This window comes from Glycine soja, chromosome 1 (assembly GCF_004193775.1).
Source record: "Glycine soja cultivar W05 chromosome 1, ASM419377v2, whole genome shotgun sequence".
Lineage (NCBI taxonomy): Eukaryota > Viridiplantae > Streptophyta > Magnoliopsida > Fabales > Fabaceae > Glycine > Glycine soja.
The window spans coordinates 39,193,260-39,265,348 of NC_041002.1; the positions used below are offsets into that span (position 1 = coordinate 39,193,260).

At 34.3% G+C, this 72,089-nt stretch overlaps 2 protein-coding genes and 1 long non-coding RNA gene across 4 annotated transcripts; 1 reads left to right on the plus strand and 2 right to left on the minus strand.

Annotated features, from left to right (window-relative positions):
- Nucleotides 1-21,941: 21,941 nt before the first annotated feature.
- On the minus strand, nucleotides 21,942-24,795 carry LOC114373890 (high mobility group B protein 7-like). The gene is made up of 8 exons (XM_028331494.1): nucleotides 24,698-24,795; nucleotides 24,412-24,494; nucleotides 24,288-24,333; nucleotides 24,065-24,178; nucleotides 23,929-23,986; nucleotides 23,799-23,840; nucleotides 23,495-23,554; nucleotides 21,942-21,977 (listed from the first exon to the last, which is right to left on the minus strand). The coding sequence occupies exons 1-8, from the start codon at nucleotides 24,793-24,795 to the stop codon at nucleotides 21,942-21,944; spliced, it is 537 nt and encodes a 178-aa protein (XP_028187295.1).
- Nucleotides 24,796-28,191: 3,396 nt separating this feature from the next.
- LOC114415700 (auxin transporter-like protein 2) lies at nucleotides 28,192-35,729 on the minus strand. Of its 2 annotated transcripts, XM_028380523.1 has the most exons (10): nucleotides 35,506-35,729; nucleotides 35,285-35,409; nucleotides 34,815-35,027; nucleotides 34,494-34,679; nucleotides 34,239-34,351; nucleotides 33,941-34,124; nucleotides 33,599-33,696; nucleotides 32,290-32,497; nucleotides 30,650-30,907; nucleotides 28,192-28,748 (listed from the first exon to the last, which is right to left on the minus strand). In XM_028380523.1, the coding sequence occupies exons 3-10, from the start codon at nucleotides 34,986-34,988 to the stop codon at nucleotides 28,518-28,520; spliced, it is 1,452 nt and encodes a 483-aa protein (XP_028236324.1). In that variant the 5' UTR covers nucleotides 34,989-35,027; nucleotides 35,285-35,409; nucleotides 35,506-35,729; the 3' UTR covers nucleotides 28,192-28,517. The 2 variants fall into 2 exon arrangements, with proteins under 2 accessions (XP_028236324.1, XP_028236333.1); XM_028380532.1 differs by lacking the exon at nucleotides 35,285-35,409 and having other exon boundaries at nucleotides 35,454-35,729.
- A 1,699-nt stretch (nucleotides 35,730-37,428) lies between these two features.
- Nucleotides 37,429-38,800, plus strand: LOC114415713. The gene is made up of 2 exons (XR_003667398.1): nucleotides 37,429-37,764; nucleotides 38,103-38,800. It is a non-coding gene; the product is annotated as an uncharacterized LOC114415713 (long non-coding RNA).
- The last annotated feature ends 33,289 nt before the right edge of the window (nucleotides 38,801-72,089 follow it).

Below are 72,089 nucleotides of genomic sequence, written 5' to 3' on the forward strand. Positions count from 1 at the left end.
ACATTTCCAAAAGTCACAATTCTTCAAGCGACTTGTTTCTGAAGATTCTTTCAAAAGTCATAACTTTTTTTAAATGACTAGTTTTAAAGAAATTGCCAAGAGTCACAAACTTTGACTTGAGTCATCAAGAGATTATAAATATGTGACCATAACATGAATTTAAAGATGATTGATCAATAATCCATCTTTCAATCTTCTCCCAACATCATTCAATATCTTTCAACTCTTTCTACAAAATTTTCTGATTCATTTCTTGTGACACCCTCTACCCCGACATATATATAAATAAATAAAATATATAAAAATATTGGTAACCAAATTCACACGGGTAAAAGGTTCACATTCACTTTACTATTATCAATTAAAACTTATTAAAAATATATTCGGCTCGAATCAAGGCTGTCAAAATTTACAAAAGTATTTTGTTAAATCAGTGAGATAAAATAATATTGACTAATATCATGCAATTAATATAAAACTTATGCCCCACTGTCACATCCTATCAGAGCATTGTGTCCCGACGTCCTTGCACACAAAGTTCCTTAAAGCACTTCACCTAGCCATCTGCTCCCCCGAACACAAGGTTCAAGATCATCACAGGATCCAAACACAAACAACACACATGGAGTGAGTTATCACATTCCTAACTAATAGAGAAAAATAAAACAACATATAGGTATAAATATTGTATAACAAAATACAATTTACTTGAGCATAACTCACGTTATTTCACCACACGTCTCATTCATTTTCACAACATTCGCATACTCAATAGTCAAAACACAATATCATCAAATCAATCAATATAGAACAATACACAAGCGTTATGCAGCAGATACACTAAGACTTAATCCTATATGCAATGTGGTACCATGTCAGTGAAAAACCTCGTCGGGTGCCTAGGAGTACATGACAAGACAAACCACACACTAGCAAGTCAAGTCACTCTCACTAGGTAATATCATAGGGAGACTAATCAGGGTCACATTGTTTTACGAGAATGCTCCAACCATATGGGATCAACATAGGCTTAAAGAAGCACTCAAACCGGGTGACCCCCAAGGCCTACACTCTGAAGAGTCCGTCAAGGCCTCTCCCTCCTGATTCAGGTCCAACACAGAAAACATTTTAGCACGCAGACTCTATCTATTAATTGTACAAAACACACGACTCCTCAATTGTTCTCAAAATAGTTTTAACTCGCCGCCTTTAAAGAGTCTTAGCAATAACTCATCGCCCTTAAAGGGTCTTATAATTAACTCACCGCCCTTAAAGGATCTTATAATTAACTCACCATCCTTAAAGGGTCTTAAAGTCGTGTGATTGTACAATCCACAATTTACAACTCAATGCACACAACATCTCAATCACGTGCATACTCAGTTTATCACATACACTCGATCTCAATAACAATGGTATAATCTCAAAATAGCATGTTATCACACCTCATGGATCATATTCACTTTACCTATGAACTATGCAATACACACAACTACTCAATTATTTTCAAAATCATTTTAACTCGTCGCGCTTGTGATTAAACTCATCGGGTTCCCACAATGGATTCCATCACAATACTCGTCGCGTAAAACTCGTCGCCCTTAAAGGGTCTTACAATTGTGTGATTGCACAATTCATAACTCACAACACAATACACATCTCAATATACATGTATTCCGTCATTCATCACATGTTCAATTCACAACATACTCGCAATTTGAATCACCATTTCATATCATCAACATAATAATTTATACAAAAGACTATCACAACCTTGAGACTAAAACCCCTCAAATAATATTACACAATTATATCAAAATCATAGGTCAAAATATACAAATATTAAGAGCACAATTTATCAAGCAATTCTCATTAGAATATCAATATTTTATTTATAATCATAAAGGAAAAATTGTAATTTAATAAACATCCCAAAATAAAACCCCAATTTAATTCTCTAAGCATGCCTACACATGTTCTCACTAATCCCCAATTGTGAATAACTCATCCCTTACCTCTAAGCGGACTCACGTGTCTTCTGACAGCGATAGAGACATCTCTAACAAGTTCTTGAGATTCCTCTAATTGCTCTGATAGGGTTCACAAACGTTAGAGAGAATGAGAAGGGATTGAAGCCTCCATTTGTACTATCTTCATGCGATTCCGTTTTCTCCCTCCACGAATATTATCTCGCCAATCCCAATGGTGAAAGTATGCGCAATTGAATTTCAAACAACATATCCAAATTTGACTACAATCTAACGGTTAACAAATCCAGCATCGTATTTTTACCGAGACAATTTTGGGTTTCGGCGGGAAAATAAAAGGCTACAATGCGAAGGGTTTTCCTCTAAGCTCAGACATGATTTTAAAATTCACAATAGTGAGAATTCTTGGAATTGGGTTGCGAACCTGGTGCTTAAATTTCACAACGATCCAACGGTGAATGTGTCCGAGATCATCGTTTTTCTGAGACATGTTTGGTGGTCTGCGAGAAAAGAGAGGTTGAGAAGGGAAAACGAAATTGAGAGGCGAAGGAGGCGGCTGAGGAGTCAGTCTGAAAATTGACCTAGCATTTTTCTATTTATAGCTAGGGATATTCACGACATATTATTTACTCTATTTACTTATTTTTATTATTTTATAAAAAAAACTCTATTTTATTCTCCATCAAATGAATAATAAAATACTCTTTTTATTTTCTCTCAAACCATTAGTTTAATTAATAAAGTTAATTTCCCTTATTTATTTAATTATAAAACCTCATCATTTTTCTAAAACTCTATTTATTTATAAATAACAATTCTTCTTCTTTTTTAATTAACTTACGAAAAATGGGATGTTACATTTCTCTTCATCTATCTAAAAGTTTTTGTTCAACAATTTCTCTTCCGAGAAAAGTTTTTTGTTCAAAAACTTGTGCTATTCATCTTTTTCATTCTCTTCCCCCTTTGCCAAAAGAGCGAAGGACTAATTGTCTGAATTCTTTTGTGTCTCTCTTCTCCCTTACAAAAGATTCAAAGGACTAACCGCCTGAGAATTCTTTTGATTCTTCTCTTCCTCTAAAGCAAAAGATTTCAAAGGACTAACTGCCTGAGATATGTTTTGTTTCCCCTTACAAAGATTCAAAGAATTAACCGCCTAAGAATTCTTTGTCCCAACACATTGGAAGGTACATCCTTTGTGGTACAAGTAGAGGGTACATCTACTTGGGGATTGTTATACTGAGAACAAGAGAAGGTACATCTCTTATGGATCAGTTCAAGTGAAGGGTACATCCACTTGGTTTTTCGAAGAGAACAAGGGAGGGTACATCCCTTGTGGATCTTTGGCTTGTAAAGGATTTTACAAGGTTGAAAGAAATTTCAAGAATTGCAGGTTCCTTGGGGACTAGATGTAGGCACGGTTTGTGGCCGAATCAGTATAAATCTTGTGTTTGTCTTCTTCTTCCCTACACTCTTTAATTTTTGCTGTGTACTTTTAATTATCGCTTTTACTTTTGGTTAAGTTTCTATTTCGGTTCTTTACTCTCTTAAATTTGTAGTAAAAGCCTAATTGAATCTAGTAACATTAAGAAGGATTAGTTTTTAATTAGTCAAGGCTCATTAATAATTAATTCAACCCCCCCTTCTTAATTATTTCGAGGCCACTTGATCCAACATACACATGTACTAGTAAAAATTGAGAATCATAATTCTTGTGAAAGAGAAAGGTGTCAACATTTCCTTATTCAAAGCCATTTTCCAAAAGAAATGAACTTAGTTTTTCATACCAAGCTCTGAGAGTTTTCTTAAGTCTATATAAGGCTTTGTTAAGGAAAGGTTTCACTTTCAAACCCAGGAGGTTGTTCAACATAAATTTCCTTTAGGATTAAGCCATTTAAGAATGTACTTTTTTCATCCATTTGATATAGCTTCGTATTTCTATAAGCCACAAATGAAATTAAAATGTGTATTGCTTCTAAATGTGCAATAGGTACAAAGGTTTATTTATAATTTATACCTTTCTGTTGTGAGTAAGCTTTAGCAACTAACCTTGCCTTGTTTCTCACAACCTTACCATCTTCATCCAATTTGTTGTGAAAGACCCATTTTGCTTCAACTTCTATCTTTCCTTTTGGTAGTTTGACTAGCTTCCAGATATCATTCTTTTGAAACTGGTCAAGCTCTTCTTGCATCTCTTTCACCCAGTTGTCATCTTGCATGGCCTCGTCAATGTGTTTGGGTTCCATTTCACATATTAGTGTAATGTGTCCTTGTGTTCTTAGTGACAATCTTGTTTGAACATGATATGTTGGATCACCTATGTTCCGACTTTCTAGATGATTCCTTCTTATTATGCATCCAGTTGGTTCTCTTACTTTGACTTAAGCTTCTTGTTGAGTTTACGCTACTATCTCTAGATCCTGTCTGGACAAGCTAGTTGCTACAGAGCTATGTTCAGTCATAAATTTGCAAAAGGCTCATCTAGCCCTGATATTTTTTATCAGGCTTATTTTCGTCAAATCTTATATGGATAGCCTCTTCAACAACTAAGGTTCTTGAATTGTACACTCTAAATGCAATTGAAGTTTAAGAGTATCCAAGAAATATCCCACAATCACTTTTTGAGTCAAATTTTCCTAAACAATCCTTCGTGTTGAGAATAAAACATTTGCATCCAATTGGATGAAAATATGATATGTTGGATTTTCGTCTCTTCCACGTGATGAGAATCCCAAAGCTGTCCAAATACAGGGACTTATGACCAGGAGTAGGACCCAATAGTCAGTGAATACTCTCCAACAAATGGTAGCAGCCATACTTGACAAAACCCAAGTGGAGAAGGGTGAAGGCCAAGAGGCACTCTCAAGAATCTTGATTACTGAAGGCTCAAACTAATTTGAAGGCCCATATTGAATAATTTTCTATTTTTTGTAATTTTAATTAAATAAATTGGTGCCTTTTCAACTGCACCTCAACTGCACTATATGTATTGAACTCATTTTGAAGGAAAGGGACTTTTGGCATTTTGAGAAAAATACGTGTGTATTTTGTGAGAGCTTCTCTCTAGGTTCCTTGTTGAACCAATCTCGGACTAATCAAGGTTGAACCCTTGTGGTGTCTACCATTGACTTATCTTCCATCTCTGGAGGTGGCGTCATCTGATTCCTTGACTTGTACCAAGCGATTTGCTCCTAATAAGGATCACATCACCACGGTTCATAGGGAATCTTTTTTAAGATAGGTCTTATATAAATTTTATTTTGAATATAACATGCAGTATTCAGTGCTAGATTAAAATAAAACATACTTTCTATAGTTATGGACGATACTTAATTTTGTAAATATCTTTAACATAATAATTTTGTCCACTTGTCAAAACTCATTAGAATATCAATAATTTATACTTGTTGTTATGCATCAAAATCTAAGGTGGATAAGACGCATGGTCGTCTAGACCTAACAAAAAATATGTAATAGAATGAAAAAGATTTTTCAATACAATCAAATCATTTAACCGATCAAGTAAAAAAGGTAGTTGCTAATAAAATCACTTGACAAGGTTGGCTCAAAAATACTAAAATTAGAAAATTACAAAGCTGAAATCAAAATTCAAAACAAATAGTGCTGCAAAACCCCCCACCCTTTACAACCAATAAATTAAGTCGAAACTCCTTACCCATCAAATGAAACCATCACTAAATCATGTAACATAAAGATAATCTACATTTGTTCATCAAATGAAAAAAACAAATGCCATAAGACATGTATAGTATAGTCCATGAACAAAATCAAATAACTCATTGAACATACCTATAAACTATAGTAATGAATTGAAAACTCAGGTTAACATGAAAATAAGTTGAAAAAAGCATTTTCATCCTCTTTAATTGCTACTAACTAACAGACATCATGATTAAACAGAACCATAACAAGCATTGTGATTGAACACAAGAATTTTTATCCTTTTCTATTTCAAATCAGCTTGCTTGAAGAAAGAGAATGTAGTAGCAGTACATATACATGTCCTTCTTGTAGTTGACACATGCTTCCAGAGAAAGAGTAGTTATCCAAAGAAGGTGCCACAACGAGACCAAGAAGCTACACCGGTGTGGAGAATGTAGAAGCATATATGATATAAAGTTTTGATGATGCCAAAGATGAGCGCGATTCAAGTCAATAATTCAGAAATGCAAGAAGAACGATGTACTTAGTTAGGATCTTAGAAAGAATTCCTTAATTGATGTTGCCCAGGTTTGGCTAAAGGAAATATTTTACAAAAGTTTTTTAAGAACAGTTATCTTTTAAAAAAATATGATATTTCCTCTCTAGTAATTGATTACCAGAGGATGTAATCGATTACCAATGGCTAAATTGATTTCTGAAGCAATTTGAAAATTTCGAATTTGAATTTAAAAGCCTGTAATCGATTACACAAGGTATGTAATCGATTACCAGAAGTTTAAACTGTTTGTAATAGCTTTTAGAAATTTGAATTTAAATTTTAAAAGCATGTAATCGATTACACAAATGATGTAATCGATTACCAAACACAAAAAATTCAAATTTCAAGTCTAAAGATTCACAACTCTTCAGAAACTAACTGTGTAATCGATTACCACATTTATGTAATCAATTACCAGTAAGGAATTTTTGAACATAACTCCCAAGAGTCACAACTGTTCAAGAAGTTTATGAATGGCCATCAAAGGCCTATAAATAGGTGACTTGAGATACGGAATTCCTTAGAGTTTTTCTGAACAACATTGTCTTATCCTCTCAAAACCAAATTGTCTTATCACTCTCAAAATATTCCTTGGCCAAAACACTTGAAAATTCAATAAGGAATCTTGATCGATCTTCAATTGTAATATCCTTCTCTTAAAGAGAGAATATTCTTCTTCTTCTTATTCAAAGAGATTTGTTTAAGAGACCGAGGGTCTCTTAAGTTGTAAGGATATATGAACACAAGGGAAAGGTGTCCCTGTGTGGTTCAGAGTTTGTAAAAAGTTTTTTACAAGATAGTGGGAATCTCAAGTGGGTTGCTTGGGGACTGGACGCAGGCACAGGGGGTGGCCGAACCAGTATAAAATTTGAGTTTGCATTCTCTCTTCCCTTAAACTTCTTTTATTTATTGCTATTTATCTTTTGCTTTAAAGAAGTTTATTTTTGAATTATCTTTTGAGTAATTCATATTAAAGGTGCATTGTTAATTCATAAAGAGAGTTAAATTGTAATTGGGGATAATTTTTGTATCTTAAATCAACTCCCCTTCTTAAGATAACTGAGGCCACTTGTCCAACAGAGAAGGATCAGCTTGTCAGAAGCTACCATTGTGAGAACGAATGAGAGATTGAGATGAAAGTGTATTAGGCTTTTAGGGTTAGCTTCTTCTTATCAATAAGACTATTCTAAATGTACGTGAGGCTCTGAGAAAGAAAAGAAGGAAAAAAAAAAACAAAGTAAAATGTCATCATTTTGGCCCATTTTTTTAAGAAAAAAAAAAGAAAGGCTTTTAAAAGAGCCATTCAACTTGTCAATTTTCATAGGTTTTCCCGGTTATTAACTGTTTCGATGCTAGAATAATTTTCACTAGCTTTTGGACCAAACATGCAACCAATTCCGGGTTGAACTAGAAAGTCGGGTTCGGTTTTAAAACCTTGGCGCGCGTGCACACGCACACAAAACACAAAAGGTGTATCATATTTGATAAGTATAAAGTTTAGATGAGTTGGGTCGTGGGGGCTGACCAAGGTCAAGGCATGCCTAAAAGTTCAATGAGCACTTACAGAGGTACTTACAAATCACCCACCAACAAGGTTCTCACATTGGTAGTGGGATTCAAACGTGCGTCATTGTGGGATACGAGTTTGATCCTTACCAGTTGGACCAACCTTTGTTGGAAAAAAAAGGTATACCATATGAGAATGAGAATGACTAACATCAACCATTAGATTAAAATGGAAGGCCTAGATTGAAATGCTTTTAATTCAAATTAAAACCTCATGTAACAATAAAATCTAAAATATTCACCAAACAAAAAATCAAAACTCTAAAAGATCTAAATTATCACATCCTAAAATATCTTAAACCCATAATCACTATCCTGACCGGCCTCCATCATGATCCCCCTCGCAACCATGCTACTCAATTTCTAGGCAAGTGTACCTAGTCTATATGTAGTAAAGAAGCGATAAGTATTGAGTACCGTATCCACAGAGACCAATGTATTACCAAAGAATTGACAAAGTTATGCTATCTAGAGTTTAAAGGAACAAGAAAAAGATAGAAAACTTATTGTTGAATTTTTTAAAATAGTTTGTGTGCAAACAAGGTTACGAGGTAATTTGAAATTAAAAGGTGTTGTTGGATTCAAACTTCATAAAAGATTCATATCATGTGATCAAAATCTCAAATCATATTCTCAATCTTAACACAAACTAAATTCATCAAAGCTAATCAATTCTTAAATCCTCAGGTAATCTAATCTAGAAATTAGATACACAAAGGGGATTCTTAAACAATCAAGCCCTAAATTTATTCCTAAAATTAAGATTTAACACATTCCTACTCCAAATCTAGAATCAAATATTTTTTCCAACACAATTAATTCAATAGAGCAAGGTTGATCAGGTTAAGGCATAAATTTAAGCAAGGAAGAAGAATAGAATGCATTAAAATGAGAATAAATAAGAATATATAACACTAGTTAACCTTAGTATTCAACCTTTATAGGATAGTGGGCTCAAGCATGTGTTCGATTTGGACTACAAAACTTAGTGAAAATATAATTCTAATGAGTGTAAGTTTGTTCAAAAGGCATTTGACAAAAACAATGCATTCGATGGGGGATGTTTTACGAAAAACATCATACACTTAACTTTTTAAAGAAAAAAAAACCTTGGATGAAAGTTTAGTTTAGTGTGTTTGGCACTAGCTATTAAAAATGAGTTTTTGCATCTAAGGTAATAATGAATATACCTATAAAGCTTTTGATGCAATCCTACCTCCCAAGGGTATTGGATAGAAGACTCCAAGAAGATTAGGCTAGAGCGGCTAAAGAAGGCCCTGGGGTTCTCATGAACCTCATGGTAGATTTCTGAGCCCATGGGCCAAGGTTGGATCTACTCTTCTTTGTAAATATTAGAATAAGTTTTCCTTCTTTTGGGCCTTGTATTTTAGTCATTGTAGTAGTATAGGGTTTTAGCCTTGTATTTAAGGGCATCTTGAGTAGTCTTTGTAGTAGGGACTTTTTTGCATTTTCATGTATTTTGGCATGGGGTGAGCTTAGCTATTAGAGGGGTGTGTGTGTAGCTAAGCTCTAGCTTCTCAAGGAAGCTTTCATTTAGTTAGTGACCTAGGCTATAAATAGAAGCATGTGTAACACTTATCATAACTTTGATGAATGTGAAACGTGTGAGACACACTTCAAAGTTCAACTTCTCTCCCTCTTTTTCTCCTTCAATTTCGTTCCCCCCCCCCCCCTCTCTCTCTTTCATTCTCTTCCTCCATTAAAGCTTCCTCTCTAAGCTTCTTATCCAAGACACTCTCTTGGGGTGAAGCTCATCCTTCTATGGCTTATTCCCTAGTGGATGACGCCTCCTCTCACCTCTTCTCCTTTATCTTCCGTTGCAACTCTATGGTTGAAAATCACCAATGAAGGACCTCATTGAAGCTCAAAGATCCAGCCTCCATAGAAGCTTCTCAAGCAAGCTTCCATCAAGTGGTATCAGAGCACAAGAGCTTCAAGTAGGTGCTCCTTAAACCTTCATTAGTTTTCAACTTTACCTTCTCCTCCATTGTTGTTTCTTCATTTTTCTCCATGTATCTCCTCACATGTCTTGTGCTAAATGTTGTTAACATGATTTTTTATAATTTACACCTATTAAACTTGCTATAGAAGCTAGATTTGATTTTCTATAGTTCAAATTTCTTGTTCTTGTTCTTGAATCATGAATTGTGAGTTATGTTCCTTTGAGTTTTGTTTTGCTATTTTTTGTGGCTGAAACCTAAACCATAAAATTCATACAAAAACATTAAAGTAGAAGAAAAACTCAAAAATCTAGAGTGACTCATTCACTTATTGTAGTTTTGTCATAGAAGTCATGTCTAGTCATGAAACTTGTCACATAAGATTCCTTATGTTGTGCTTAATTTTATTTTTCTTGTTTCTTTGTCTAACTCATTTGTTCATCAGTGTATGAAATTCTTTTAGCCTATTAGTTGATTTGAGTCAAATCTTTCATGTTAATTAGTCCTTAACATGTTCTTGCAAAATTCTTAAAGAGTCTTTGATTGTGAACCTTTTCTTGAACTTTTAGGTTTCCTTATGATTGTGTCTATTGTGAATTTGAGTTTTGGTGATTAAATTGCTGGCTGAAATTTTGATCCTAAGTAAATATTGAACTCCTAAAACTGTGGTAAACAAGTCTAGTGAGTTCAACATACATAGGAAGGTTGAAAGTAAGCCTAAGCCAATCAATATACCATGCTTAAAAATTTTGAAGTCTGAAATCGTTGGTGTTGGCAGTTTGAACACGCGACTTGTAAAAATTACTAAGAATTGGTCACTACAAATTTTGAGCTAAAACTTTTACTTAATTTTCTAGAAATTTGGAAACAAATTAGAAAAACAGAACCAAGTGATTTGGATAAACGGAAAAAAATAAGAAAAATCACACAAGTTGGCAAGAAAATCAGTGTCCAAGAAAAAAAGTGAAAGGGAAGTTTGCTTGTTGTTTTGGCTCAAAATTTGTTCTATAATTGGTGCCTATTTTATACCAATCTTAGTTCTAGAATTTCAATTGAAAAGTAGTGTGAAAACAAGTGCCAAAACTAGAGGTTTCTTGAGTCTATTTTTTTTAGTTTTTTTACTCTACTCTAGAGCCATTCTAGGTTTCTCTTTGAGTCTAGCTTGCTTTTATGTGATTTTCATTGCTTTAATTGTTGAATAATCCTTAAAAAATTGTCTTTTTAAAACTATATTGGTTTTTCTTTCATTTCATTTTTTGTTTTTTGGTTATTGCTTGTCTCTTTGTTTCCTTGTTTGTGAGTTGCCATATAGGGAATTGAAAAGGAGGATTGGTGTCATCCCTTGAAGAATTTGAGTCAAGAAGCAAGGGGCCAACCACCTTAAGAGCTATTGAACTAAGAAGCACTCCAAATTGAGTGAAACACTACAGAGAGAACAGCCACCAAAATTGAGGACTTTTTTGTAACTTTGTAATTGGCAATTTTCTTACCTTCATTGCTTTCAAATTTTGTAACAAAAAGGCCTTTCATTGGAAGTGTGTTGGGAGCCTCCAATAGGTTACCAAACTTCCATTTGTGTGTAATAATTTTAGGCAATTTTCCCTTAGGATAGTGAGTGTTTTGTTGGGAACCTTAGATGTGGTCATCCAAACACTCTTAGGATCCGCCTAGTTTACATTTCTTGCACTTTAATTTCTTGCTTACTTTCATAGCTTATTTTCTTTACTAGCCACGCTGAGTTTATCTTGTTATTGCATAATACTTTCTTCTTGCTTATCACTCTTATCTTGAGTTCTTTTGGAACCCTAGCTTTTACCTTTTTGCAAACCTCCAACAAGAAAGAACCACAACTTTGGAATCAACATGAGTCATCATTTATTTAGTGTTAATGGTAAGGGTAAATCTAGAGTGACTCGTTCACTTATTTTAGTTTTGGCAATCATTTCAGTGACAAATTTGTCTCTTTGTGCCATGTAGGCTATTTTATTAATGGTAACGGACAAAAGTTAATGGTCGGAAATATTTGTCACACTTTTTACACTTTTAGGGACTAAATTTTGTATTTTCATCTTTCAGAGATGCATTTGTCAACGAATTACACATCGAGGGACAAAAGTGACTATTTACCCTTTTCTTTTCTTTCTAGTTTTTCTTTGCATAACTTGAGGGAACTCAACTCATCTAAGACTCTAGATAGAGGGTCCTTATGACTAGTACCCTCACCATTAACACTAGATGAATGATGACTATGTGAATGTATGAATACATGGTTTTGATGATGCCAAAGAATAATCACACAAGGTTGCTTTCAAGATTACTTCAACAAACATTCAAAGGTTAAGCATTGCTTCAAGATTAATACAAGGTTGCTTTAACAAACATTCAAAGGTTAAGCATAGTTTATTAAGTATTCATCAATTATGTAATAAAGGCCTTTTGATATCATTTGATTCTCATATATTCCAACAAGCGGTAACATTTTCTTTTAGGCCATGAAATGATACTTGAACAGTATGACATTCTCTACTCTTTTAATTCATTATAAATTTTTGAATGCTTTTCTCTTCTCTACTCATGATTTGTTTTTAATGTTGACAAAGAGAGAGAGATAGTAAGGGTTTATGAAACAACTTTTTATATATGAAATCTATGCAATCTTCAATTGTTTCATATAAGCAATCAATGCAAAATCAAGGGGGAGTAAACTATACAAATAGATATTCTTTTGGTTTTACTCCTAACCTACAGATGGTTGTCATCATCAAAAAAAGGGGGAGAATGTGAATCATGCAGGTTATGATGATGTCAAAAAAAGAATTTGCTTGATAATGATTGTCATCATCAAAAAGGGGGGAAATTGTAGAAGCAAGCTTCATGATGAATCAAGATTGATTCAAAGAAGTGTTGATGATAACAAAGGTGATGACAAAAAGCTCAAAGGTCAAGAACACTTCATGATAACAAAGATGATGATCTCAAGAATCAAAGAATGAGTTCAAGATTGAATCAAGAACACTTCAAGGTTCAAGAGGAAATTTGATTTCAAGAATCAAGTTTCAAGATCGAGGTTCCAAGAATCAAGATCAAGATTCAAGACTCAAGATTCAAGAATCAAGAGAAGACTCAATCAAGATAAGTATTAAAAAGTTTTTTCAAAAACTGAATAGTACATGGATTTTTCTCAAAACCTTTTACCAAAGAGTTTTTACTCTCTATTAATCGATTACCAGATTATTGTAATCGATTACCAGTAGCAAAATGGTTTTCAAAAAGCTTTCAACTAAATTTACAACGTTCCAATTGATTTCAAAATGTTGTAATCGATTGCAATGTTTTGGTAATTGATTACCAGTGCGTTTGAACGTTGAAATTCAAATTCAAATGTGAAGAGTCACATCCTTTCACAAAAAGCTTTGTGTAATCGATTACATTGTGATAGTTTCTGAACAAATCAAAAGATGTAACTCTTCAAATGGTTTTTAAATTTTTCAAATTGGTTTTAAGTTTTTCTAAAGGTCATAACTCTTCTAATGGTTCTCTTGACCAGACATGAAGAGTCTATAAACGCAAGGCTTTGTTTTGCATTTCCGACATCGATCTATACATCTATCTTTTCAATTCATTCTTTAGACAACAAACTTTTGCCAATTGATTTCTGAATCTCTTTGAACTTCTTCTTCTTCCTTTTGCCAAAAGCTTCCCAAAGTTTTCTAGTTTTCCAAACCTTGAAAATTGTGCTATTCATCTTTTTCATTCCCTTCTCCCTTTGCCAAAAATAATTCACCAAGGACTAACCGCCTGAATTCTTTTTGTGTCTCTCTTCTCCCTTTCCCAAAAGAACGAAGGACTAACAGCTTGAATTCTTTTGTGTCTCCCTTCTCCCTTGTCAAAGAATTCAAAACGACACAGTCTGAGAATTCTTTTGATTCTTCCCTTTCCCATATACAAAATATTTCAAAGGACTAACCACCTGAGAATTCTTTTGTATCCCCATTCACAAAGTTTCAAAGGTTTAACCGCCTGAGAACTTTGTCTTAACACATTGGAGGGTACATCCTTTGTGGTAGAAGTAGAGGGTACATCTACTTGGGTTGTTGTAACTGAGAACAAGAGAGGGTACATCTCTTGTGGATCAGTTCTAGTGAAGGATACATCCACTAGGTTGTTGAAAGAGAACAAGGGAGGGTACATCCCTTGTGGATCTTTTCTTGTAAAGGAATTTTACAAGGTTGGAAAAGAAATCTCAAGGACCACAGGTCGCTTGGGGACTGAATGTAGGCACAGGTTGTTGCCGAACCAGTATAAAAACTCTTATGTGTTTGTCTCCTTCTTCCCTACTCTTTTAATTTCCGCCGTGCACTTTATTTCCGTCTTTTACTTTTGGTTAAGTTTCTTTTTTGTTCTTCATTTACTTAACAACATAGCAAAAGCCTTAGAAGAGTAAATTTTTAATTAGTAAAGGTTTAGGAATAATTAATTCAACCCCCTCTTCTTAATTATTCTGAGGTCACTCGATCCAACAGAAATGTGAATCATGCAGGTTTCAGGTTTTGATGATGCCAGAAAAAATTCACTTGATAATTATTGTCATCATCAAAAAGGGGGAGAATTTGAATGTATGAATACATGGTTTTGATGATGCCAAAGAATAATCACACAAGGTTGCTTTCAAGATTACTTTAATAAACATTCAAAGGTTAAGCATTGCTTCAAGATTAATACAAGGTTGCTTCAACAAACAAGCATTGCTTCAAGATTAATTCAAGATCAAGTTATTGCCTGAAAACAAGTGTTTCCAAGAGATCAAGGCTCTGGTAATCGATTACCAGGCAGTGTAATCAATTACCAGAAGACAATTTTGAAAAACAGCTTTTAAAAAATGTTTTGAATTTGAATTTTGAATCATCTAATCGATTACCAACAACGGCACTTTAGAAAACACTTTGAAAAGACATGACCCTATAAACTACAACTGCGTAATTGATTACCAGAAACCTGTAATCGATTACCAGTGAAGAATTTCAGAAAAAGTTTTTTGAAAAGGCACGAAGGGCCAATATATATGTATGTCTGACTTCGAAAAGCAAGAGAGATATATTCTAAGAGAACTTCATTGCCAAATGCTTTCTCAACAACTCTTGGGCAAACACTTGCAAATCTATTGAGAATTCATCCAGGAACTTCAAATTGTATTATCATCTCTAAAAGAAAGAAATTCATCTAGGAACTTCAATTTGTATCATTAACTCTAAAGGAGAGAAATTTTTATGTTCATCTCAAAAAGTCAGTTGTAATCAAGAGACAGGTTGTCTCTTGGATTGTGAGAATTGTAATCAAGAAACTGGTTGTCTCTTGAAGAATCTTGAACACAAGGGTGAGTGATCCCAAGGTGTGTTTAGAGTCTGTAAAGGATTTACAGAGATAATGAAAATCTCAAGTGGGTTGCTTAAGGACTGGACGTAGGCACGGGAAGTGGCCAAACCAGTATAAATCGAGTTTGTATTTTTCTCTTCTCTTATCTCATTTATTTTATTGCAATCAATTTTGTCTTACATGTTTAAAGAACATTATTAAATTGATTGTTACTTCTTCTTCTGCATTCTAAGCCTATCATTTAAAAAGAGGGTTAAAAGTTTGTTAGTGGGAATTCTGTAAGACTTAATTCACCCCACTCCCTTCTTAAGTGATTGAGGCCACTTGTCCAACAGATTCATGTTGGTTCCTAAGTTGTGGTTCTTTCTTGTTGAGGGTTTGCAAAAGGTAAAAGCTAGGGTTCAAAACAACTCAAGATAAGCGTGATAAGCAAGAAGAAAGTATTATGTAATAACAAGATAAACTAGGCGTGACTAGTAAAGAAAATAAGCTATGAAAGTAAGCAAGAAATTAAAGTGCAAGAAATGTAAACTAGACGGATCCTAAGAGTGTTTGGATGACCATTTAAGGTTCCCAATAAAACACTCACTATCCTAAGGGAAAATTGCCCAAAATTATTACACACAAATGGAAGTTTGGTAACCTATTGGAGGCTCCCAACATACTTCCAATGAAAGGCCTTTTTGTTACAAAATTTGAAAGCAATGAAGGTAAGTAAATTGTCAATTATAAAATTACAAAAAGGTCCTCAACTTTGGTGGTTGTTCTCTCTTTGGTGATTCATTCAATTTGGAGTGTTTCTTAGTCCAATAGCTCTTAAGGTGGTTGGCCCCTTGCTTCTTGACTCAAATTCTTCAAGGGATAGCACCAATCCTTCTTTCCAATTTCCTATATGGCAACTCACAAACAAGGAAACAAAGAGACAGACAATAACAAAAGACCAAAAAAATGAAATGAAAGCGAAACCAATAGAGTTTTAACAAGACAAAAGTTCAAGGATTATTCAACAATTAAAGCAATGAAAAGCACATAAAAGCAAGCTAGGGCTCAAAGAGAAACCTAGAATAGCTTTAGAGTAGAGTAGAAAAACTAAAAAAAAAAAAACTCAAGAAACCTCTAGTTTTGGCACTTGTTTTCACACTACTTTTCAATTGAAATATCAGAACTAAGATTGGTGCAAAATAGGCACCAATTATAGAAAAAATTTTGAGCCAAAACAACAAGCACACTTCCCTTTCACATTTTTTTTCCGGGACACTGATTTTCCTACCAACTTGTGTGATTTTTCTTATTTTTCATTTTATCCAAATCACTTTTTTCTTTTTTTTTCTAATTTTTTTCCCAATGTCTAGAAAATTCAGTAAAAATTTCAGTTCCAAATTCGCAGTGACTAATTCCCAATAATTTTTACAAGTTCATATGTTCAAGCTGCCAGCACCAGCGATTTCAGACTTTAAATTTTTTAGCATGGTATATTGATTGTCTTAGGCTTACTTTCAAACTTCCTATGTATGTTGAACTCACTAGACTTGTTTACCACACTTTTAGGAGTTGAATATTCACTTAGGATCAAAATTTCAACCAGCAATTCAATCACCAAAACTCGAATTCACAATAGACACAATCATAAGGAAACCTAAAAGTTCAAGAAAAGTTAAAGTCCTTAAAATTTTCTATAACACTCTTATTTCTATAAAGGAGTTATCATAATTTAATTAATTAAAATACACAACATAATATATAATTCTCTAAAAATATGATATCCAATTGCATTTATTACATTGATAAGTAAATAACTACTCAAAAATACATTGTCATTTTTTTCAAAATATAAAGAAATATTGCTAATGTTAATAAACACTAGTCAAATATGACATAAGAATATAACAACACTCCAAAATAAAACCTCTAACTAGTCAACGACATATTATTCATGTAAAGTCATAAAATAAACCATTTGATGAGGATAATTCAAGTAATTACAGACCACCATAAAATGTATTGGAAGAGAGAAGATAAAAGATATTATATCCAAAAGAAACTATGCTAGATCTACCCACCATGTACATGTCAGAAATTAGAAATCTAGTCCTAAGGATGAAATCCTACTCACTACCCATCATGCAGCAAGATCTAAGAAGAATCTTCATCGATCCCTGGGGTCTCTCTAGCGTCGCTTGCATCCTTAGAAGGATCATCCTCCTTGTCATTGGCACCATCAACATAGTCCTCCAAGACAAATGACCAATCAATCAAATGTTCGGACAAAAGGAATCGTGTCTGTGAAACTAGATTGTATGACGGATCTACTAACAAGGGAATCTCATTGTTGAGAGATGACAGAACATACTCCCTCACAATTGGCTGAGCAAATATCTCCTCGATCATCATCACGATATCAGCCATAGACGATGCCGATGATGAAGAGCGGGAAGGTGAAGAAAATGGAGTCGACGAAACACACATGTAACCGAGCATTGGATATTGAGTAAGCACTAGAGGTAAATCAAAATAAAATGGTGAAATGTATGGTTCCCTGACCACTGGTGAGAGACCAAATCTAACATTATCGACAAAATTATCCTCCTTAAACCATGGATCATGGTTCCACTGGCCATCCAGTGGGCAGATCAACATCCTAAACGTTAGTCTCCATTCGTTTGCCATCGTCCTCTAAAAAAAAGGTGTATGGGTGAGTTTTCTACTCCCCCATCATACCACAAGAAAAAGGACCAAAGTCAACAATCACAAACACATTACACAATTCACATAATCAACCCTATGGTCCGACTACACATATGTGCTCTCCTAGCCCTAATCTTTGGCTATATGGTTGTTCCACTATTTGGACATGACCACCTTATTGGCATGCTGCCATGGTGGTCTTATATCTTTCATTTATCTTTTTGGGTGATGTCATGGGAGTACATATTCTTACCCTGGTACTACAGGCGGTTACATTCACCATAACTTGGTTATTTTTCTCAGTGATTGTTGTGATTGCCAAGTCGACTACATGGGTCCCCCCCATCCTCATTAAGGTATCACAACTTGACACCATTTTTTATCCTCAAGGACCATCCTGGTCCTTACCTCAATACCCCAGGTACCAATTATAGCCACCCACTCACTTATAGTAAGTCCAAGCGCTCTTTTACCGTCACTCCTCACTAGGATTGCATTTAGGGATGCCTTCTCTTCACGAACATTTCTAGTGAGTTCAAAGAATAGTATAGTGACATGGTTACCAAGGCATAGGCCTTAGGCCCTTTCAGCTCGAAGCTCCCGTTAGTGGCTTTCCCATCCAACTTAATCATCATAAAGACAATTGTCACATCGCCCTCGTCAGGCACATTCCCATGGGATACATGCCATTTAGACCATAATTTTACGCACAAAAAAGAAATGCTATCTCTATGCATCGTCGTACACCATCATCTTTCATCTTAGGCTGAGAATTGAGTTCTTCCATAGTCAGTGTCCACAGGTGATCTATATCCCACTGGTATTGTAATGAGATTGGTTACATAAGTTGTCATAATATCCATCAACCACACCCAGTAATGATTTCAATCATCACTTGTCTCATCACACACAATTTTACTTCAAGTGCACAATCATTGTTCAAAGCATCACATAGAGTACTTAATGTCTTCGTGCTTCCTACCACACAACCATCACATCAATATGTCATTCAAGTCTTATGAGATTATTCACTCCACTCCAAGTACCTTATTCTCATAATACTAATATTAATAAACAAGGGATCTTATTGTATCATCATTATGCCTCTACATTTACACATATTCGGAATTGCTTCCATATTGCTTCCACTTTAGTCTTCGATATTAACTTCGCTTGCTTTAAGTTTGGTTTCCACTAGTCTTAGTGATGCCCTCACTCCTTAGTTGTTATAACACCTTTTGCATGATCTTACTTGGTTTCCAAACTAGGTTATTTGGTCTTCGTTGTCCTTTCAATGATCGCTTCTACTTAACTACAATATTGCTTCTTAAAAAATAGCTACCGATTTCCTTTCCCATAACTTTCCTTAGTCACACTCTTCTTTTATTTAATGTTTAAGGGTTGGGTCTCAACCCTCAAGTTCCATCATACTGCATACGCCATATAGAATCAATATTGAATATAGCAATATACATAATAGTCTTGCATAGTGGCCTTTGCCTTCCCAATACAAACATGGAATATGTCATACAACATCCATGTTAGAATCATTTAATTCATCTCATAATAACACTAGAATCATAAGATAACATCATAATATTCATATGATTAATACACCATACCTTAGAATTATACAATAAAGTATTTGTCTCTATTCCACTTATCATACATGCAATATGTCATATTTCCACACAATGGAATCATAAGACTAATCACCATATTATTCATAGAACATGCACCACATCATGTTTCCACAATTACAAGACCACAAAGGTTCATTTATTAATTCATATTTCTACTACAAGTCATAAGTTATAGAGTCAAGTACTTCAAGTAATAAATAATCATTTATCATCAACCATAATTTATCATTCTTTTTCATAAAATTCCATAATGACTTTTATTCATAGTTTCAATGTCCCTTAACCTTAATCAACAAGTATTATGGATCTAAATCATAGAATAGCATCACAATGCACCAATAAAATTATAATTAATTAGAATTAAATCAATAACACCATATATCCTGTTTTCTCATAGCTTAGCACTCTGTTCTATAAAATCAATAACTTCTTCATTTCTTAGTGGAATCTTACGAAATTTATCAACATAGAATGTATTTAAGTTCATTTTCAAAATTGGGCTCACACATCACCATACGATAACCACACAGAGAGAACTAATCATTTTACCAAAACATGTTTCAATAGAAAAATAACAAAGTCTCCTGCATATGCTTCCTTTTACTTAAATTAGTTTCCCAACTTACTCAATGAAATAAAATATGAGTGACCCCAACTTTTAAATCTTATGATGTCTATTGTTTTGTATACATGTCCACCACATTCATAGATCATTTCCTGATTGCTCCCAGTTTATCAATTAAGCAGCAAAGGTCATAAAAGAGCATTCAACCCAAGGGTTATTTTAAACAATTTATAGTAAATTCATTTCTTATTCAAAATTTACGTTTCGTACATGAAAACATAAGCCACAAATGTCTACTTTCAAAATATAATTTTATTTTTATCATATGAGAACCCTAAAATTTTTAGCATCCATTTTCGTGCAATACATCAACGCAACAAAACATCAAACAACTATTGCGCTTCATTCATGACACTCAATCACTTGATCAATCAATTTTCTAAAACTTGTAAACTCATATTTATGACTCCCAACATTGAGTCCAAAACCATTAACACATAAAAAGCATGAGAAAAGGCATTAGCACTAGCACTCTTGCTTCCAATCAATGAGTCCAAGCACATGTGAGAGATTATTGAAAGAAGAGAGTGAGAATTTAAACTTGAAATGAAAGAACAACTGAAAATCTAAAGGTTTACTCAAGGATTTACCTCTAATATTCACAAAATCCCCTTCAAAGCACACAATGAAGCCTTCAAGTAAGAGAAAAATGAGTTTTTTTTTTGTATTTAGCAATATGTCATTAATGAATTGACCTAAGTCAATCCCTTCCATTGACTCTGTTAGTCTATGATTGACTTTGTTGACTTTTTACAATTTTCACTAAATATGAGTTTTCTTCCTCATTTTTCCTCTAATTCTAATATATTATATCTCTAATAATTTAATTACTTGCTCACCAAGCAATCATTACTATTATCTATAACAATAATATTTCTTAAATTCCTATAATTGAATTTTTGGAATATTACATTTTCTTTTGTTACAACTTTTAGTCCTTATCACACTACTAGAAAAAAGCGATTCTACGACGGTCAAATAAGGGATATAACGACGTTTTTCGAGCGTCGTTGAATGTGATGTCGTCGAAGCTTAAAAATTTCAACGACGAATCCCAAAACACCGTCTTTGAAAGTGAGCAACTTTCAAAGACGATGATTACCACAGTAACGTCTTTGAAAGTAGGCATTCTAAGACGTTATTGAAATAAGCACCGTCTTTGAATGTCTACTTTCAAATACGTTGTTGAGGTAAGCACCGTCTTTGAAAGTACGCATTCTAAGACGGTGCTTACCTCATCAATGTCTTTGAAAGTAGACATTCTAAGACGTTGCTGATGTAAGCACCATCTTAGAATGCGTACTTTAAAAAACGGTGCTGATGTAAGCACCGTCTTTGAATTGAATATTATTTTTAATTATTTATATTTTTTCTGGTTGATATCCCATCAGAAAAAATATAAATAATTAAAAATAATATATATTAGCATGATTATAATTAATATTAATGATAAAATTTATTTAATAAATAAATATTTAAATGATAGATTAAATAAAAATAAGAGGTTTATGTATTATTTGTATTTAATCTATCATTTAAATATTAATTATTAAATTAAATTTTACTATTAATTACAATAGATTAAGAAAATAAATTTTACTATTAATTACAACAGATTAAGAAAATTGAATTCTAAACAGCCTTTTAATAAAAATTACAACAGATTAAGATAATTTTAATTAGAAAGGAAAAATGTATGTGAATTAATTTTCCATTACCTTAAATCAACTGATGTCAAGAAATTAAATTATTATGTTCATTACTCTACTCATAATCACTAGTGATACTTCATTGGAGCTAGAATTGTAGCAAACCTGTATGCTACGGGATCATAGGGGTGAAAAATGTTGAACATCTGCCGACAAGTCGACATCTCCTCTCTTATATTTTCCTGCTCCCAATATTCTTGGCCTCTACCTGAAACAAACAATAAAGAATACATAGTTATCAAACTAGATGTATATGATTAAAAATTGGACGTTAGTAAGTGACTGGCACTTGCAATCATAAGTTCATAACCTTTTTATTCTGATAAAAGCATATAAAGTTCAAACATTAATTTAATAATGTCAAACAAAAATGAATGGAAGATTGGAAGTATAAAAGAGCACACAGCCAAAGCTGATTATAATGATAGAATACATGACAAAACTTCAATAGTATATTAATTATTAATTATACTTTACAATAATTTAGAATCTCTTCGGTTACCTATCAAGATTAGCTTCCATATTTCCTCATTATCCCTATGATTTGTTTTCTTATTTAGTTAGGATTATGTTCTAGTATTAGCATAAATAATGGCCAGTGCTTTATTTTTTGTATCACATTGTCACACATTGTGTATTAGGAACCAAAAGGTTCCAATATTAAAGGTCTCTCTTTCTTTCTCTTAAACTCTGTCTTGATCTTCATAACATATAAAAACAATATCAACCTTACTGTATGCAGTATCTTTTATCTTTTCCACTCTATATACCAAAAACCCTATAGTTTCCATACCTTAAATTGAAGCTTGGTGTACTTGATATATGGAGTATAACTCTTTGGTGCTTCTTGTATGGGAGGTAACTTTTTAGATAACTTTTTTACTGCCATAGCGCCACATGCATGTCAACATCTTTATTTGCTTTGTGTTATAAATTAAAAATCAAGATGAATATAAAAGACATCTCAACCTTCTAAAGGACAAGAAAACCAGTAATTATCAGAATGTAACTCTTCCTCAGGATAATTATTGCTATGACGTGATTCCAGTTCAGTTAGATTGGCTTTCAATGAATCAATCTAAACAAATAAACTTTCAACCTTACGAGCAAGCTTTAAATGCAGTTAAAGTTAGTAGCAGAATAGCATAATGCTAAGGGGGGGTATTTGTTAGAAACCCACAAATGGGTTGAGTTATCGGGGAGATATACAAGAAAAATAGGGAATGAAAGGGAACAAATATGCTTTGGTAGTATTTCTTGAATTGCAAAGAAAACAAAGTAGAGATTATCCTTCAAAGGGTTTCCCATTCACAAAGGATTTCCCCTTTCAGCAGTAGAGCTAAGGTTCAGTTTCCCAACTATTCTAACAAACTATTCTCTTTCTGATTAGAATCTCAGCACTTGTATGATTTCCACTGTACACGTTGTGTATGTAGTATATATACATCATACACACCAAAATATTCTTTGGCCTGCTCCTCCTAATATCTAAAGCTTTGGGATGAATTGGTGGTTGACATGGTATTAGAGCCTACATGATCATGTCACTGGAAATTTAATCCTTCTCTCTCTCATTCTTCATAATTAAATTCAATTTTAACACAAATATGATAGCCTCAAATCTTATGTTTTTTCCTTAGAAACATAAAGGACTCCAATATAACAGGGTGAGCTAGATCTAGAGAAATGAACCCTTCCTTATATTAAGGTACATTTAATAAATACCTCAAGTGCACTTTGCACAGCACTTGCCACTTCAAACTCCACAAAGCCATAGGAAAATCCCTGTTCAAACCATTAATGTCCCAAAACATATTAGCTAGTAGTTCAAATTTTTTTTTATAAAAAAAAAAAGGCAATTAAGAACAAAATACCTTTTGGCTCTTACGTTAAAAAAACTTTTTATTTTATATATATATATATATATATATTGAAGAGATCCACTTCGTAATTATTTTTTCCTTCCCCCCTTGAATTTGCTTTTCCATGCATGATTTGTTCTTTGGTGTATTATAGCCACACGTCTCACAATGGCCACAATCACCATGCCCCACACAGCCTCTTTGCCAACCTACAATTCCCCCAACAAGTAAGCCAAACACCCATCCACTTTATGAAAACCAAAAAGGACAAAAACAGACTTAATAATTTTTGCTTACCCTTTTAGCATCCTTAGAATCAGGATTAGCTTCCTTGAAAGATTTTCTAAAATCATCCCTGCAATAGATTATTACCTCAATCAGACAGACACTCAAGAAAAACCACATCATCACTAACAAGCAAAATAACCCTTACAAGAAGACAAAAAAAGTTGTGGGAGGACGCTTAGGCATGTTAGGATCCTTGACCTTCTTCCCCTTCCCAACTTTAGCCTTTTTTGCCATAGGCTCTTTAGATTTGGGCTTCTTCCTACACATTTAAAAAATAGATTAAAAAAATCAAGTCAATAAGAGCAAATCCAAACGTTTATGAACACAGATAGAGGAAATTAGGTAGAAGCAGGTGGAAAAAAATACACCTCTCTGGCTTCTTAGCTTCAGCAGCCTGTTCCACAACTTGAGCATCTGAAAAACCAAACGAAATCAAAATCAAAAGAAGTACACCAAACAAAGTAAGGAAATGGAAGAATCGATTACACAAACCTAGGTTCATTTTAATTTTAGCTTCAAGGCTACAACTGTGCATGTCGATGAGTGCAACCGGCACATTCTTCTTGCAATCGTAGCTGCAAAGAAAACAAACGCAAAACACACATCAGCAAACACAAATAACAAAAGTTGAAGTGAAAGACGCTTCTCAATGCCAGCGAGTCGTAAATGAAAGGCATAAACAGCAAAGCGCAATTAATCAGAAATATAAAACCTAATAATTGCAATGCTCATGAATTGAAAGTAATCGATTAAATTGAAGTAAAAGAGAGTAACGAACCAATGAGCAAAAGCACTGCCATCTTTGGCACAAACGAGAACGGAAGCAGCACGACAATCGACGGCGTCAACTCTCTTCCTCAACTGAGATGATGCCATTTGTTATCGTCTTGTGTCCTAGTTCTGTAACAATGCCCTCGCAAGTGAGAATGCGAAGGGTTCCAAATTCCAATATATAATATCAAATGAAAGGAGGGAAAATCAAATAGCCATGTTTTTCATTTTAGCGACTCCAGGACAAGGACGTAGGCCCAGCCCATGTCCTGGCCGGCCTTCTCCCCTCTCTTGTCGACCGGAAACACCTCTGAGATCGCCTCCAGCATGAATTTTGCCAGATCAACGCACTCCACCAGTGCCACCAGCATCTCGGTGCGTAGGCCATCCAGCTCCTTCTTCTTCGCCGGATCGACGCACTCCGCAACTTCTTCATCGATGACTACGACAATGACTTCTTCTCCAGCGGCTACTTCTTTTCTGTTTCCTCGCTGGTGACAACCACCACCACCATGCCACCAACCTCCAAGGCCTCCATTTTGATGCAGTCGCAGTCCTCGATGTTGGAAGCAGCGAAACACGGTGCCAAAACGGCCTCACCCGAGTTCTTCAAACACTTGGTATTCTTCTTTGTTCACAGCTACTTCTGGATCTAGAACCTTCGAAGGCGCAGATGAAGAGACACACACGGGCATTATTTTTAAATTTTAATTAGACCAATTAAAGACGGTGTTTATCATATCACCGTTGTTGTCTCTCCTAGCTTCAAAGACGGTGCATATCCACACTGTCTTAAATTATTTTAAATAAAATAAATGTCATTGAGTTTTCTACAACGGTGCTGCAATACCCGTCTTGAACAACTAATTTTAAGACGGATTTGAGTAACACCGTCTTTGTATGGAAGCTTCAAATTACGAAAATGACACCGCATATATTTTTAAGACGTTTGTGTCACGACCGTCTTAAACGTCTTAAAAACTACGTCGTGGAAAGGTTTTTTCTAGTAGTGTCATTAGAGTTTATTGTTAAACGATAACATAACATCCTCTAAGACCCCATATGTCCTTTTTTTAAATAATTTAATATGATTCAATTTCAGGTGGTTTTTAACCACTATAAATTTCTTGGGTGACTGATTTCAAAGGCAACGGACATTTGTTAATAAACATTTTGCTCTACCGATAAAAAAAAAAAAAAACACACACACAAGAACACAGGAATTATTAAGTGAGAAAAGTGGGCTTGCTATGTACGAGTGAGACAACAATACTTCTTTTTTGTGTGTGTGAGTGAGACAACAATACTTATAAAAATGTGTATTTTTTTGTATCATTCAGATAATAAAATGTGTTTCTTTATGTGTGTGATTAGGGGAGCATGTTGTTGTGCATAATAATGATCGAGTCTGCGGCGTTGAATCCCTTACAAACATCGCCACCACCGTCGAGCATGTTCCCTCAGTCGCGCATCTGACAACAAGATCGAGCCAGTCGTCTCCGCGTTCCTCCACTCCCTCGCCTACAAAAGACCCCAATAACCCACACACCTCTTTCTCCATATCTGGCTTTTGGCAGTCAGAGGAGAGGAAGGTATCGATTTGTGTTCCATCTCTCAAAGTTCCTATACGGTGTTTTTGCTTTCTCGATTTGTATAGAAGGATGGTCAGAAGAAGAACCAAAAGACCATTTTCAGATACCTGAAACTTTTCTTTTACTATAATTTGAACTTCGAAGTTGCATCTAAAGTTAGTAAAAGGCTTATAGCAATTTCGATCCTGATTTTGAGTTGTTGCTAACTTCTATTTCCATTTTTTGTCTTCTTTTATTTGGTGAACTGTGATCTAGAAATATGCTTCTTTTATTTAGGAAGAACACCCATAGCGTTCTTGTGTTCCTGAGATTTTCATGTTGTGACTTTTTCTAAAGGTTGGAGAAGTAATTTCTGGCACATTTAATACCTTGTTAAAAAAAGTTACCCAAGCAATTTCTTACTGCTGAAAAACTGCTAGAAAAAGATTCTACCTCCATACTCTATTATTATATATAAGAAATAAACTTTATTTCTTTAAGATAAATAAAAATAGTTAGATAGATGGATTAATTTGTCATAAATTTTAATTTTATCTAAGACTATTCATGACATTAAATGATTCAAGAGGTAATTATTTTTTAAAAAATATTTTTTTTACCAATAAATATATCTTATTTTATTAATAGCTCGATAAATACAATCACTTTTATGGGAAAATAAATATATATATCACTAATAGACCTCACTTGTCTGTTATACACAAAGACTAAGACAATATTAAATTATTTTAAAAATTGACATGTGGTGTCATTTAATGGTGTACTCTAATAGCCCAAACTAAAAGTCTTAACTAGGAAAACTTTAAGGACTTTGGCATATCAGATATTTATTTAGGGACTAAAACTTAAAAAAGGTCACAGACTAAAAACTTCATTTCTTTTTTTATCTTATTATTGTATTAAATTCTCATTATTGTTATTTGAATTGATGTGTTATTTTGTTAGAGGAGATCAGCAAAGCTCATTAGGTGTGATCTTGTCTAAGATGTAGGATGATGAATCGCGTGCTGATATTATACAAAGTATGCATCTGTTTGCTAATTGTTAGATGAAAGCTAATCTCCATAGGTGTGATTCTATCTGAGATAATGGATGTCAAATTGTGTGTAAGAAAAAGCAAGAGTACAAATAGCAACTGCCTCAAATAGATCGTGATATTAACTTATTTTTCACATGCCCAAAAGGCCATAATTAATCGTAACCATAAAGATGATTCGAAATATTCTAACAGCTCCTTATCTCTATCTAGAAATTAAGAATATGATACTGTTCCCAATCTGGCATTTTTTCAAGTTCCTGTCCTGATGTGCATACTTTGCTTGTATTAGATCGAGCTGAACAATGCAGCTGCCAAATAATCCGGTGCATGTGCACCGAACTGAAACTAGAGCATTAAATTAGTCAATATTAATAATAGGGAAAAGGGGTAGGGTCAAAGGGCTTGATCATTCATGAAAATTAATGCTAATAAACATAAACTTATAAACTAATTTAGGTTAATGAACATATGGGTCATACGTTGAAGGGAGAGGTTCATGCATCATGAGATATACAGATCTTAAATATAATGTGTTCGGCAAGCAATAATGGCACGTGACAAGCAGATGAAGCCACATGCAATCCATGTGCATACTAACAGGGTCCACGCCCCATTGCTCACTATGAATGAAAGGAATCTGAATGTTCTAAGTGGACGATTGAACAAGTCACAACCCTTTCGAACTCAAACCACGTTCCTTTTAAGACAGCAAATATTTCAAATAATTATTTATTTATTTCAAAGGCATATTCTGGAAACAATGAAATCTAATAATGAGATTGCAATCTGTGAGCACAAAAGGAAATGGCAAACAAAATCTTACATATCGCTCAACCTAAGGAAAAAAGAAAGAGAGGGACGCAAAAGAAAGATACCAAATTAAAACAGTGTTTAATTTAATTTAATTAGCCTGTGCATTTCATAGCAAAGGAATCATAACATTTGACACACTATTTTTAATCAACTAATCTTACAAGAAGAGAGGGGGGGTGGGGGGGGGGGGGGGGGAGGAAATACTATATAACAAAGAAAAAAGGACAAAACTAATGCAAAACCCAGCCAGCAGACACATCATATGAAGGGGACAGTGTATATTTTTTTTACCATTCTTCCCCGTGTATAATACAAAGTATTGAGGGAAATGTGATTGTTGCTGAACTTTACTATGTTGTGGTGAATGAGTTATCAGCTTGGCTCTAATGATGAGCATGAGGGGGTGGTGCTGCCACAACTTTTGGTGCTGGTGGAAGGCATTGGTAGCATTTAGCAAAAAGCCCAAATGTGTCAATTTGCCTTATGAAGTTGGTCATGCTGGCCCATCCTCCAAGCCCAAATCCAACTACAAAAACCCATACCACAATGAATGCATTGAAGACATACATTACAGTCCAGCTTGGCATGAAGAAAGGAGGCCTCTCTGCAGCATTCTGCAAAATTAGACGAAAAAAAACACACTTTAGATAGCTTAGGATGCCCCTACACTACTACTATTGTATTAATCACAAAATTCCCAAAGAAAGGGACCAGCAATAATGCAAACAAGGAGATTTAACAAGATTTCTAACGGTTGTACGGAGTTAAAACTAAGATATCTTAGGGAGGCCCCCAAATACTATGTTCAAATCCATCGACATTTGTCGATTTCGTCATTTTTATAATAATAATTCTGAATCCACTTACAAACTCTTAATTATTTCTTCAAAGTCTTAATTATTAAATAACCAAAAAACTACTCTTCTAAAATAAATAACTCACCTACATGTAACAAATTATATATGTAAATAAAAAATTATGGATTTCTTTCAACCATTGAATTAAAAAATAATCTTACTCACACTATATTATTATCATTAGTTCAAAAAAAATTTACATATAAAAGAAATTAAATACAGATAATCATATTAAATAAATTTTTTAAAATGTGAACTCTCACAACAGTTGTGTCAATTCCATGAATTATGATATATGTATTTAAATATCAAGAGATAATTTTCAATTGAATAGTTGAGATTTTTTATCCTAGTTCTCACTTTTCATCAACTAAAATTCATACCATTGCTCACTTTTCATAAAAGAAATTAAATACAGATAATCATATTAAATAAATTTTTTTAAATGTGAACTCTCACAACAGTTGTGTCAATTCCATGAATTATGATATATGTATTTAAATATCAAGAGATAATTTTCAATTGAATAGTTGAGATTTTTTATCCTAGTTCTCACTTTTCATCAACTAAAATTCATACCATTGCTCTCTTAGTAATTTGAGTTATTAGGGATAGAGATCAGTCAACTCCAACAGCTCAGCAGAAGCATAGTACTATACAATCATCCAACTGTAGCGAATAACCGAACGAAAATGACCCAACACCAGCCTCAATACTTCTAGTAAAATTTCCAAATCCAGGCCTTAAATGCGTTTGTACATTTGTTGCTGCCACTCTCCCCCACCCACACACTATCTATTTATATGCTTTTATCTCTCTACCTTCGCTGTTATTTTTTTTTTCTTTTATCCACTAAACATAAAAGAAACCATCATTCATATTTCTCTTTCTCCATTTTCTTTCATCTTATCTATACTCTAAAGACACCATCATTAATTGTATGTGCACTTAGATGTCACACAATAATGCCTTGACACAGTGAAGGCAACTAAACTTGGGTAACTAGGTGCGCCTTTGGTTTGTACACAAAATTAGTTTTACACACCCGGTCGTCATATACAGTTTAACTAAAAACATGTGATTGTGAATAATTAAGCTAGACATTTAAATTAGAGTGAATAGATTATATAGTGTAATTCTCCAAATAAAAATTTGCATCTTAGTCTCAAAATCAAAAAATACTCTTAAATTCGAGAGTGTTATTTTTAGTTCTCCAACTAAAATATTTTATTTTTTTAGTCTCTTAAATTTTTTTAAAAAAAATCTTTTAGTCCCTCTGAGGGAATTTGAAGTAATGAAAAATTCAAATTTTTATTTGGAGACTAAAAACATCATATCTAAAAAATGATCTTTTTAATCTGTCTATGCGAATTTAAAGTAGTAAAAAATACACATTTTTATTTGGAGATAAAAAATCAGATCCCTAACTTGAGGAAGCATATCAAGAAAAACAAACCCTAAGGAACTAAAAAGACAATCAAGCGAATTCTTTAAATTATACTTAAATATTCAAAACTAATTACCAAAATTTAAAATAAACACCGTAGCATCCTATTCTCAGTGTGAGCCCACTCATTAAAATCCTTGACACAAGTGACATAACACGAGAAGGTGGTGGGGCAGGCAAAGAGATAGTTAAGACGTGGAAGAAGATTTACCTGTCTGGCAGAGGCTTTTCTGTAAGTGAGCATATGGGCTAGGGCAGGGATGATGTAGACAGTGAAGCTAACTAGTAGAGATCCAACAGCTGAATTTATGGGCCCAAAGAATGGGAAGATTATGGCCAAGAACCATATAGGTATCACCACTGGCAACCGTGCAAGTGCCCTCAAACAAATGCTCTTTGTGTCGTGCATCCCAATCACCTTCTCCCACACGAAGTACAACGGAGTACACGCAAATCCAAATGTGATGAACTGCATTCATAAATTAGGGAAAGAAAATAAAATAAAAAATGTAGTGTGAGTAATAAAAATTATTTAAGCATGGTAAGGAAATTATCGTTCAAGGAAAGTCTTGAGGAGCTTTTATGCAATTCCGATTATTGAGTTTTGCCACTTCTTTTGAATGGTAGTTTAGCGGGTTTTCAAATTGGCTATTTTGGTGAACAAAAACTTTTATCAATTAGACCGGATGAAGAAGGGAAAATGGGAACAAATGGGTTAAACTTAGGATAGTAATTAAGATGTTTGTTTTGATTTAAATATGGTGAAAATATTATTATTTTATAATTAATTTGTATATGACTTTAACAATAGAAATATGTGAACTAGAAAGTTTTATTCTTAAAATCAGGAAAATTATATTTGAATAATACTTTTATATATTGACTTTTACAATTTTGAGAGATACGAGAAGTTAGAATTGCAGAAAATAAAATTAATGATATGATAAAAATAGAGATAAAAAGAATATATTATGAAAAGTGATCATAAAAATAATAGCTTATAAAACTAAAACAATTGCATTCTAATGAGCAAAGCACAGCAAACAGAAAGGATTCACTTCGGTGTACAAAATCCTTTCATATGTTTCACTGATCAAAGTCAGAGTGTAAAATTAATATACTGCTTAAAATATTTTGCACTAATATTTAATAATGTATTTATATATTATTAAAATACTTAATTATAAGTAGAGACTGTCATACTACTATTGACAGTCCATGATTATAGTGAATTCGTTATGTTGTGATGGAGGAGGGAGGAGAGAGGATAGTAAATTATTCTTTCTAATACATTTTTTTTCTTAATTGAATTTCATGAAGAATCAAGAAACAATTTGAATTATATAGAAACTGCATAATAAAAAATGTTATAAAATATGTGATATTAATATTTTTCTTAAACTTTGAAAGTGATACTATACTTGAGTGTACACACATATATACAACGCATGCTTCTAGTAAATATTTAAAAATTTAATTTTAATATATTGTGAATATAAAAAGTTTATATTAATTTGTTGCGTAATTTAATAATAAGTTATATATTATTGAATAAATTTAAAATCTTTCAAAACTAATATATTTAAATTTCTTAAAGGGATATTAATGTAATATTGAAAAATTCATAAAAAAATATTATGATAATAATATGTTAAAAGTAGAGTCAAAGCTTAGTACTTTGAATACGTTCAAACCCAACTCAAAAGTGAGCATTAGTGGTCACTAATTTTGAGTTCGGTTGTTTTGTTTTTATTTGTTACTAATATTTTTCTAAAATAAACATAATAACTCTTTAAGACATGACTATACCACTTTTTTATCCAAGAGAAGAAAGCATACGCGTAGTCTTACCTGGTGAATGAGCATGAGGATAACGGCGGCGTCACGGAAGCCATTCTTGGGGAGGAGAGAGAATGCGTTGGAGTGGTTAAGAAGCATATCACCGAAAGCCCAATAAACGGCGACAGCTGACGGAATCGTTAGCGTGAAAACGTACAAAGTGGCCAGCAAGTAGATGTACTTGAACTTTTGGGGCTTCCACATGGCATGCATAATCTCTCTGCAACATTTGTCACCATTATCACCTTATGCACAAAAGATCAAAATAATAATAATAATAATAATAATAATCTACATTGAAATTTTCAAAATTAAAGACAATTTTAATAATAGTAATATATTCAAATAATGTTATTATTAGTTTTAAAAAGTATTAAATAAAAACTAAATCAATAAATATCCCATACTATAATTCATCTGTTTAATAGTAATTTAAAAGCTACTATTAAAAGATGGTATTGAAAATTTTTATTTTTTAGAGTGCATTGGGATAGAGAATTTTAACTGAGGAAAGTAATTTATCAGAGAATCTGTAATCTAAAATGCATTGTTTGGATGTTTTTTTTGAAGAATTTAAAATTTTGGAATTTTAAAACAAAATTTTAAACAACTAAAAATCTGAAATTTCAATTTCCTTTTAAAAAGTGAAAAGTTGAAATTCTCTTCTTACCGTCTTTTTCAGCAAACATTGTCTGAGCTAGTGCAACATCAATCGGGTGTGAGCGTAGAACAACACGTATAACTAGCAAACCAATCTTATCTTCTCTTTTTTTCATTTATTTTTTTTCACCCTCATAAATTTAATTTTTTTATCCCAACACAAAATTTTAAAAATAAAAGAATTTCAATTTAAGTATTTAAAATTCTTAAAATTTTAAATTCCTTAAAATTTTAAATTCCCTCGTCCCAACACACTCGACATAAAAACTTAAAACGTTCGTGGAATTAAACTTTGTGTTGGTTGGGGATAAAAGATACAGAACAAATAGGAACTGACCCCCCAATAAAACGGTAATTTTTCATTACTATTCCAAGTTTTAATTAATTTAGAAAGAAGGTACAATCAGAAATAGAAATAATGGGGCCATTCAATTGTGGAATTTTTCCTAGAGATAAGGGGCTTGTAACACTTTTGAAGCCAAAAAAAGCAACATAAGAGAAAGCATTTTTGTGCATGATTTTGTTTTTGCCCCCAAAGATCTAGAAGACCGAGATAACCGGCAAAAGCTGCAAAGAGAAGCAGTGTGGAAAAACAGAAAAAAACGAGAGAAAGAAGACGGAGGAATAGATCACGATGCTGCTGAGGAAAAGGTGAACTTACACAGTCACAGCATGTCCTCCAAACGTGTAGAGGATGTTAGTGGCTCCAGTGAAGTATAACACTAGCTTTGTTGGACCCGTGTGCGTGACATTTTCCACCTACAAACATGATTTGCAAGATGTTGAATAATGAATATCACATAGAAATTGACCATTTGTTTGTTGTTTTGAAATAAACAATTTTACAATATTTTTTTAATAATAAATCATTTGTTATTATAACTTTTAATATAATTATTATAAAAATTAATAAATTTATTATATATAATAATTTGTGATCAAATGATTATATAAAATTATTTTATTTCATACTATTTGCTTACTATTGTTACTGATTTATCACCTGGCCATGAAGGATGGCTGCAACAGCAAGGTACCAAGCCGTGTAAGTGGTCATTCCAAGACCCAAAAAAGACCAGATTCGGTAATTGTGGAAGGAAGGTATGAAAACAGTGGTGGCACAGCAAGCTCCAAAAATATAAGTCCAAGTCCGTTTATCCAATTTGTCATTTATGTAGTAGATGTTACTGTTTGGATCAAAGAAGCAAGAACCAAAAAAGATGAGAGAAAAGAAAAACAACTTCAAGTTGCCCACTCTATATTACTTCAAGTTGCCTTTAAAATCGAAGCAAAGATGTCACCTTGCACATGCTATAAGCTGTATCACAGATCCAAAGAGGAGGAAAGTACAGTTGAAGGCTAGCCCCAATGCTTTCCAATATGGACCAAGTAACCCATCAAGGACTTCGAACCACTGAAAAATCCAGAATAGTGCAATTTTATCTAGTACTGTAGTTTTTCTCTTATCAAATTAGAAAACAAAGAAAATTGAGAAGACAACACAACGTAACAATATTTTTTTTTATTGACAAATTTTAGTTGTTATTCTTAGCAACCTGGATGACATGATTTTTGAAGTTGACGTTTTCCTTTTCCTTTCTGGTGCGGTACTCTATGTAGAGAACACTGATTAGATAAGCAGTCCAGCTTCCAATAATTCCATAGAACACCTGAAAAATGATTCCTGATAGCATGCCAAGTTGAGAGAAGGAGCATGGCAGTGTCAAGAGCACTTGAGCCACCTATAAAAAATGCAAAATTTCACTGTTAACTCATGGACTAAAAGGGACTAATACTAATTGTGTTACTTTATTTTTTCTTGTTTTTTTGTTTGCATTGGTGATGGGAATTTGAGACTATTGGGTGTGGTGATTTACTTGATTTGAAGCACAGCTAAACCATGCATCCCAAACAGAACCACCATGCCAAAGGATGCTCTTGAGGCTGAAAATGGAGTGGCCTTGCTCCTTCTCTTCTTCCCTAGTGCTGCCAACTTTATGTTCTGTCTCGTTTGTGACTATGGCTTCCTCTGCTTGCTTCTGAGACAACATTGTCTCTCTTATCCACAAAAGCAGTGTCTAAATGTGGATCTGAAATACATAAAAAAGGACACTAAATGAGACAAAAAAACCGTGATATAAAAACGCAGCCCCAGAAAACGAAAGCCAAGAAAGACCCCAGATCCAGATAACTGCAAAATTCCTTTGCAGAATTCCTAATGAAAAATAACAAAAATAGAAAAGAAGTGGGCACAGACACGGACTCTTTACATAGGTTTTGGTCACTAATAAGATAGCAAAAACTGAAGAAAATCCAATACTAGTACTAATAATCGCTATCTAGTAACCTTCGTTGATATGTCTCTTTCTCCTAAAGCTTGAAGGAAGAAAATTCAGATACAGATCCCCCTTCTTCTGATGGTGTAGTGGTGATAATTATGGATCCCTTGTTCATAGGTAGTGGCAGAGAAAGCTTTAAACGTAAGGAAATTTTAGAGCGTCAGAATCTGACCATACCCTATATATGATTCTTGGAAAAATGTAAACTCAGCACAATAATAGCCACCACCTCTTGAAAGCCGCCACCAATTGACACATAAAAAAACGCAAAGCAAAATCCCCCAGAGACTGCAAAAGCAGCAGCAGCAGGGAGAGGAACAGAAAAAACTCTGCAGGGTTATACAAAGTTGGTGGTTTTTGTTTTTGGTTCAGAGAAAGACTGAGAAGAATGAACTATATAAAAGACCCTTTTCGTAACTATTCAACCAGATATATATATATATATATATATATATATATATATATATATATATATATATATATATATATATATATATATATATATATATATATATATATAGAAGGAGGGAGAGGGTGCTTTTTGTTTTTATAATATAGCCAAAAGAAAAGTAGAGAGACTGTGAAAGTGTGAAGCAACCAAGCAAAGTACTGTGAAATAATGCTCGTGTTGCTTTTTGTGGCTGTATGTTTTTTTCTCTTTTTGCTAAACTCAACGGAGAAAGGTAGAGATGAGAGGGATGAAAACTCAATTCATTGATTGTTCCAAATTCTGATTCGATTCTTGGTGGTGATGAGTGATGACACGGAATTTGGGAAATCAAAGGGACTCAGACGTTGTGCTAATCAGTAAGAATTGGAGTGACTGAATGCCCTCTATTTTTTATAGTCCTCCAAAAGCAGCTTCAACGGCTAAGACAATTAATTAATATTCAAATTATTAATTATAAATATTTTAGCCACTTTTTTTTAGTATAAATGATAAGTATCTTTTGTTGAAAATAATATTGTTGGAGTCAAATAAAATACTACAGACAATAAATTTTTTATTTTTAAGTATTTGACACAATCGTATGTTAAGAATTTAAATTCAAATCTCCTAATTAAATTAAAATAATTTTAATTGATGTACGTGTTCATAGGTATCCTCTAGCCCACATGATCATCTTGTTTTAGGTTTCAGTTCTTGGGTTTTTTATATTCTGGATTTCTTTTCGTGTATTTATAGTTCTTCCATACGACTTACTTTGCTTGTTTTGGCAAAATTGAGAGTAGGGAAACAACACATGTAAAGTCCGAAATTCTGGATAAGCATTGTATAATAAAATCATGATATTTAATGTAGTTTTTTTGAACTTAAAGTAATCTTTTATGGTCAAAATAGTTGTCTTGATCGAAAGGAAAAGATACCCAAGCATGTACAATTAATAAAGTTACGACTGCTAATCGATACCAATTTAGCAGGCGAAACTTAATATTTACTCGGGATATATCCATCTTTAGAATAAAAAAATTAAAGTCTCTTAATTGATAAATGGTATGGCATGTGCAATTGTGCACCATTTGAATCGAGATCATATTTAAATTGTATGTACGTTTCAATTTTGATAAAATATTTGATTATCAGTAGAAGGATATTGAAAGAATTTAACTAATTAAAAATAAGTTGTGATGTGAAAATAAACGTTGGTGTGAATTTCAAAGTACTTCCTCCAATCTATCATAAAGTTCAAATTAGAAATATATCTTACTTCAATAGATATACATAGTTAAGGTAAAAGATTTTATACAATTAACTAATTAAAAATAAGTTGTGATGTGAATTTTTAAGTACTTTTCCAATTCTTATTATGAACTATAAATTAATATGAATTGATCTTTGTTATAAAGTTTAATCTAAAATGTATTATGTGTTAATTACTTTTCATTCACATATTTTTTACTAAAATTATTTTTAAAATGATATGGAAATAAAAGAGATAATTCATTAATGTTTGTTAATTTTGTTCACACTATTATAAAAAATTATATTTTACCACATGAAATGAATGAAGGTTTTTAAAAACCATCTTAAAATACAATACAATGACAATTTTATAGATAACAAAAGATATATAAAGACAGTTTTATAAAAATGTCTTAAAAATTGAATGTTTAAAGACGGTTTTTTTCAAAGTGTCTTTAAATATAGGAGTTCAAATATGGGTTTGTTAAAATCGTCTTTAAAATTAGCATCTTTTCCCATTCCTATCTCCTGCAGATATAAGGGATTCTCCACCATTGTTCCTGAACCTTCTCCTTGTGACCAACGAAACCCCCTTCGGGAAACTCAACTTCGTGAGAGTTCGGATTCGACCAAGAACAGAGCCCCATTGGAGAGCAACAGAAGCTTCTCGAACTCTTCAATTACCGAGATGAACTCGACGGCAGCATCCTTGACCCAAACAGTTCTCAGGAACGAGAGCTGATGCAAAATGATGTCATCGTTGTCGTTGTAGTCCTCGACAGAGAGGGAAAATAGGGTTCCGAAGTGAGTTCCTTTAACTCTCGACTAGTTAATTAATTCAAACTCACTCTTCTGTGATTTCCTTTAACTTTGTATAGTCAGAAAGAAAGAAATGGTTATTTCCTTCGATGGAATCGGCGTTGGATTTCATACGTTGGTTTAGGTTTCACGATTTCTGCATATTTGGAATCTTGAATTCCTATCTCGAACGCTAATTTTTCTTTTTCAAGTTTTGGTGTAGGTTGCGGTTGCAATATAGGATGGGGTTTCAGAGGCTTGTGCCTTATTTTCAAATCGTTTTAGACATTTTTATAGATTTTGCAATTTAAGCTGAAAAGTTATGAAATTTTCATATGAGACAGGTCTACGATTCAGCAAAGGAGGACTTCGTGGCAAGATGGTGTTCTTGGCACAAACTATCATATTCCTGCAAAGTGGAATTGGACTTACCAGTTTCAGGTGAAAGATCAAATTGAAAGCTTTTTCTACTTCTCTTCCCTTCATCTTCAAAGATGAAGGGGTTTCATCATAAACAACAAACTTGTCATTCCGATTCCTTTTGATACTCCATATGGGGGACATTGTTGTTTTCATTGGAGTAGTGAGTTTCCATTTTATGTTTTGAATTATGGTATTGGTTTTTCTTCCAATGAGCCCTATGTTGCACGAGTATAGGGATTGGGTGGTATGTCCTAATATTGAAATTGTTTTTTATTCCTTTTGAAAGAAGATTTTGAATGGTGTTAATGTCTTATGCCCTATTTGGAAATTGGAAGCATGTGACAAGTTAGTGAACTTTTAAAATTAGTTTGAATAGTATGAAAGAATAACTACTGTGAATGTTGAGGCTGAGCTTGAATAGCTCTGGACTGGAGGAATTATTATTGGGTTTTGAAAACATGTTAAAGCAAGCAATTGGCAAAATCTGCAAAACCGATGTTTATGCTTGTGAAGGAAACAAAGTTTTGCCTTGGATTTATGTGCCTTCGAGCTTTTTCCACCATGGACAAGTAAAGTCTCCTATTCTTCCATTTAAATCGCAATTTCTATTTTTTATATATATATTTTACTATAGAATTTCTCATTTATCTGTTTACTAAATAGTATAATTTGGTTGCATATGGATTTAAGTGTCCAACTTTGGGTGCAACTTTATTCTTTTATGAACTTCCTTTTTTTCTTTGCTACCCTTCTTTGTTAGTGTTAGTGTATGGAAATTGGAATATATCATATAATAGAATGACAATGGAGATTTTTCTTTTGTGAACATGGACGCTACTGTTGCTATACGCACTCTTGAAGCAACTTATAAGTCATCAGCCAATGTAGTTGCTATTGAAACTATGATTCTTAAACATACTCAAAAGGTAAATTATAATTGCTGAAATAGGCACATTATAGAAGAGTTTAATTCATGTATTTATATTTCTTGGATTGACTGTCTTTTTCTTCCTTATTCACACATTTTATTTGTAAATGTATTTGGGCTCTATTCTCAATGTGTCTTTTATATGCAACTAGTTGCACTTAGGGGCTTTTTACTTGGGATGTATTTGTCTGAGAAGGTAACTACTTGCTTATAACCTCCATTCCTGATATGTTGTATTTTGTTGGTTCCGACCTCATGGTTCTCCTTATTCAGTAAACCAACCAGACTTTATAAATGTGAAACTCTCTAGACATATGATATCATCTCAAGCTAATAACTAAACAATTTAACCAAAAAGACGTAATACTAGGAAAAATAGTTGAAATTGAGTTATGGTATTTAAAATTCTTTTCTTAAATATTGTTATTTATAGAATTTGGCTCATTCATGCATAGTTTTCTACCCTGGAATTCCACTATTCTAGCATAAAATATATATGACTTCTATGAGAAGTTCAGTGGCATGTTAAAGGTTCATCTAGTAGGACCTTGTTGGGAACAAACATGTTCTTTCACCCATATAATATATAACTAACTGAAGTCTTCATGTTAGTTTGGTTGATTAAGACTTAAGAGCACCTTATTTTAATAGTACGAAAATGCTAATGCTCTTCTAACCACATTGTATATTCTGTAGATAGTGCACTACGATTGAAGCTCACACCTACATTTGTGTTTATGTTTTGGAATATTACCTTTATGCAGCTATAAACTAAAAACACGATTTTTCATTCCTTTTGAAGGTTATTGCCTACATCGGAGGTGTTCTCTTTCTTGTCTTTGCCTCAATAACATTATTTGAGATTGTGCAATAGTGGTTAAAAGAAATGCAATATAATCTCCGTGCAAAGGGTTCAAGAACGTAATGACCTCTAGAGTTGTTTGATTCTGCATTCTATTTATGGCAGCTCTAGAAGATAAAAAATGTACTATAAAATACTGCATCTATTTTAGGAATAGATTATTATATGCAATCCTCATAAAGTATGTGAAACATGATTTAATTGTTGATAATTATTTCACGTATTATACTAGTATTTGTAAATGCATTTTAATTGCGTGCATTTCCAAGAAACAAAAATATAGCTTATTACTTATTAGGAAACAAAAATATAGCTTATCAATTATCAGGAAACAAAATTATAGCTTGTTGTGTGCATTTTTATTTATTTATTCAATTAAAAATGTTTTTCTAACATTTTACCTTAGTGTATTTGAAGTAATATTATAATCGGAACAAGAAATTAGACATTTATTTTTATTTTTAAAAAAAAAATATTTTCAGACGGTTCTTTAAAAAAACCGTCTTAGAAAGTAGATTATCTAAAATGATTTCTCAGAAAATCGTCTTAGAATCCTCTAATTTTTTTAATTTTTCTTTTACAAAATAAGACATTTTAAGATGGTTTTTCAGAAAGTGGACTATTTAAGTCTGCTTTCTAAGATGATTTTTGAGAAAACCGTCTTAGAATCTTCAATTTTTTTAAAAAAGAAGACATTTTAAGATAGTTTTTCAAAAAAATCGTCTTAGAAAGATTCACTTTTTAAGGTGGTTTTTTTCCAAAAACCGTCTTAAACATTGGACATTCTAAGTCATGGAAAATTTTTTACTTTCTAAGATGGCGACTACGAAGACAGTTAAAAAATGTCATAAAATGCTCCTTATAATCGTCATGGAAAGCGATTTTGTTAATAGTGTAATAAAGATAGTTTTGGAAGAAAAAATAATAATTTAAGACATTTAATATTCTCAACTACATTAATTCTAGTGAATTAGTTAAACGAACCTTATAATAAACATTGGAGGGAGTAGTTATTATCAAAACAAACAAATTTATCATATATAACATTATGATTGGAGGACAGAGTAATCAAATCTTCATATTGTACTTGAAAAGAGAGTTTTGTCAGACAATCGTCATATCCAACTCGAATAATATTGTCTCCAGTAAAGGATATTTAGTCTATAAAATAAATAAATAAATTCATTTTGTCAATACATACTACCTCCTTCCCATTTATTTTTATGTTTAAGGTTATTGCATATGGAGTAAGAAATATATAGTGAAACTAAAAATTATTATATTTGGACCAAAATATCCTTATTTAATACATTGATCTTTGTGTGAATGTATGTATACATGATTTTGATGATGTCAAAGATAAGCGCTTCTCAAGTTTGATCCAAGTCAAGAATTCAAAAATTCAGAAAATAACTCCCAAGAGTCACAACTCTTTAGAAAATAACTCCTAAGAGTCACATCTGTTCAAGAGATTTTTAAATGGTCATCAAAGGCCTATAAATAGGTGACTTGGGACACAAAATGTATGAGAGAGATATTCCAAGAGAACTTCATTGCCAAATGCTCTCTCAAAAGAAACTCTTGGGCAAACACTTGCAAATCCATTAAGAGTTTCTCCATGGACTTCAATTGTAATATCCTTCTCTTCAAGAGAGAATTCTTCTTTCTTTCTTCTCATTCAAAGAGATTGATTAAGAGACTGAGGGTGTCTTAAGGTTTAAGGATTCCTGAATACAAGGGATGGGTTGTCCCTGTGTGGTTCAGACTTTGTAAATCTCAAGTGGGTTGCTTGAGTACTGGACGTAGGCACGAACTTTGCCGAACCAGTATAAAACTGTGTTTGCATTCTCTCTTCCCTTATCTCATTTATTTTGTTGTAATCAATTTTGTCTTGCATGTTTAAAGAACATTATTAAATTGATCGCTGTTTCTTCTGCATTCTAAGCCTATCCCTCTTAAGTTATTGAGACCGTTGGTCCAACAAGTGGTATCAGAAAATGATTCTTGTATAAAGTTCAAAAACTTCAAGAATAGATATGGCCTCATCCAACTTTCCATTTCCTAAGCAAACTCTATCAATAGGCTCTTATGTTCAATGGTGAGGGTTATCATTATTGGAAAACCCAAATGCAGATCTTTAAAGAAGTCATAGATTTAAAGATATGGGAAGCCATTAAATTTGATTCCTTTATTCCTACAATGGTAGAAAGAAATGTAAATACAACTACATAAAAAAACTAGAGAAGAAAGAAGATGATGATGAAAGAAGAAAGAAGAAGATTCCTCTTTAGCCCCAAAATGCTGAATGCGATCAATTTGGGCACATGAAATTCAATTGTCCTGTCTTCAAAAGAAGAATGAAAAATCTGATAAGAGGAATTTCAAAGAGAAGAAAGAAAAGAAAGGATATATCACTTGGGAATATAATGTCATAAATTCTTCAAGTGATTTAGAGAATAAAATCATAAGTCTGGGTATCATGATGAAAGACTATGAAAATGGAGAAGAGCAAAGTTGATACATTGATAGCAATTTCTCCAAACACATGGCATGCATCAAAGTTTATATATATTTCTCCCCAAGATAAGTGGATATGTGATTTATGAAGACAACAAACAAAAGCCACATTTCTCTCCAAGAAAAGTGAATCTCAAGAAAAGTGAATATGTGATTTATGGAGACAACAAAGGCCACTTGATCAACAAGTCCAACAAGTGATATCAAATGATACCAACAGGTCACTTGTCTTTGATTGATTACTTTTGATGCATGTTTTCTACTTGAGTTTAGACTATTCTTGATGATTGTGATTGAATTTGATCGATTGTGTTTGATGATTGATTGATTGTGTTTTTTGATTGATGTGTTTGTCTTTGCTTGATTGATATTCAATGTTTGTTAGTTTGATTGATTGATTATATTTTATATTTGATTAATTGTGTTTGATGATTGTTTTTGATTGAGTTTTGATCGTCTTTGATGGTTGTTCCTGATTGAGTTTTTGATTGTCTTTAAATAATCTATTAAACTTTTCAAATTAGTTTCATATTTTAAGAAAACTATTTCAAATTTAGAAAATGAAATTTTGAAATTAAAATTTGAAATTTGAAATTAAAATTTGGAAGTTGGAAGTGGAAGTTGGAAGTTGGAAGTTGAAAGTTGGAAGTTGGAAATGGAAGTTATTGGAAGTTGAAAGTTGAAAATGGAAGTTGGAAGTTGGAAGTTGGAAGGAGAAGTTACTGGAAGTTGAAGTTGAAGTTGGAAGTTGGAATTTAAAATTTAAAATTTGGAATTTGAAATTTGAAATTTGAATATTTTTTTGAATAGAAACTATTGTGCATAGTTAGTTGATTGTTAATTTGATTTGAAATGTTTAATGATTGATTGTATTTGATTGTGTTTGATTGATGTGCTATTGTACTTGTTTTTGCTTGATTAATATTGAATGATTGTTTTAATGTCTTTTGGTATCACTTGATTCTCATATTTTACAACAAGTGATAACATTTTTCTCTTCTCTATTCATAATTCGTTTTTTATGTTGGCAAAGGGGGAGAGATAGATAAAAGATATATGAAATCTTTATGAGACAACTTCTTATATATGAAATCTTCAACTGTCTCATATAAGCAATCATTGCAAAACAAAGGGGGAGTAAAACTAGATACAAATGGATATTTTTGTTGTTGTTGTTGCTCCTAACCTACAGGTGGTTGTCATCATCAAAAATGGGGAGAATGTAAATCATCAAGATTTTAATGATGTCAAAAAGATCAAGCTTTGGATAATGAGCGTCATCATAAAAAAGGGGGAGAATGTGGATCATGCATTGTTTTGATGATGTCGAAAAGAAATCACTTGATTGTCATCATCAAAAAGGGGGAGAATGTGAATGTATGTATACATGATTTTGATGATGCCAAAGATAAGCTCTTCTCAAGTTTGATCCAAGTCAAGAATTCAAAAATTCAGAAAATAACTCTCAAGAGTCACAACTCTTCAGAAAATAACTCCTGAGAGTCACATCTGTTCAAGAGATTTTTGAATGATCATCAAAGGCCTATAAATAGGTGACTTAGGACACAAAATGTATGAGAGAGATATTCCAAGAGAACTTCATTGCCAAATGCTCTCTCAAAAGAAACTCTTGGGCAAACACTTGCAAATCCATTAAGAATTTTTCAATGGACTTCAATTGAAATATCTTTCTCTTCAAGAGAGAATTCTTCTTTCTTTCTTCTCATTCAAAGAGATTGATTAAGGGACTGAGAGTCTCTTAAGTTGTAAGGATTCTTGAATACAAGGGATGGGTTGTCCCTGTGTGGTTTAGACTTTGTAAACGGATTTTTACAAAGGGAGTGAAAAATCTCAAGTGGGTTGCTTGAGTATTGGACATAGGCACGGACTTTGTGGAACCAATATAAAATTGTGTTTGCATTCTCTCTTCCCTTATCTCATTTATTTTGTTGCAATCAATTTTGTCCTGTATGTTTAAAGAACATTATTAAATTGATTGCTGCTTCTTCTGCATTCTAAGTCTATCTCTCTTAAGTTATTGAGGCCCTTGATCCAACACTTTGATACTTGCACCACTAATAGTAGGTATTAAATAAGGGTATATTTGAGAAAAAAATATTAATTAGACTTTAAAATTTTAAAACATCAATTATTTTGGAAAAAAATAAAAATCTAAAACATCAAAAAATATGAAAAGGAGATAGTATGTTTTTTTTAACTTTAAAAGAAATATCTATTGTTGATGGAGTGCAAAGATATGTTGATTTAAATTGAATCGTCATCCAATCAAGTTATGTTAATTTTGTTTTGAATCATTTAAATGAATTTTTTTATACAAATCACAAGTATCTTTTATAGAAGACTAATTGGAACCTTGAGATCATTGGTTAAATTTAAACTCATATGTCAATTTATTCACCTATTCGATAGCATGTAAATGAATATAAATTTTATTTAACCTTTATTTTTATTATAAAAGTGTTTATGAAGGATTAATTTAAAAAATATTAACCAACAAGAGTTGGTACAAGTGAAAACAACTTGTGTATTTTAATAAGTTGACTAGAATTTGAATCATAATCTTAGTTATAAAATAAACCATGTTGAAAAAAATATATTATCTTGTGTGTGCTTACGATTTTTTTACTAAAGAAAAAATTACTTGTATTAATACCTTTGTGAGTAAAAAAATAAAAAAATGCTAAAATCCTGATAAAAACACAAATGATTTAAAAAAGCTAAATTTAAATATCACATTTTTATGAATTAATTAATTTAATTCATTAAAAAGGATGGGCGCATAAAGCAATTTTTCTTTCACAAATGAAATATGACCTTCAAAAACTTCAATTCAACTTTGACTCCTTTCCTTCCAATTTTAACCATAGTCAATACTCAATAGTCAGACCATGTTGCTTAGTTGTCCTGTCTGCACCTATGCTCTCAATGCTCAGATCCAAATCTCAGTTAATAATTTAATTATTTCAAGAATTGAAAATCCCATTTAATTATTTATTTTCTTTTAACTCAAGGAAAATTTCTAAAAGATCCCTTAAATTATTTATTCCCTATATATATATATATTTATGTTCTCCTAATTCACATACTATTAGCTTTGGGAAAGGTATGAACTTAGGTTTTTAATTGATAGTGGTCTAATCATCAACTTCCAGATGTTCCCTAATCGATTGCAAGACAGTGATTCCATTGTCCGCATGCTGCGCGTGGCGCACACTTCCCGTCGAAAATAATTCATGTGCCATAATTTAGCAGCGAATGCGATCACGCTCGTAGTCAGCTGGTGTCCCCAAACGATCCCATCAAGTGATAGTAATATAGTATACAATCTGTTTTCGTACAATTTTACTTTTTTTCAGTTATCAAATTAAATTATGTTCATACGTATTAATATTTAATAATGTATCAATATGTATACATTTAGTTTGTGAAGCGGAACTTAGATTTGATTTTTGTAAAATATATTTTTAGATAGAATAATGAATTTTAAGTGTGATTAAATTTTGAATAAATGATTAATCTTGTGACTCAAAGAATTAGAATGTATAAGATAGCTGGAGATCTTATTAGAAAATAAAAAATCTTGATTATTGGTGTTATAAAAACAATTTATTAGTTTACGTTTTCAAATATCATGACTTGAAATTTTAATTTTTCTCCTACACAAACGTATATGAAAGGGATAAATTATTTTACAACCTAGGCACAATTATATATGGGATAATAGGAGTATAAATCATTAATAATAATTGCTCCAAATTATATTTTCGGAAATTGAAAACTCCAAAAAAAATTAAGTTTAATGTGGATAAAAAGAAGCAAATACAGCAACCGATGTCGGGCTTTGACAACGGCAAGGGCGCTGGAATTGTAACAATTTCAAGATTCAAAGTTAGGAAAAGGATAAAGTCAAGATGAAAAAACAAATTTAATAAATACCACTGACATGAAACAGTAAAACCCATGTATATATAAGTCAATTTGACTTATTCATTTGCCTGGAATATAATGCTAGTTTTCACTGTCTAGTGTAACATCTCAAATTCTTTTTTTTAAAATATAATCTTAAAGTTATTTAAATAATAAATATTGTGGAATACGTATAATTTAAATTAGTCTATATTCCAAAAATTGTAAAAATATCTCAATATGTGTATATTTTTTTTGGGAGAAAGAAGGAACATGTATACATATATATAATAGAAAATAAATTCGCATGTTATAGTTATAATTGTCGGAATTCACATTATGTCGATTTTATCATTCAATAATAATAATAATAATAATAAAATACATGTGCACATTTAAGTAATTTTATCAACAAAGAATCGTCACAATTTCAGAATATACATTACTCATCAAATCTTACACTTATTTCAGTAATTTAATGGTAAATAAATTAGCAGTTCCAAAAAATAAATAATTCTAAAATAATTTATACGAAGACAAAAATTTCAAAGTTAAGCTACTATCTAAAATTACTTTGTTGCTCTTTATTTTTTTTCAAAGTTTCGCTCCTAACTTATTTTTAGTGCTCTTGGTGTTTCAAGAATTGAATTTTCGCAAATCTTATATGTCACCCTACATTTTCAAACTTAACAAACTCATTTTTGAGGTTAAAACTTTAATAAAAACAGTTCATACTTTTGTAACACTCATTCCAATTTTGTGACAAATTTTCATTTTTACAAAGGTCTTTAAACTTGTTTTATTTGTAACTTTTGCTAGGAAACACTCCTATTTAAGCGAATTATAAGGCTAATGTTATGTTTTAACATGCAAAGAACTCATTTTTGGCGTAAAAAACTCAAGAAAAACAACTCAATACACAGATTTAGGGCATGACAACAAGCATGAAAATTTCAAACAACATGTTCAAGGAAGTTAAGCAATAAGTATAGGGTTCAAGAGTTGGAGAGACCCCCCTTACCTCTTGATGAAATCATGAAATCTTGAAGGAAGAATGAAGAATGTTTAGTTTTCAAGGTTTCCCTTCATAAGTAAAACAAAATGAAAATGTTAAGTTATTAGAGAAGCTAGAACAAGAGAATGAGAATGAATCAAGTCTAGGATGAAGAATGGAACTCATTACCTAAGCTTGATGGCGCAATGGCTCAAGAACACTAGGAACATGCTTGGAAGAAGAAGAAGCAAAATTGAACTCTTCTCCCTCAAGGTAGAACTCATGAAAAAATGGTGAGTGAAGGGTTCAATTTTTTTTTCTTACAATGAACAAGAAGATAAGGCATAGGCTTCAAGGTGACAAGGCTTTATGACACTTGAATGACCCCTTGGCTGGCCATTTTGAATGTGCCACTTCATGCCACAAATGAGTAGTTTTACTTTTTTCAAAACTACCAAAAATGGAAAGGATAGGATTTATCAAAAATGGGTATTTTTTCTTTTTACCAAAACTAGTAAATTTTATCTTAATCGTCTAGGTTATTGCGTTAATCTCCCTAGGAATACGTGTATCCAGAATGAACCTCACATGGAGATCACTCTCACATAGAGTTGAATTACACTGCCGCTCAGTGCGCACTGTAATTTGGCTACAGATTAGACCTCGACAAATGGGTTTGGGCCCGTGGGCTACTCGTGAAACCTAGAGTCTGCACAATATTCATGCCTTATTTTTTTATCCCATTTAAAAAGTGGGCTTTTTAGCCCACCCCGCATAACCCGTGTGTTAAATGGGTTTTACCCGCAGGTCCCATAGTTATTTTAATCTCTATTAAAAAAAAAGGTGTGTGGTTTAGCAAAAACTAAGGGTGATTTAGCAAAATAGAAACCCCTAAGGCCCAACTCTAATTCACACACATACCTAAATGGCTAAACTACACCTAAATCCCTAATTTTGGCGCACTCACTACTTAGACAACAACCTCTACCATGCAAACTCCTCTCCTTGCACAGTCAACAACTTGCAACAAGTCACCACGCCGGTGTCGCCACAGCTCCTCCACGGACGCAACTAGTCACTCCTCCCTCGGATTCCTCTTTCTTGCACTCACACTCCTCCTCCACACAGCTCGCAGTCTCGCAGCACGATAGCGGTCTCCTTCACAGTCTCGCAGCATGGCAGTGGTCTCCCTAGTAGTCTTGCAACATGACAATAGTCTCCTCTCTCGGACTCCTTTCTCTCGCATTCACATTTTATGATTATTTTTTTTGTGAATGCGAGCTACCCGAAAACCCCATGGGTTATGTGGGGCGGGGGCGGGTTCAAAAAACTGATATCATTCAGAAAACGGGCTTCGCCAGTAGCGGGTTTTGTGGGTGCGGATTTGGCAAGACGGGCTTACCCACATGCCCAACTCTACAACAGATGGAATTTTGGTTCAGGAAATTTCCAAAATTTTTGCCAACTAAATAATTAATTGTTTAAACTAAAAATAAATGCAACTAACACTAAAATTATAACTTAATATCATGCATAGAATAAATTAAATCACATAGGCATATAATAAAATTACACAGTGCAAAATTTCCACTGTCTAGTTCTTAACAATGCAATTTTACATATGTAGAAAAATGAATTGAGAAGGGAATTTCAGGGTGTTACATCTAGCTATCTGCTTTCTAGGTTGTTAGTGCTTAGCTTTACTGAGTTTTAAAAGATTGGCTAAAATTTTGTTAAAACATAAGCACTTAGACAATGAAGGAAAGCTGGAGTTACTGCACATGATGTCTAACATTATGTCAAGGAATCAGATCGGGCTGCACAATGCACAAGGCAAGATAAAATGGCAAATGAAGAATTGAAGCTGCAGGATCCACGATGTCGGATACAATGTCCAGGACATCCTGCCCGAAAATACTGGACACATAAATCTGTTATATCTTTAACAGATTAATGTGCAGTTAGCAACAGATTTGGCGATCTATCTTTAGGAACGAATTAAAAGATAATTAAAGTTCGAATTACAAACTTGAATAGTTCGTTCAGGAATTAGAGATTAAAGATAAAAACTAAAAGATCAAACTTTATCTTTTAGATCTTTAAGTGCAGATTTTTCAGGAGAATGATAGATCTTATCCAGCGCAAGTTGTTGCAGCCCAGATACGCACACTGCTATATAAACATGAAGGCTGCACGAGTTTTCTACCAAGTCCGGGATTGAAGAGTTATTTTGTGAGTTTTGGGACTTGAGTGTTTTGTGAGCCACCTTGATGTCACCCTAACATCAAGTGTTGGACCTGAGTGTGTAGAGTTGATCTCTATTGTTCAGAAAGCAATCTCTGGTGTGTATTTGATTTAATTGTTAACACGGGAGAGTGATTGAGAGGGAGTGAGAGGGGTTCTCATATCTAAGAGTGGCTCTTAGGTAGAGGTTGCACGGGTAGTGGTTAGGTGAGAAGGTTGTAAACAGTGGCTGTTAGATCTTCGAACTAACACTATTTTAGTGGATTTCCTCCCTGGCTTGGTAGCCCCCAGATGTAGGTGACGTTGCACCGAACTGGGTTAACAATTCTCTTGTGTTATTTACTTGTTTAATCTGTTCATACAGTCAAATATAATCTGCATGTTCTGAAGCGTGATGTCGTGACATCCGGTACGACATCTGACCTCAGTATCAGAATTTCAATTGGTATCAGAGCAGGCACTCTAAATCACTGAGTGAGATCTAGGGAGATAAATTCTGATGAACATGGAGAAAGAAGGAGGACCAGTGAACAGACCACCAATTCTGGATGGAACCAACTATGAATACTGGAAAGCAAGGATGGTGGCCTTCCTCAAATCACTGGATAGCAGAACCTGGAAAGCTGTCATCAAAGGCTGGGAACATCCCAAGATGCTGGACACAGAAGGAAAGCCCACTAATGAATTGAAGCCAGAAGAAGACTGGACAAAAGAAGAAGACGAATTGGCACTTGGAAACTCCAAAGCCTTGAATGCTCTATTCAATGGAGTTGACAAGAATATCTTCAGACTGATCAACACATGCACAGTGGCCAAGGATGCATGGGAGATCCTGAAAACCACTTATGAAGGAACCTCCAAAGTGAAGATGTCCAGATTGCAGCTATTGGCTACAAAATTCGAAAATCTGAAGATGAAGGAGGAAGAGTGTATTCATGACTTCCACATGAACATTCTTGAAACTGCCAATGCTTGCACTGCCTTGGGAGAAAGGATGACAGATGAAAAGCTGGTGAGAAAGATCCTCAGATCTTTGCCTAAGAGATTTGACATGAAAGTCACTGCAATAGAGGAGGCCCAAGACATTTGCAACATGAGAGTAGATGAACTCATTGGTTCCCTTCAAACCTTTGAGCTAGGACTCTCGGATAGGACTGAAAAGAAGAGCAAGAATCTGGCGTTCGTGTCCAATGATGAAGGAGAAGAAGATGAGTATGACCTGGATACTGATGAAGGTCTGACTAACGCAGTTGTGCTCCTTGGAAAACAGTTCAACAAAGTGCTGAACAGAATGGACAGGAGGCAGAAACCACATGTCCGGAACATCCCTTTCGACATCAGGAAAGGTAGTGAATACCAGAAAAGGTCAGAAGAAAAGCCCAGTCACAGCAAAGGAATTCAATGCCATGGGTGTGAAGGCTATGGACACATCAAAGCTGAATGTCCCACTCATCTCAAGAAGCAGAGGAAAGGACTTTCTGTATGTCGGTCTGATGATACAGAGAGTGAACAAGAAAGTGATTCTGACAGAGATGTGAATGCACTCACTGGGAGATTTGAATCTGCTGAAGATTCAAGTGATACAGATAGTGAAATCACTTTTGATGAGCTTGCTATATCCTATAGAGAACTATGCATCAAAAGTGAGAAGATTCTTCAGCAAGAAGCACAACTAAAGAAGGTCATTGCAAATCTGGAGGCTGAGAAGGAGGCACATGAAGAGGAAATCTCTGAACTTAAAGGAGAAATTGGTTTTCTGAACTCTAAACTGGAAAACATGACAAAATCAATAAAGATGCTGAATAAAGGCTCAGATTTGCTTGATGAGGTGCTACAGCTTGGGAAGAATGTTGGAAACCAGAGAGGACTTGGATTTAATCATAAATCTGCTGGCAGAACGACCATGACAGAATTTGTTCCTGCCAAAAACAGCACTGGAGCCACGATGTCACAACATCGGTCTCGACATCATGGAACGAAGCAGAAAAAGAGCAAAAGAAAGAAGTGGAGGTGTCACTACTGTGGCAAGTATGGTCACATAAAGCCCTTTTGCTATCATTTACATGGCCATCCACATCATGGAACTCAAAGTAGCAGCAGTGGAAGGAAGATGATGTGGGTTCCAAAACACAAGACTGTTAATCTTGTTGTTCATACTTCACTTAGAGCATCAGCTAAGGAAGATTGGTACCTAGATAGCGGCTGTTCCAGACATATGACAGGAGTTAAAGAATTCCTGGTGAACATTGAACCTTGCTCCACTAGCTATGTGACATTTGGAGATGGCTCTAAAGGAAAGATCACTGGAATGGGAAAGCTAGTCCATGATGGACTTCCTAGTCTGAACAAAGTATTGCTGGTGAAGGGACTGACTGCGAACTTGATCAGCATCAGTCAGTTGTGTGATGAAGGATTCAATGTAAACTTCACAAAGTCAGAATGCTTGGTGACAAATGAGAAGAGTGAAGTCCTAATGAAGGGCAGCAGATCAAAGGACAACTGTTACCTATGGACACCTCAAGAAACCAGTTACTCCTCCACATGTCTATTCTCCAAAGAAGATGAAGTCAAAATATGGCATCAAAGATTTGGACATCTGCACTTAAGAGGCATGAAGAAAATCATTGACAAAGGTGCTGTTAGAGGCATTCCCAATCTGAAAATAGAAGAAGGCAGAATCTGTGGTGAATGTCAGATTGGAAAGCAAGTCAAGATGTCCCACCAGAAGCTTCAACATCAGACCACTTCCAGGGTGCTGGAACTACTTCACATGGACTTGATGGGGCCTATGCAAGTTGAAAGCCTTGGAGGAAAGAGGTATGCCTATGTTGTTGTGGATGATTTCTCCAGATTTACCTGGGTCAACTTTATCAGAGAGAAATCAGACACCTTTGAAGTATTCAAAGAGTTGAGTCTAAGACTTCAAAGAGAAAAAGACTGTGTCATCAAAAGAATTAGGAGTGACCATGGCAGAGAGTTTGAAAACAGCAAGTTTACTGAATTCTGCACATCTGAAGGCATCACTCATGAGTTCTCTGCAGCCATTACACCACAACAAAATGGCATAGTTGAAAGGAAAAACAGGACTTTGCAAGAAGCTGCTAGGGTCATGCTTCATGCCAAAGAACTTTCCTATAATCTCTGGGCTGAAGCCATGAACACAGCATGCTACATCCACAACAGAGTCACACTTAGAAGAGGGACTCCAACCACACTGTATGAAATCTGGAAAGGGAGGAAGCCAACTGTCAAGCACTTCCACATCTTTGGAAGTCCATGTTACATTTTGGCAGATAGAGAGCAAAGGAGAAAGATGGATCCCAAGAGTGATGCAGGGATATTCTTGGGATACTCTACAAACAGCAGAGCATATAGAGTATTCAATTCCAGAACCAGAACTGTGATGGAATCCATCAATGTGGTTGTTGATGATCTAACTCCAGCAAGAAAGAAGGATGTCGAAGAAGATGTCAGAACATCGGGAGACAATGTAGCAGATACAGCTAAAAGTGCAGAAAATGCAGAAAACTCTGATTCTGCTACAGATGAACCAAACATCAATCAACCTGACAAGAGTCCCTCCATTAGAATCCAGAAGATGCACCCCAAGGAGCTGATTATAGGAGATCCAAACAGAGGAGTCACTACAAGATCAAGGGAGATTGAGATTGTCTCCAATTCATGCTTTGTCTCCAAAACTGAGCCAAAGAATGTGAAAGAGGCACTGACTGATGAGTTCTGGATCAATGCTATGCAAGAAGAATTGGGACAATTCAAAAGGAATGAAGTTTGGGAGCTAGTTCCTAGACCCGAGGGAACTAATGTGATTGGCACCAAGTGGATCTTCAAGAACAAAACCAATGAAGAAGGTGTTATAACCAGAAACAAGGCCAGACTTGTTGCTCAAGGCTACACTCAGATTGAAGGTGTAGACTTTGATGAAACTTTCGCTCCTGTTGCTAGACTTGAGTCCATCAGATTGTTACTTGGTGTAGCTTGCATCCTCAAATTCAAGCTGTACCAGATGGATGTGAAGAGCGCGTTTCTGAATGGATACTTGAATGAAGAAGTCTATGTGGAGCAGCCAAAGGGATTTGTAGATCCAACTCATCCAGATCATGTATACAGGCTCAAGAAGGCTCTCTATGGATTGAAGCAAGCTCCAAGAGCTTGGTATGAAAGGCTAATAGAGTTCCTTACTCAGCAAGGGTATAGGAAGGGAGGATTTGACAAGACTCTCTTTGTCAAACAAGATGCTGAAAACTTGATGATAGCACAGATATATGTTGATGACATTGTGTTTGGAGGGATGTCGAATGAGATGCTTCGACATTTTGTCCAACAGATGCAATCTGAATTTGAGATGAGTCTTGTTGGAGAGCTGACTTATTTTCTGGGACTCCAAGTGAAGCAGATGGAAGACTCCATATTCCTCTCACAAAGCAAGTATGCAAAGAACATTGTCAAGAAGTTTGGGATGGAAAATGCAAGCCATAAAAGAACACCTGCACCTACTCACTTGAAGCTGTCAAAAGATGAAGCTGGCACCAGTGTTGATCAAAGTCTGTACAGAAGCATGATTGGGAGCTTACTATATTTAACAGCAAGCAGACCTGACATCACCTTTGTAGTAGGAGTTTGTGCAAGATATCAAGCCAATCCTAAGATAAGTCACTTGAATCAAGTAAAGAGAATTCTGAAATATGTAAATGGCACCAGTAACTATGGGATTATGTACTGTCATTGTTCAGATTCAATGCTGGTTGGGTATTGTGATGCTGATTGGGCTGGAAGTGCAGATGACAGAAAAAGCACTTCTGGTGGATGTTTCTATTTGGGCAACAATCTTATTTCATGGTTCAGCAAGAAGCAGAACTGTGTGTCCCTATCTACTGCAGAAGCAGAGTATATTGCAGCAGGAAGCAGCTGTTCACAACTAGTTTGGATGAAGCAGATGCTTAAGGAGTACAATGTCGAACAAGATGTCATGACATTGTACTGTGACAACTTGAGTGCTATTAATATTTCTAAAAATCCTGTTCAACACAGCAGAACCAAGCACATTGACATTAGACATCACTATATTAGAGATCTTGTTGATGATAAAGTTATCACACTGAAGCATGTTGACACTGAGGAACAAATAGCAGATATTTTCACAAAGGCATTGGATGCAAATCAGTTTGAAAAACTGAGGGGCAAGCTGGGCATTTGTCTGCTAGAGGATTTATAGCAATTACTTTTATCTGAACGTGCTCAAACGTTAATAGCGCGTTCACTACTGGGCCAAAACAAATTCGACCGTTGCTTCACACGTCCCTCTACATTCCTCATTCAAACTCATATTTTCGTGGTAATCTCGTTTTCATCAGCATTCCCCAACAGCTCTCAGAGATTTACGAAACCACTCCAAAGGCTCTGCTTCTCCATGGCTACCTCACCAAAAGAAACTTCATCTCCTGGTTCACCCTCTGTACCATCATCTCCATCATCCACCAAAGCACCATCAAACCAGGAACAACCTGAATTCAATATCCAACCCATACAAATGATTCCTGGTCAAGCCCCTGTTCCTGAGAAACTGGTCCCCAAAAGACGACAGGGAGTGAAGATTTCTGAAAACCCTAGCCTTGCAACAAGTCCTAGGGAAGTAGACACGGAGATGGATAAGAAGATCCGCAGTATTGTGAGTAGCATTCTGAAAAATGCTTCTGTCCCTGATGCTGATAAAGATGTTCCAACATCCTCCACCCCAAATGCTGAAGTCCTCTCTTCGTCCAGTAAAGAGGAATCAACAGAGGAAGAGGATCAAGCCACAGAGGAGACCCCTGCACCAAGGGCACCAGAACCTGCTCCAGGTGACCTCATTGACCTAGAAGAAGTAGAATCTGATGAGGAACCCATTGCCAACAAGTTGGCACCTGGCATTGCAGAAAGATTACAAAGCAGAAAGGGAAAAACCCCCATTACTAGGTCTGGACGAATCAAAACTATGGCACAGAAGAAGAGCACACCAATCACTCCTACCACATCCAGATGGAGCAAAGTTGCAATCCCTTCCAAGAAGAGGAAAGAAATTTCCTCATCTGATTCTGATGATGATGTCGAACTAGATGTTCCCGACATCAAGAGGGCCAAGAAATCAGGGAAAAAGGTGCCTGGAAATGTCCCTGATGCACCATTGGACAACATTTCATTCCACTCCATTGGCAATGTTGAAAGGTGGAAATTTGTATATCAACGCAGACTTGCCTTAGAAAGAGAACTGGGAAGAGATGCCTTGGATTGCAAGGAGATCATGGACCTCATCAAGGCTGCTGGACTGCTGAAAACTGTCACCAAGTTGGGAGATTGCTATGAAAGTCTAGTCAGGGAATTCATTGTCAACATTCCCTCTGACATAACAAACAGAAAGAGTGATGAGTATCAGAAAGTGTTTGTCAGAGGAAAATGTGTTAGATTCTCCCCTGCTGTAATCAACAAATACCTGGGCAGACCAACTTAAGGAGTGGTGGATATTGATGTTTCTGAGCATCAGATTGCCAAGGAAATCACTGCCAAACAAGTCCAGCATTGGCCAAAGAAAGGGAAGCTTTCTGCAGGGAAGCTAAGTGTGAAGTATGCAATCCTGCATAGGATTGGCACTGCAAACTGGGTACCCACCAATCATACTTCCACTGTTGCCACAGGTTTGGGTAAATTTCTGTATGCTGTTGGAACCAAGTCCAAATTTAATTTTCGAAACTATATTTTTGATCAAACTGTTAAGCATTCAGAATCTTTTGCTGTCAAATTACCCATTGCCTTCCCAACTGTATTGTGTGGCATTATGTTGAGTCAACATCCCAATATTTTAAACAACATTGACTCTGTGATGAAGAGAGAATCGCCTCTATCCCTGCATTACAAACTGTTTGAGGGGACACATGTCCCAGACATTGTCTCGACATCAGGGAAAGCTGCTGCTTCAGGTGCTGTGTCCAAGGATGCTTTGATTGCTGAACTCAAGGACACATGCAAGGTGCTGGAAGCAACCATCAAAGCCACCACAGAGAAGAAAATGGAGCTGGAACGCCTGATCAAAAGACTCTCAGACAGTGGCATTGATGATGGTGAAGCAGCTGAGGAAGAAGAAGATGCAGCAGAGGATACAGAATCAGATGATGATGATTCTGATGCCACCCGATGACCATCAGACCTTTATTTTTGCTTTTACTTTTACTAGTTATTGGTCTGTAATATTTGCACATTAATTTCATGCATTCTACTTTTGCCAAATTCTGTCTAAAAAGGGGGAGTAGTAGTATTAAATGCATGATTTATGATTTTGAGTAGTAGGATACGATGTATGCATGATTCATGATTTTGAGGGGGAGTAGTATTTATATGATTTTGAGAGGGAGACTGCTGCTGCTGATGATGACTGATGTAAGCTACTGAAAAGACTAGTAGCTGATAGAAGATGCTGCAGTGAACTGCTTCACAGCAGTAGGAGCATGGAGACAGGGGGAGCAGAAAGCTGATGTCACGTGAGATGTCTTGACATCCTGGAAAAGACTTGTAGATTTGCAACTTGCAGAATTTTGCTGTCACCACTACAAAGACTGCTGTGCTTGATTACTCTGATAATGAAAGTTGCTGATCCCACTTGCATGACTGCTCGTACCTGCTCAGGAAGTGTCTAAGTATGTTTTAGACAAAATTTGCCAAAGGGGGAGATTGTTAGTGCTTAGCTTTACTGAGTTTTAAAAGATTGGCTAAAATTTTGTTAAAACATAAGCACTTAGACAATGAAGGAAAGCTGGAGTTGCTGCACATGATGTCTAACATTATGTCAAGGAATCAGATCGGGCTGCACAATGCACAAGGCAAGATAAAATGGCAAATGAAGAATTGAAGCTGCAGGATCCACGATGTCGGATACAATGTCCAGGACATCCTGCCCGAAAATACTGGACACATAAATCTGTTATATCTTTAACAGATTAATGTGCAGTTAGCAACAGATTTGGCGATCTATCTTTAGGAACGAATTAAAAGATAATTAAAGTTCGAATTACAAACTTGAATAGTTCGTTCAGGAATTAGAGATTAAAGATAAAAACTAAAAGATCAAACTTTATCTTTTAGATCTTTAAGTGCAGATTTTTCAGGAGAATGATAGATCTTATCCAGCGCAAGTTGTTGCAGCCCAGATACGCACACTGCTATATAAACATGAAGGCTGCACGAGTTTTCTACCAAGTCCGGGATTGAAGAGTTATTTTGTGAGTTTTGGGACTTGAGTGTTTTGTGAGCCACCTTGATGTCACCCTAACATCAAGTGTTGGACCTGAGTGTGTAGAGTTGATCTCTATTGTTCAGAGAGCAATCTCTGGTGTGTATTTGATTTAATTGTAAACACGGGAGAGTGATTGAGAGGGAGTGAGAGGGGTTCTCATATCTAAGAGTGGCTCTTAGGTAGAGGTTGCACGGGTAGTGGTTAGGTGAGAAGGTTGTAAACAGTGGCTGTTAGATCTTCGAACTAACACTATTTTAGTGGATTTCCTCCCTGGCTTGGTAGCCCCCAGATGTAGGTGACGTTGCACCGAACTGGGTTAACAATTCTCTTGTGTTATTTACTTGTTTAATCTGTTCATACAGTCAAATATAATCTGCATGTTCTGAAGCGTGATGTCGTGACATCCGGTACGACATCTGACCTCAGTATCAGAATTTCATAGGTTTTCTAGGATATCTTTGGGAGATCCTTAGCACCTAATTGATGTTCATCACATGTTTTAACTTTATTAGGCACTTTTAGAATTATGAAATTTTAGGTAAATCCATAAATAATCTTAGCCAAAATTTAGGGTTGTTAGTTTTGATCAATTTAGCACATTCAAGTTAATTCATTATAGATTAAAATATTTTTGAATTATATTAGGTTGGTCTAATTTAGGGGAGGTCTATTCACACTTATTTCCTTTCTTTCACACCACCAAATTTTTTTATTCTCCCACCCCCTCCCATTTCCTTTAAACCCCTTACTTTATTCGTCTCCTTTTACATCCACCTCTAACCCAAACCTTTTCTTCATCACCACCCTTCACTGTCTCTCTCTTTAGCTTCTCACCCCACACTCTCCTTTTTTAGCTTCACATGCAATGTTATTATTAGAGATAGGTGGAGCAACATGAAGAAGCTTGAAGAAGTTTTGTCTTTTACATGCCCAACTTCTTTGAGTGACATTTGTATTGATTGTTGCATTTTAGTCTCTATATTTTTATATGTACATCATGCATCATCATATAGAAGAAAGAAGATTGTTTCTAAAGTTAGAAACTTCTCTAGTGCATAAAACTCTTTGTTTTAATTGATTACACAAATGTTTGTAGCATTATAGACAAAGTCTTATTTTGGTTTAATCAATTACAAGTTAACCGTAATCAATTACACAGTTCAGTTGCGACAATGATTGATTTTTCATGAGTCTCTGCTTTAATCGATTACCAGATAATCGTAATCGATTACTTCACTCTTAAAATTGTTCCCAGAAGTGATCAAGAACGCTTTAATTGATTACATTGTTCTTGAAATTTTCCATAGTTTGGGAAGAACACTTTAATCGATTGAAATGATAATATGATCGATTACTTTTTCAAAATAATCGATTAGATTGAATATTTAATCGATTACAGGCGGTTATAATTGTTCTCTATAAATAACCAGTTTGTGTTCTCACTTCTGTGCGTGAAAAAAAAAGGTGAAATGAAACAAATGAAAGAAAAAGAGAAGATTAAGTGCTTAAAAAAAGTGTGCGAATTACAACTTCTAAATTTTGTTTTTGAGGATCTCATGGTAAAAAAATGAGTTATGAATTTCTCTTGAGTTCAAGAAGACACTTATTCACTCAAGCAAAGGTTCTTGTGTTGATTGATCAAGTTGTGTCTCTCCTTGATTCAGTTTTCTTGTGTTTTACATATTGTTAGCATATGCATGAATTTTTGAAGGCATGCTAGAATAGGTTTTTCTAGTTTGGGCTAAGGGTAGGTTTCTCTTAGGCTCTTATTCACAAAGGACCCTAGGGATAGGTGCCTTAGTTTCTTTTTCTAGGGTAGGAACTTATATTTATTATAATTTCTTGTAAGAATTCTATATGCATAGTGAAAATCTAATTCGCTCTGGATTAGATAACTAGATTAGCTTCTCTAGAGATAGAGAGTGAACCAGTATAAAAATTGGTGTACATCTTCTCTTGATCTTATCTTTCTTTCTCATTCTAGTCTTCATCAATTTACTGAAGGTTAAAGAAAATATCTTTTTGAAGAAAGAAATTTAACAAAGATTTGGTGTTCACAGTGAAATTAAATATTGGTTTATCAAAAGTTAGTGACACAATCCTTGGAAAAGAATTTTTTTTAACTCTGGTTTTTTAAAATTTGATTTAGAAACCAATTCACACCCTTTCTTGGTTTGTGAGCTCCATCATCTTTTTCAATTGTTATCAAAGCTATATCTTGAAAGTTTCTCAAGATCAATTTTTTTCTAAAATGGACACTAAATAAATCACTTTCAAAGAGGGTGCATCTATTAATCGACCTCCATTGTTTAAGGGAGAACATTTTTCATTTAGGCAATAAAGAATGCAAATTTTTATTCAGTCAATTGATCTTGGTGCAGGGAATGCTATTGTTAAAGGTCCATTTATACCAACTAAAGAAGTAAATGCTGAATTCGTACCTAAAGAATAAGATGAGATGAAAGATGATGAGAAAAGAAAAGTGCAAGATGATCAAAAAGCCGAAAACATTCTAACTTCTAGTTTACCTTCTGATGAATTCTTTTGTACTGCAAGGTGCAAAAATGCAAAGAAAATATGGAAAATGCTTGAAGTCACTCTTGAAGGCAATGCAGACATAAGAAGAGCAAGTAAGCACACTCTTGTATACGAATATGAAGCTTTATGAATGAAGAATGGAGAAATCATTTCATAACTTCAAACAAGATTCACCCATATTGTCAATCACCTTCTAGGTCTTGGAAAAAAGTTTGAAGATGATGAGCTGAACATCAAAATCCTCAACTGTCTTACAAGAACTTGGGAACAAAGGATCACAATGATCAAGGAATCCATGGACATAGCATCAATGTTGATGGAAGCTCTCTTTGGAAAATTGCTTGCATATGAACATGAGTTGATTCAACAATCTCATGCAGAAGAAACAAAAAAGAAAAGGAATTGCACTCAAGGTTAATTCTTCAAAGGAAGTCTGCAAAGAAAGTTCTAGTGATGACAAAGATGCAGAGAATTTAAGCTTGATGGTAAATAAGTTTGGAAAATTTCTCAAAAGATCCAAAGGCAGAAAATTCTCTAAACCTTCAAAGAAGATAGAAAACGACAACAACACCTTCACATGCTTCAAATGTGGAAGCAAGGTCACATCAAATCTAAATGTCCTATTTACCTTAGAAAACAACTTGTTGAAAAGAAAGGAAAGAAGGAAGAAAAACAAAGAAAGGCCTACATAGCTTGGGAAGACAATGCATCTGCATCCTTCGACTGTTCTAGTGAAGAAGATATTGCAAATGTGTGCTTGATGGCAAATTCAATGGATGACTCCTCAACCATTGAAGAAACTGAGGTAAACTTTGAATTTGAAGAAGTTTTGGAAGCATTTAATGAAATGCATGGTGAAGTGCAAAGGCATGTTGTTTCAAACAATAAGCTGAGAAGTGATCTAAAACTGCATATCACTAAATTGGCTTCAACACAAAGTGATCAGGATAAATTGAGACAAGAAAATGAAAAACTTTTTTCAAGCTATAAAGTCACTGGTTGTGTTTGTGCATCTACTTCTCTTAATATGGATGATTACAAATCTTTGCAAATTGAGTTTGAAAAGTTCAAAAAGAATCACTATGTAGAATGTATGAAGGTTTAAACTAAGCTTTCCTATCTTAAAGATCTGTTTAGCAAAATGAACAAAGGAAAAAGTGTTATGAGTCACTTTCTCAATGTGCAAAAGCATACTAACGATAAGACTGGTTTAGGGTATAACAAGCAAACTATTTTTTCTAAGAAAACCAAGTTTGCATCCTCCAACAAGGTGAACCCAAACAAAGTCTCCACAAAGAAAAACATAGTGCAATCTAAGCCTAAAGCAAAAACTTGTCATTATTGCATGAAAAGAGGACATACATTGATGCAATCCTCCAAAGGAGGGGACCCATCACCAGAGCCATGGCTATGAGACTCCAAGAAGATTGAGCCATAGATGTAGGAGAAGGCCCTAGGATTTTCATAAGCCTTAGGGTAGATTTTGGGCCCATGGGCTAAGTATGAGCCCACTTATCTTTGTACATATTAGATTAGGGTTTCATTATTTTTGGGCCTTGTATTTAGGGATCCATATTGTAGGGAGGGTACCCTAGTAATGTAGAACTTTTCAGCCTTTGAATTTTAGGGCACCTAGACTATTTTTTTTGTATTAGGGATAGTTTTGTAATTTTCCATGCATTAAGTGTACTATTTGATATTTGTGTTGGGAGACAAATTTAATTGAATTGGGAGAAGCCCAATCCAATTAAATTTCGGACCAGCCTAAGGGGGAGGTGAGCATTTGCTTGCTACACCCCATTGTGACATCATATAGTCACACTTTGTGCATGTCCTTCATGCTTTACATGCTTCAAGACACCTAAGCACACTTAGCGGAGAATCTTGGACTTGATCTTGGATTAGTGGGCTGAACCATAGCTGAAATTCACTAATCATAATTAGTGAAATTTTGGCTCCAAATTTGGCTCCACAAATTCAAATTCAAATTTAAGTGAAATTTGAATAGAAATTCAAATTTCCCTCTAATTTTGTGTGAAACTTAGGCTTTAAATAGAGGTCTTGTGTGTGCATTTTTTTTCAACTTTTATCATTTGAGAAATTAGACTTCAATGTTTAGACCTCATTCTCCCTCTTCTCTCCCTCCAATTTTGTTTCCCTTTCTTTCCCTCTCCCTCCACTCATCTTTTCCTACCTTCAAGCTCTTATCCATGACTTCCTATGATGGTGAGCTTGTTCTTGACTCATCTTCTCCTTGAAGTGGCATCTCCAATCACCTTTCCTCCTTCTCCATTCTGCTGTCGTTGATTTTCAAGAAGCAAAGGACTCCATTATCGAAGAAGATCCAAGGCCTACAAGCTCTAAGGCCTACAAGCTCTACATGAAGCTACATTACACTTCTTATAAATGCTATGTTAGGTGTTAGTCGTCTTTTACGACTAACTTTTGTTTAGAAAAGTTTTCAAAAATGTATATATTTCTCCCAATTTATGGTTCTTTTTGGTAGGATTGTAATTATTTCTTGTTAGTTTTTATATTTGCTCAATAGAAGCTTTCCATATGAATTTAATGTAAATTTCACTTCAATTCCAGGTAAAAAGGAGAAAAATTTGAAGGTGCAAAAGCTGTAGTCTCGCTAAGCCTGGACCGTGCGCTTAGCGAGACTCAACCGCTAAGCGAGACATCAGTCGCTTAGCGAGTGAGATGAATATTGAAGAGAATCTATCATGTCATCACACGCTCAGCGGGTCATCAGCTCGTTCAGCGAGAAGATTGTCTCTTCTACGCTTAGCGCGAAAATGGCGCTAAGCCAAATTTCACTTACTCGCGCGAAAATGACGCTAAGTGCGCCTTCACGGACAAAAATCCCTTTTTAAGCCTGAATTGTAGAGAATGAAAAAAGAGAGGTCTGAATAGACTATGTGAGCCTAGTGCTGAACGAAGAACAGAGGAAAAGTTGAGCAAGGAAGAAAAAGGCCCTAACTTTTAGGTAGATTTTAGGTTTAGGAGTGATTCCTAGGTTCCTAGAGGTGGAGGAGACATCCCTACTGCTTTGTAATCTGGTATTTTCTCTAAAACCCTTCTCCTATTTGTGAAAGGTACTCCCTTGTAATGGAGGGCTAGAATCCTTTGTTGGGAAATTCCACTGAGTGCTTGATGTAAATATTATTACTATCTATTTGAAGTTGTTTTTATGTGTTCAATATTTCTATCTGTGCTTATGTTATGCATGCTTGTGACTAGATCACCCATTTATGTGTAAGGTTAGGAGCTTTAGCATTGGAAAATGTATTGCATCCTTAAAACTGGATAGGGTAGGGCTAGGTTATCGAATTGCTTGACACAGAGTGCGGTAATTTAGTTTTTATCATGTTGTAATTGTAATTTTGTTCGGTTAGGCTAAGTTCAACAAGAGACATCTGAGAACAAAGTTTAGTTTGAAGTAGGCTAAACTCGCGAGACATCGGTGTTTGGTATTTGTGCCTTCAGCATAGAACACAAAAATAATTTCAAGTAGAGAAAAACCCTAATTGCATTAAGTATCTCAGTAGAAGGACCCAACACTTTTACATATCTGTTTTCACACTCACTTGCTCACAATTATTGCTTTTACTTAGAATAGAATTAATTCTGTTTTTACTTCATGATAATCAATTCTTTACGCAAATTCCTATTTACTGAATGATGCTTTTCCAAGTAAAACAAGTTCCCTGAGTTTGATACTTGGTTCACACCGTTTTAATTATTTACTTGACAACCCGGTGCACTTGCCGATAAGATTTCACATCAACAAAAACAAGTAGTACCAGGATGCGAACAGTAGGAGATTTCACGTTCCTAGAGGCAAATGTGTCTGGATTCCTAAAGATTTAATTATGGAAATTAACCCTATTGGACCTAACCTTAATTGGATACCAACTTTCTCTAATTGATTTTGTCTTGAAGGTGTGCCTAAAATCAAGGGACTCGCTATGGTACTTGGATAGTGGTTGCTCTAGGCACATGATGGGTGACAAGTCCAAACTTACTGAATTTGTGTCAAAGGAAGGAGGATATGTCACTTTTGGAGACAATAATAAAGGAAAAATTATGGGAGAAGGAAACATTGGAAATCAACATAAGACACAAATAAAAAATGTTCTATATGTTAATGGACCTAAGCACAATCTCTTAAGCATTAGTCAACTATGTGACAAAGGATTCAAAATTTAATTCAACAAGAATTGTTGTCTCATTTGTGAAGCCATTTCTGGTGAGGTTGTGCACTTAGGTAATAATAGGTAATATCTAAATGTTGAATATTGAATATGCATCATTTCATGAACTTAGTTGCTTGGTAAGTAAGATTGATGACTCTTGGTTATGGCATTGTAGGGCTGCACATATAAACATGCATCATCTCAATCATCTAGTTAAAAAGGACTTAGTAATTGGTATTCCAAAACTCAAGTTTGAGAAAAAAAATTGTGTGAAGCATGTCAAAAAGGGAAACAAGTTAAAAATTCTTTTCAAAGTAAAAACCTTGTTTCTACTTCAAGATCCCTTGAACTACTTCACATAGATTTATTTGGACCTTCAAGAACTATGAGTTTAGGTGGCAATTACTATGGTTTAGTAATTGTAGATGATTATTCAAGGTTCACTTGGACTTTGTTTATTAAAACCAAAAATGAAGCTTTTGATGCTTTTCACAAACTTGCCAAGGTTATTCAAAATGAAAAAGGTCTTAATTATAAGTGATCATGGAGGTGAATTTCAAAATTAGTTTTTTTTTGGAAATTTTTTGTTATGAAAATGGAATTCACCACACTTTTCTGCCCCAAGAACACCTCAACAAAATGGGGTTGTGGAGAGAAAAAAATAGATCCCTTAAAGAAGGAGCTAGAACTCTTCTAAATGAAACAAAGCTACCAAAGTACTTTTAGGCTGATGTTGTGAGTACTATTTGCTATACTTTAAATAGGGTATTGATAAGACCTATTCTAAAGAAAACCCCTTATGAACTTTAAAAGGAAGAAAACCAAATATATCTCATTTAAGGGTTTTTGGTTGTAAATGTTTTGTTTTAAATAATGTTAAAAAACCTCTTGACAAATTTGATGCAAAAACGGATGAGGCTATTTTTCTTGGTTACTCATTGCAAAGCAAAGCATGTAGAGTGTTTAATAGGAGAACTTTATGTGTAGAAGAATCTATTCATGTTGTGTGTGATGAAACTAATTCTATTATTCAAGAAAATTCTTTGGAAGATGAAGATGCAGGTGTTTAGTATAAGGATTCTGCTCTTGAAGATGAAACCAAAGTTGAAAAGCTTGAACAAAGCAATGAAGTCACTGCCACACCTCCTAAAGACCTCCTTAGAGAATGGAGAACTCAAAAAGACATGTCCTTGGACAACATTATTGGAGAAATATCATAGGGAGCTTCTACTCACTCTAGACTCAGGATTTTATGCAATAACATGGTTTTTGTTTCTCAAATTGAACCAAGAAACATACATGAAGCCTTGTACGATGAATACTGGTTGATGGCTATGCATGAAGAGCTAAATCAATTTAAAAGGAATAAAGTGTGGGTGTTTCGAAACCTACCTCTCACAAGTCAATCGAAACCAAATGGGTGTTTCAAAACAAATTTGATGAATCAGGCATCATAGTAAGGAACATGGCCATATTGGTTGCAAAAGGATACTACCAAGAGGAAGGCATTGACTATGATGAAACCTATACACCTGTTGCAAGGTTAGAAGCCATTAGGCTTCTGCTTGCTTTTGCATATATTAAGGATTTCATATTATTCCAAATGGATGTGAAGAATGTTTTTCTCAATGGATACATTGAAGAAGAGATATATGTAGACCAACCTCCAGGTTTTTTCGATTACGAACATCTTAATCATGATTATAAGCTAAAAAAGGCTCTGTATGGTTTGAAACAAACACCTAGATCTTGGTATGAGAGATTGCGCAATTTCTTAATTGTGCAATCTTTTGTAAGAGGTCAAGTTGACAAAACATTGTTTATCAAGAGATCAAACAATAAGTTGTTAGTTGTACAAATCTATGTTGATGATATAATTTTTGGTGCTACTAATGAAATTTTGTGTAAGGAATTTTCCAATTCTATGCAGAAAGAATTTGAGATGTCTATGATGGGGGAGTTGAACTTCTTCCTTGGACTTCAAGTCAAGCAAATGAAAAAAGGAACCTTCCTATGTCAAACCAAATATTGTACATAACTAATTAAGAAATTTGGAATGGAAAAGTACAAAGAAGCATCAACTCCAATGGCAACATCAACTTATCTTGACTTAGATGAAAAAGGTGAATCAGTGGATGAGTCAAGGTATAAAGGTATAATTGGTTCACTTCTTTACTTAACTGCAAGTCGACCATATATTATGCTTAGTGTTTTCTTGTGTACAAGGTATCAAGCTAATCCTAAGGAATCTCACTTAACATCTATTAAAAGGATCATTAAGTACCTTAAGGGCACAACCAATGTTGGTTTGTGGTATCCCAAAGGAACCTAATGAAATCTAATTGGCATTTCAGATTCTAATTTTTTAGGGTGCAAACTAGATAGGAAAAGCACAAGTGGGACATGCCATCTATTAGAAAGCTCTCTTGTATCTTGGAATTGCAAGAAACAAGCTTGTGTAGCACTATTCACCGCGGAAGCAAAATATTTTGCAACTGAAAGTCATTGCGCTCAAAGTCTCTAGATGAAACAATAACTTGGAGACTTTAGAGTAATCCTTGATCGCATTCCCTTGAAATGTGACAACACAATTGCTATTAATCTGTCTATAAATCTTGTCATGCATACTAGAACCAAACATGTAGAGATAAGATATCTTTTTCTTAGAGATCATATATCAAAGGGTGATTGCTACATTAAGCTTATTGATTGTGAACATCAACTAGCTGACATCTTCACTAAACCTCTAGCTAGAGATAGGTTCTTCTTCATTAGGAATGAACTAGGCATCTTAGATGGATCTAGCATTGAACGATGTTAAGCTTAGTACATGTAGCTTGTTATATATGCTTTCTATGTCTATTAATTTTCTTTAATGTCTTAGTATGTTGAAATGTTGATGTGTAGTTCATTTTTTTCTCTAAAAATTCATGTTTTACTCTATCAATTCGTGTTTTTCACTATTTTAATCGATTACTCTCTCGTGTTAATCGATTACACTATGTTGTTGTGTGTTTATTAGTTTGTGAAACTTTCTGTTTTAATCGATTACCCCATGGCTTAATTGATTACCATTTATGCATTTGTGGTGTTATGGTTCAAAATTATATGTTTTAATTAAGTACTGCATCATTTTAATCGATTACATGTTGGGCTTAAAGCTTTGTTTTGGCATTTTGTTCTATTTTAATTGATTGCTGCTTCATGTTAATTGATTACATGTTGTGGTTTATGGTTTCTTTTGGCTTTGTGTTCTATTTTAATTGATTACCTTACATTTTAAACGATTTTAAAGGCCTCAGGGGGAGTTTTTCTGGCATATTTAATTGATTATGCCTACATTTTAATTGATTACATATATTAGCTTTTGGTTTTTGAGTGAAAATGATGGCCAACTTAATTGATTACTATGTTATTTTAATCGATTACTTGCATGTCTTTTGTGTGTAATCTGTTACATGTCTTCATCTTCACCTCATCAACCATAATTATTTCTGCATTTACTCCCGCCACCCACCTCAGCCAACCAAAACAACTCAACCTCTTTATAAAAGCCAACCCAAACCTATGCACAAATCACACCAACACCTCCTCTAACACCCTTTTCTAAAACCAATCATCTTCTACTCTCAAACCCTCTGTCTCTTCAAGATGGCAAGCAATCCCTTAAGAGCTTAGAAGAAAGAAAAAACTTCTTAGAGGAAGCAAGGCGAATGCTCTCAGGCTGCTATCAATCGCTTGGACACATGGTTCATAGATAAAAGCAAGAAGAATGACTACAAGATGATCTATGCTGCAAAAAACATGAGGATCCTCAAGTATTTGGACTTGGAATGGTTCTTTTAGCAAGGGTTCAACTTTCTTAATCTGTTGGAAGCAGAGGGATTGTCAAAGCTAGTGTAGATGAAAGGAACCTTCTATCCAAAGTTAGTCATGGTTTTCTACACTTGTGCAAGTGTTGACCTTGAAGGTAACCTCTTATCTACTGTTAATGGAGTAGAAATGGTCATTGGTGTTGTTGTGTGGAAGGAAGTAGCCGGTCTGGACATGGGTGGAGTCCGCAAGTTCGATGAAATGACTTATGGGTACAATGCAAACCTATATGGGAATGCTTCTTAACCTAGCAAGGAACTTGAGGAATCGCTTAGGAGTTGGTGGACTGATTGCAGAGGACATAATGTTAGTTTACCTCATTACCTACATTCTCACTTTGAGGTCAAGTAATCATGCTCAGGTAACAGATGATGACCTGCAAATAGTTGATGGTATGAAATAAGGTATCAAGATGAACTGGGTACTGCCGATTAAAGACATTATGTTGAAGAGTTGTCTTCTGATAGATTATGAATTTCCTTATGTTGTACTTGCCTCAAGATTCATTGACTACTTCAATGTTGATGTCTCTAATGATATTATGGATTTTACCAAAGCATTCAATGAGATTATCGAAAGATGTTGAAGCTAAAGCTCCACAAAAGCCTGCACATCAGTGGAGTTCTTTTCAGTCATTCATGATTAAGAAGATGAATGTTATGCTTCACCTCCATCAATAGCACTCAACTGAAGTTCATAGTTCATTAGAAAACATAACTACCTAATTGGAAAACATAGAAACTAGGTTGATCCTTAGCAACCTCCTTAACCCTGACGAGGACGAAGCTTAGTTGTGTTCTAAGTGCTTGTTTTTGCTGTTTGATTGTCCTTTCTATTAGATTTCAATCAGGTCTTTACATCTTGAATAAATTACTATGATGTTTGATTAAGTTGTAATTGTTATTGAATGAATGAAATGCTATGTTATTTTCCCAGTTCACAACATGTGTTTGTCTATTTATTTTATGAATAGTTGTGACTTTTTGTCCTTGTTATGCCAAAAAGGGGAGAAAATTGCATTAGCATCGCATTAGGAAAGATTAGTGCACTGCATACATACATTTATATACAACTCTATCTAATGATGATGATGATATGAATTGACACTTCTCTTAGTGCTCATAAACTTTTAGGTTTTCTAAGAAAAGTCTCTACTCTCAAGACTCTCCAAATGCACTCAAATGGCTATTCAAGTTTGGCATCATCAAAGCCATGAAGGGGAAGATTGTTAGAGATTGAGGGAGCAACATGAAGAAGCTTGAAGAACTTTTTTCTTTTACATGCCCAACTTCTTTGAGTGACATTTGTATTGATTGCTGTTTTGTTTGTTGCATTTTAGTCTCTATATTTTCATATGTACATCATGCATCATCATATAGAGGAAAAAAGACTGTTTCTAAAGTTAGAAACTTTTTTGTGTGCATAAAACTCTCTATCTTAATCGATTACAAGGCTGATCATAATTGATTACACAAGTGTTTGTAGCATTACAGAGAAAGTCTCGTTTCGATTTAATTGATTACTAGTTAACCGTAATTGATTACACAGTTTAGTTGAGACAATGACTGGTTTTTCATAAGTCTTTACTTTAATCGATTACTAGATAATCGTAATCTATTACTTCGCTCTTAAAAGTGTCCCCATAAGTAATCAAGAACACTTTAATTGATTACATCAAGAATCTAATTGATTACATTGTTTTTGAAGTTTTCCAGAATTTGGAAAGAACACTTTAATCGATTGAAATGATAATATAATCAATTACTTCTTCAAAATAATCGATTAGATTGAATATTTAATTGATTACAGGCGGTTATTATTGTTTTCTCTATAAATAACCAGCTTGTGTTCTCACTTCTGTGCGCAAAATAAAAGGTGAAATGAAATAAGTGAAAGAAAGAGAGAAGATTAAGTGCTTAGAAAAAGTGTGCGACTCACAACTTCTAAATTTTGCTTTTGAAGATATCATGGTAAAAAATAAGTTATGAATTTCTCTTAAGTTCAAGAAGACACTCATTCACTCAAGCAAAGGTTCTTGCGTTGATTGATCAGGTTGTGTTTCTCCTTGATTCAATTTTCGTGTGTTTTACATATTATTAACATATGCATGAATTTCTGAAGGCATGCTAGAATAGGTTTTTCTAGTTTGGGCTAAGGCTAGGTTTCTCTTAGGCTCTTATTTTCAAAGGACCCTAGGGTTGGGTGCCTTAGTCTCTTTTTCTAGGGTAGGAACTGAGATTGATTGTGATTTGCTTATAAGAATTCTATATGCATAGTGAAAATCTAATTCGCTTTGGATTAGATAACTGGATTAGCTTCTCTAGAGATAGAGAGTGAACCAATATAAAAATTGGTGTACATCTTCTCTTGATCTTATCTTTCTTTCTTATTCTAGTCTTAATCAATTTATTGAAGGTTAAAGAAAATACCTTTTTGAAGAAAGAACTTTAACAAAGATTTGGTGTTAAGGATGAAATTAAATATAGGTTTATCAAAAGTTTGGGATACGATCCTTGGAAAAGAAGTTGTTTTTTTAAACTTTGGTTTCTTAAATTTGATTTAGAAACCAATTCATCCTCTCTCTTGGTTTGTGAGTTCCATCATCTTTTTTCAGTCGTGTTTTTCATAATTGTTTTACAAGTTGCAAGAGGAACTAAATTTAATTTAAGTGTTTATAATTAATTATTATGAGATGATGGTGTGGTGCTTGTATGTATGATTATGATTATGTATACAGAAAATGTTGTTTTAAGTGTAAATAATAAGTTTTAGAATGTTTGGGCTAAGATGCATGTGTCTTGGGTGATGAAAATAGAGTGGGTAAGTTTAGGAAGTGACAAGCTATGAATAGAAAGAAAAGGAAGAGTCATATAATCAATTTTATTGATTCAAAAAGAACCACACAAACACTCTCATTTTAGTCTTTTTTTTCCTCTCCAAGCAAACCCTTTATTGGAGAGCTTGAGACCTTGTTTTCTATGCTCAAGGGATATTGTTGTTGTTGTTTCCTTTTGTTTGTTGGCTAGCTCTAATGGTATGGAATCCTTCTCTTTCTCCTTTTTTTTCATTTTTGTTTTTCTTCAAAGAGCACCTTTAGGAGCTCATAAAAGTACTCATTTTTAAGGTTTTGATGTTGTTTCTATTGATTTTCGGGGTTTGGATGGTGTGAGTGATGTGGTGCTACTATGGAGTTGGTGAAAGCCCTCATCTTGGACCCAAAGTTTCTTCCTTTCTCCTTCTCAAAGCAAACTCCTTGTTTCAAGATTTAACAGAAGCTTTAAATATGAGTTTAATGTTGTTTGATGTGTATCTTTACTCTAAATTGATGTTTTTGGACTTTGAATCCCAATAACATTGTTATTTTGAAGTGTTGAATTGATTAGGTGACCCTTGGAACAATTTTGAAGGTATTTTAGAATTTCTATGTAGCCTCTATAAGGTCATGCTTAAGCACTTTTTTTGGGGCCGCTTAAGAACGACCAAACAGAAAGGAAAATCCCCTTGATGAGGCACACTTAAGCACACCATTTTTGTGGATGCTTAAG

Coding starts and splice junctions, on each gene's coding strand:
- LOC114373890 (XM_028331494.1), bottom strand. CDS start 24,795: ATGGCATCATCTCAGTTGAGGAAGAGAGTTGACGCCGTCGATTGTCGT. Junction 24,179..24,287: donor GAAGCTAAGAAGCCAGAGAG/GTGTATTTTTTT, acceptor TTAAATGTGTAG/GAAGAAGCCCAAATCTAAAG. Junction 23,841..23,928: donor ATTCTAAGGATGCTAAAAGG/GTAAGCAAAAAT, acceptor GGGGAATTGTAG/GTTGGCAAAGAGGCTGTGTG.
- LOC114415700 (XM_028380523.1), bottom strand. CDS start 34,988: ATGTTGTCTCAGAAGCAAGCAGAGGAAGCCATAGTCACAAACGAGACA. Junction 30,908..32,289: donor TCCTCATGCTCATTCACCAG/GTAAGACTACGC, acceptor TTATGAATGCAG/TTCATCACATTTGGATTTGC. Junction 28,749..30,649: donor GAAAAGCCTCTGCCAGACAG/GTAAATCTTCTT, acceptor CTAATTTTGCAG/AATGCTGCAGAGAGGCCTCC.